The sequence below is a fragment of the Balaenoptera acutorostrata genome, chromosome 1, assembly GCF_949987535.1.
Source record: "Balaenoptera acutorostrata chromosome 1, mBalAcu1.1, whole genome shotgun sequence".
Classification (NCBI taxonomy): Eukaryota; Metazoa; Chordata; class Mammalia; order Artiodactyla; family Balaenopteridae; genus Balaenoptera; species Balaenoptera acutorostrata.
Window position 1 is genome coordinate 32,822,599 of NC_080064.1, and position 71,593 is coordinate 32,894,191.

At 42.4% G+C, this 71,593-nt stretch overlaps 2 protein-coding genes across 9 annotated transcripts; one reads left to right on the top strand and one right to left on the bottom strand.

Annotated features, from left to right (window-relative positions):
- The first annotated feature begins 13,315 nt into the window (after positions 1-13,315).
- CAP1 (cyclase associated actin cytoskeleton regulatory protein 1) lies at positions 13,316-38,605 on the top strand. Of its 8 annotated transcripts, none has more exons than XM_057545847.1 (13): positions 13,316-13,447; positions 26,037-26,158; positions 26,780-26,883; positions 28,563-28,640; positions 30,381-30,524; positions 30,626-30,711; positions 32,426-32,531; positions 33,712-33,889; positions 35,625-35,809; positions 35,991-36,114; positions 36,270-36,352; positions 36,670-36,813; positions 37,435-38,605. In XM_057545847.1, the coding sequence occupies exons 2-13, from the start codon at positions 26,047-26,049 to the stop codon at positions 37,516-37,518; spliced, it is 1,428 nt and encodes a 475-aa protein (XP_057401830.1). In that variant the 5' UTR covers positions 13,316-13,447; positions 26,037-26,046; the 3' UTR covers positions 37,519-38,605. The 8 variants fall into 8 exon arrangements, with proteins under 8 accessions (XP_057401830.1, XP_057401823.1, XP_057401841.1 ...); XM_057545840.1 differs by having other exon boundaries at positions 13,319-13,465; XM_057545858.1 differs by having other exon boundaries at positions 13,319-13,465; positions 26,783-26,883.
- Positions 38,606-38,672: 67 nt separating this feature from the next.
- PPT1 (palmitoyl-protein thioesterase 1) lies at positions 38,673-55,153 on the bottom strand. Its single transcript, XM_007164708.2, has 9 exons — positions 54,995-55,153; positions 51,343-51,452; positions 50,990-51,117; positions 50,595-50,665; positions 48,208-48,310; positions 44,371-44,461; positions 43,428-43,526; positions 41,440-41,511; positions 38,673-40,145 (listed from the first exon to the last, which is right to left on the bottom strand). The coding sequence occupies exons 1-9, from the start codon at positions 55,116-55,118 to the stop codon at positions 40,023-40,025; spliced, it is 921 nt and encodes a 306-aa protein (XP_007164770.2). The 5' UTR covers positions 55,119-55,153; the 3' UTR covers positions 38,673-40,022.
- Positions 55,154-71,593: the final 16,440 nt, after the last annotated feature.

Below are 71,593 nucleotides of genomic sequence, written 5' to 3' on the forward strand. Positions count from 1 at the left end.
CTCTAGAGCCCGCGAGCCACAATTACTGAGCCCGTGTGCCACAACTACTGAAGCCCACGTGCCTAGAGTCTGTGCTCCGCAACAAGAGAAGCCACCGCAGTGAGAAGCCTGTGCACCGTAATCAAGAGTAGCCCCCGCTCGCCACAACTAGAGAAAGCCCGCGCGCAGCAAAGAAGACCCAACGCAGACAAAAATAAATAAATAAATAAAATTAAAAAAAAAAAAAAAAAAAGAAAAGCCAGCTGACACCATAATCCTTATAATACCATTGCTCCGGGCCATTCAAATGCTACCTTTGTCTCTTAAATCAACGCTTCACCCTCCTTTCACACCTTATTACAAGATACCACTGGTAAGGATTTTAGTAATTATGAGGATACTACATGTCAAGGGTTATCACCACTGCACCAGGAATGGGGTACTCATTAGGGTCTGATCTTGTTCCAGAATCCCATCCTGAGAATCTGCTTTCTAGGGTCACTTCTACCACCAAAACTTTTAGACTTGATTTAAAGCAGAGCCTGAACAAGGGCTTGCAAACAGGTACGTAGTTTATTCTCAGAAGTGATCCCAAAGGACAAGAGTCAGAGATTGACTAGGAAGAATAAAATGGGCAAACCAGGAAAGCCAATCCAAGGAGGAGTGCTCCAGAAGGTCACTGCTTTGGGCACGTAGGGCTCGATTTCCCTGAAGAGGCAGTGTAGAATGTGACTCTCATTTGTCCAACCAAGGGAAGGAAGAGGCGAGTATTTATTCACCAGCTCCTGTTCTTTACTGGTCAAGGGTTTCCTGAATGCTGGTAAACTCCCTTGTACTCTCTCAAGTTGGCACTTTCAGGCTGACACATGAATCAAAATGACTGTGCAAGTTCTCCCAGGCAACCCCTGAGATGAGTTCCATGAGAGAAGCCCAAGGGCAGAAAGCGAGATACTTGGAGAAAGCAGATGAAGATTTGGACTGTCAGGTCACACCTGCACCCACCTGGTTGCCATAGCAATAGCTGGGGTAGAAGGTGCACCCAGAGGCAAAAAAGTGCCCAATACATGGCCATAAGTAAGAGACAACATCTTGCCAGATTGAAGTTCTAGCCTACATAGGATGCACTATTTGTTCTGAACCAGTAACCAATGTGCGGTAGCGCTTCACTCATAGCCAAAATAGATGGATCCCAGAAGAAAAGGGTATATGTGGAGTGACACTTCTATTATACCTAAATGATTACGTTTAAATGTTTATCTTCATGTCTCTGTGAGTCTGACTATGGCTATTGACAAGTTTTATTACCCAAGGGAAGAATGCCTCTACCAGAGGACATGAAAATAGTTCCACTGGATTGGAAGCTAAGGCTGCCATTTGCCAATTTTGGTCAAATTTGTCATGCCAGTAGGTGAACAGACCAAAAAAAAAAAAGAAAAGATTAATTCAGTGGTCTGCTAGAGCCAGCTCATACAGATTTACATGAGTTGACTGTGTATATGTATTAGTTTCCTATTGTTGCTATAACAAATAACCACAGATTTACTGGACTAAAACAAAACAAATTTGAGAGGACAGACAGCAGAAGCAAGAAGAACTACAATTCTGCAGCCTGTGGAATGAAAACCGTATTCACAGAAAGATAGACAAAATGAAAAGGCAGAGGACTATGCACCAGATGAAGGAACAAGTTAAACCCCAGAAAAACAACTAAATGAAGTGGAGATAGGCAACCTTCCAGAAAAAGAATTCAGAATAATGATAGTGAAGATGATCCAGGACCTCGGAAAAAGAATGGAGGCAAAGATCAAGAAGATGCAAGAAATGTTTAACAAAGACCTAGAAGAATTAAAGAACAAACACCTAGAAGAATTAAAGAACAAACAAACAGAGATTAACAATACAATAACTGAAATGAAAAATACACTAGAAGGAATCAACAGCAGAATAACTGAGGCAGAAGAACGGATAAGTGACCTGGAAGACAGAATGGTGGAATTCACTGCCATGGAACAGAATAAAGAAAAAAGAATGAAAAGAAATGAAGACAGACTAAGAGACCTCTGGGACAACATTAAACGCAGCAACATTCGCATTATAGGGGTCCCAGAAGGAGAAGTGATAGAGAAAGCACCTGAGAAAATATTTGAAGAGATTATAGTCGAAAACTTCCTGAACACAGGAAAGGAACTAGCCACCCAAGTCCAGAAAGCACAGAGAGTCCCAGGCAGGATAAACCCAAGGAGAAACATACTGAGACACATGGTAATCAAGTTGACAGAAATTAAAGACCAAGAAAAATTATTGAAAGCAACCAGGGAAAAAAGACAAATAACATACAAGGGAACTCCCATAAGGTTAACAGCTGATTTCTCAGCAGCAACCTACAAGCCAGAACGGAGTGGCACAATATATTTAAAGTGATGAAAGGGAAGACCCTACAACCGAGATTACTCTGCCCAGCAAGGATCTCATTCAGATTTGATGGAGAAATCAAAAGCTTTATAGACAAGCAAAAGCTAAGAGAATTCAGCACCACCAAACCACCTCTACAACAAATGCTAAAGGAACTTCTCTAAGTGGGAAACACAAGAGAAGAAAAGGACCTACACAAGCAAACCCATAACAATTAAGAAAATGGTAATAGGAACATACATATCGATAATTACCTTAAACATGAATGGATTAAATGCTCCAACCGAAAGACACAGGCTTGCTGAATGGATACAAAAACAAGACCCATACATATGCTGTCTACAAGAGACCCACTTCAGACCTAGGGACACATACAGACTGAAAGTGAGGGGATGGAAAAAGATATTCCATGCAAATGGAAATCAAAAGAAAGCTGGAGTTGCAATATTCATATCAGATAAAATAGACTTTAAAATAAAGAATGTTACAAGGGACAAGGAAGGACACTAGACAATGATTAAGGGATCAATCCAAGAAGAAGATATAACAATTATAAATATATATGCACCCAGCATAGGAGCACCTCAATACATAAGGCAACTGCTAACAGCTATAAAAGAGGAAATCAACAGTAACACAATAATAGTGGGGGACTTCAACACCTCACTTAAACTGATGGACAGATCATCCAGACAGAAAATTAATAATGAAACACAAGCTTTAAATGACACAATAGACCAGATAGATTTAATTGATATTTATAGGACATTCTATCCAAAAACAGCAGATTACACTTTCTTCTCAAGTGCACACAGAACATTCTCCAGGATAGATCACAACTTGGGTCACAAATCAAGCCTCGGTAAATTTAAGAAAATTGAAATCATGTCAAGCATCTTTTCCAACCACAGCCCTATGAGATTAGAAATCAATTACAGGGGGAAAAAATGTAAAAAACACAAACACATGGAGGCTAAATAATACGTTACTAAATAATGAAGAGATCACTGAAGAAATCAAAGAGGAAATCAAAAAATACCTAGAGACAAATTACAACAAAAACACGACTATCCAAAGCCTATGGGATGCAGCAAAAGCAGTTCTAAGAGGGAAGTTTATAGCTATACAAGCCTACCTCAAGAAACAAGAAAAATCTCAAATAAACCATCTAACCATACACCTAAAGGAACTAGAGAAAGAAGAACAAACAAAACCCAAAGTTAGCAGAAGGAAAGGAATCATAAAGATCAGAGCAGAAATAAATGAAATAGAAACAAAGAAAACAATAGCAAAGATCAATAAAACTAAAAGCTGGTTCTTTAAGAAGATAAACAAAATTGATAAACCTTTAGCCAGACTCATCAAGAAAAAGAGGGAGAGGACTCAAATCAGTAAAATTAGAAATAAAAAAGGAGAAGTTACAATGGACACCGCAGAAATACAAAGCATCCTAAGAGACTACTACAAGCAACTCTATGCCAATAAAATGGACAACCTGGAAGAAATGGATGAATTCTTAGAAAGGTATCATCTTCAAAGACTGAACCAGAAGAGACAGAAAATATGAACAGACCAATCACAAGCACAGAAATTGAAACTGTGATTAAAAATCTTCCAACAAACAAAAGTCCAGGACCAGATGGCTTCACAGGTGAATTCTATCAAACATTTAGAGAAGAGCTAACGCCTATCCTTCTCAAACTCTTCCAAAAAATTGCAGAGCAAGGAACACTCCCAAACTCATTCTAGGAGGCCACCGTCACCCTGATACCAAAACCAGACAAAGATACTACAAAAAAAGAAAATTACAGACCAATATCACGGATGAATATAGATGCAAAAATCCTCAACAAAATACTAGCAAACAGAATCCAGCAACACATTAAAAGGATCATACACCATGTCAAGTGGGATTTATCCCAGAGATGCAAGGACTCTTCAATATATGCAAATCAATCAATGTGAAACACCATATTAACAAATTGAAGAATAAAAACCATATGATCATCTCAATAAATGCAGAAAAAGCTTTTGACAAAATTCAACACCAATTTATGACAAAACTCTCCAGAAAGTGGGCAGAGAGGGAACCTACCTCAACATAATAAAGGTCATATACAACAAACCCACAGCAAACATCATTCTCAATGGTGAAAACTGAAAGCATTTTCTCTAAGATCAGGAAGAAGACAAGGATGTCCACTCTCGCCACTATTATTCAACATAGTTTTGGAAGTCTTAGCCACAGCAATCAGAGAAGTAAAAGAAATAAAAGGAATCCAAATTGGTAAAGAAGAAGTAAAACTGTCACTGTTTGCAGATGACATGATACTATGTAGAGAGAATCCTAAAGATGCCACCAGGAAACTATTAGAGATAATCAATGAATTTGGTAAAGTTGCAGGATACAAAATTAATGCACAGAAATCTCTTGTGTTCCTATACACTAACAACAAAAGATCAGAAAGAGAAATTAAGGAAACAATCCCATTCACCATTGCAACAAAAAGAATAAAATACCTAGGAAGAAACCTACCTAAGGAGGTAAAAGACTTGTACTCAGAAAACTATAAGACACTGATGAAAGAAATCAAAGATGACACAAACAGATGGAGAGATATACCATGTTCTTGGATTGGAAGAATCAATATTGTGAAAATGACTATAGTACCCAAAGCAATCTACAGCTTCAATGCAATCCCTATCAAATTACCAGTGGCATTTTTTTTTTACAGAACTAGAACAAAAAATCTTAAAATTTGTATGGGGACACAAAAGACTCCAAATAGCCAAAGCATTCTTGAGGGAAAAAAACGGAGCTGGAGGAATCAGGCTCCCTGACTTCAGACTATACTAGAAAGCTACAGTAATCAAGACAATATGGTACTGGCACAAAAACAGAAATATAGATCAATGGAACAGGATAGAAAGCCCAGAGATAAACCCACGCACCTGTGGTCAACTAATCTATGACAAAGGAGGCAAGGATATACAATGGAGAAAAGACAGTCTCTTCAGTAGTGGTGCTGGGAAAACTGGACAGCTGCATGTAAAAGAATGAAATTAGAACACTTCCTAACACCATACACAAAAATAAACTCAAAATGGATTAGAGACCTAAATGTAAGACCGGACACTATAAAACTCTTAGAGGAAAACATAGGAAGAACACTCTTTGACATAAATCACGGCAAGATCTTTTTTGATCCACCTCCTAGAGTAATGGAAATAAAAACAAAAATAAACAAATGGGACCTAATGAAACTTAAAAGCTTTTGTAAAGCAAAGGAAACTACAAACAAGATGAAAAGACAACCCTCAGAATGGGAAAAAATATTTGCAAAGGAATCAATGCACAAAGGATTAATCTCCAAAATATATAAACAGCTCATGCAGCTCAATATTAAAAAAACAAACAACCCAATAAAAAAATGGGCAGAAGACCTAAACAGACATTTCTCCAAAGAAGAGGTACAGATGGCCAAGAAGCACATGAAAAGCTGTTCAACATCACTAATTATTAGGGAAATGCAAATCAAAACTACAATGAGCGGCTTCCCAGGTGGTGCAGTGGTTAAGAATCTGCCTGCCATTGCAGGGGACACGGGTTCAAGCCCTGGCCCGGGAAGATCCCACATGCCGCGGAGCAACTAAGCCCATGCACCATAACTACTGAGTCTGTGCTCTAGAGCTCACGTGCCACAACTACTGAGCCCGTATGCCACAACTACTGAACCCCACGTGCCTAGAGCCCATGTTCCACAACAAGAGAAGCCACTGCAATGAGAAGCCTGCACACCTCAACGAAGAGTAGCCCCCGCTTGCCACAACCAGAGAAAGCCCGCACACAGCAACGAAGACCCAACGCAGCCAAAAATAAAAATTAATTAATTAATTAATTAATTTAAAAAAATTAACTACAATGAGGTATCGCCTCACACCAGTTAGAATGGGCATCATCAGAAAATCTACAAACAACAAATGCTGGAGAGCATGTGGAGAAAAGGCAACCCTCTTGCACTGTTGGTGGGAATGTAAATTGATACAGCCACTATGGAGAACACTATGGAGGTTCCTTAAAAAACTAAAAATAGAGTTACCATATTACCCAGCAATCCCACTACTGGGCATATACCCAGAGAAAACCATTATTCAAAAAGACACATGCACCCCTATGTTCATTGCAGCACTATTTACAATAGCCAGGTCATGGAAGCAACGTAAATGCCCATTGACAGACGAATGGATAAAGAAGATGTGGTACATATATACAATGGAATATTACTCAGCCATAAAGAGGAATGAAACTGGGTAATTTGTAGAGATGTGGATAGCTCTAGAGACTGTCATACAGAGTGAAGTAAGTCAGAAAGAGAAGAACAAATATCGTATATTAACGCATATATGTGGAACCTAGAAAAATGGTACAGATGAACTGGTTTGCAGGGCAGAAATAGAGACCTAGATGTAGAGAACAAATGTACGGACACCAAGGGGGGAAAGTGGCGGGTGGTGGTGGTGGTGGGATGAATTGGGAGATTGGGATTGACATATATACACTAATACGTATAAAATAGATAACTAATAAGAACTTGCTGTATAAAAAATAAATAAAATAAAATTCAAAAATTCAAAAAAAAAACCCAAAAGAAACAAATTTATTATCTTACATATCTGGAGATCAGAAATCCAAAATGCAGCTTACAGGGCTGAAATCAAGGTGTCAGCCCAGCTGTGTTCCTTCAAGAGGCTCTAAGAGAAAATCTGTTTGTTGCTTTTTCCAGCCCCTAGAGGCCACCTACATTCCTTGGTCATATCACTAGGACTTCTGCTTTCATTGTCACATCTCTTTTTCTGATTGACTCTCCTGTTTCCTTCCTTCTCCTATAAGGGTCCATGTGATTGTATTTGGCCTACGTGGATAATCCAGGATAATCCCTCCATCTGAAGATCCTTAATTTAATCACATCTTCAAAATCCCTTTTGCCATGTAAGGTACCACATTCACAGGTTCCAAAGATTAGGACGTGGACATCTTTGGAGGGCCACTATTCCACATACCACAGTGCATTTTTCTTCAGTAATATAACATTGGTAGCTTAAAGTTGGCCATGGTGGGAGTATTTACAATACAGAAATCGGCAAATGCTACAAATCCGGTATTTTACCCATGGAGGGCATATTGTTAAAGTTTACCTGCATACCTCTGATTATGATGGTTGGTTAGGTGAATGAGCCATTATTAAGGCAAAAGAGAATTGTCACTATGCAATAGAGGGAGGGAGGATTATGATATAATCCAGAGGATACCTAGGGCACCTCCTAGTTCTGCCATGCTTAGTGCAAAAAATTATGGAAATATTATACAGGCAGGACCACCAAGGTCTTCAATCCCTCAAGAAAAAAGGTTTGGGTGACCTACAGAAAATCAGTTGTAGCCCCAACTAAGTTGTGTGATTAAGTTCTAGTTAATGAAGTATAAGTGGAAGTGACACATGCCACTTCTGGGTCAGGAACTTTAAGATAGTAGCGTGCTTCCTTCATGTCCTCTTTCTTTTCCCATCGCTATGACCCTAATGAACCTAGGTGTTGGTTGAAGACAAAGAGAATATGGAATGGGTAGTGGATATGTGAAGTCACAACTATCAACTAAAGCCTTGTGGTCAGTTACAGAAAGGTTTCGTGTCACGTTAACTCAGCACCGCAATGAGAAGCCTGTGCACTGCAACAAAGAGTAGCCCCCGCTTGCCGCAACTAGAGAAAGCCTGAGCACAGCAATGAAGACCTGACGCAGTCAAAGGAAAAAAAAAAGTTAGTGATATAAAGGGAATTCCCTGGTCCAGTGGTTAGGACTTGGTGCTTTCACTGCCGAGGGCCCGGGTTCAATCCCTGGTTGGGGAACTAAGATCCCACAAGCCGAGTGGCCAAAAAAAAAGAGTTAGAGATATAAAGAAGCAGATATTTTTGGAGATGGGGCAGTAGTGGCGGTGCCTCTGGTGGCACCATCCAGTGTGTTGTCCCTTCAGACCTTATTTTGCTTCCTGGTGGCCTTTACCAGGGACACAGACAATAGACTCTCTGTATCGAATAATAATTGTTACTACTCATTGCATATTTACTGTGAGCCAAATGTTTTATAAATTTTCTCTCCTAATTGTCATCTCAACCATTCAAGATGGATTTTTTAAAAATTTATTTATTATTTATTTTTTGGCTGCATTCGGTCTTCGTTGCTGCACGTGGGCTTTCTCTAGTTGCGGCGAGCGGGCGCTACTCTTCATTGCAGTGCGTAGGCTTCTCATTGTGGTGGCTTCTCTTGCTGCGGAGCACAGGCTCTAGGTGCATGGGCTTCAGTAGTTGTGGCGCACGAGCTTAGTTGCTCTGCAGCATGCGGGATCTTCCCGGACCAGGGCTTGAACCCATGTCCCCTGCATTGGCAGGCGGATTCTTAACCACTGTGCCACCAGGGAAGTCCCTCAAGATGGATTTTAATATCTTTTTCTAAGGCTAACTGACTTGACCAAGATCACACATTAAGTGGAAGAGCTGGGGTTCAGATTCAGGTCAGAGTGATGCCAAAGCCAGATCTTAACCACTACATTATTATATTGCCAATATCTCTTTTGCCTACTTGTAATTTTTGGACCTGAGACCTTAACTCAGGCTGGAGCCAGGGACTCTATCCTGGGAGGAAAAGAAAGATGGGCTCACATAGATCGTTGTCTGTCATCAGCCCCTTCTGGCAGGGGGATACAGGATCTGCCCAAATGCAGAGAGGCTCTGGGCCAGGCAGCACAGATGCAGGCGCTCCTCTGAGCCAGGCTGGGAAACACTCCAGATGAACCACCAGACTTCTGTGTCTGAAACTCTGAGAGATAAGGAAGAATCTTGGGTGGCACCCTCAGAGACAATGTGATTCTGCAGGTTTAGAATGTTGCTGAAATCCAGGCAAAATACATGAAGAGGGGGCATGTGTGAGAATCAATCAACTCTCTGCTGACAATTCTCGTTTGAAAAATGATTAACTGCAGTCTTTTCCCCCTTTCTCTCCCCAGGCTGGATTTTGAAGGTCTGAGGCTGAACACCGCAAAATCCAGTCTTCCACCCATCTCTCATTCACCCATCTCCAAGTCTCAGAGCCACCCAGGCCCTTCCCACCCTTTTCACTTAGTCACAACTTTCCATAACTATCCATTGAGACAGATTTTTGTGCTAGAGAGGCAAGGACTCTAACTTCAAGGTACTTAGAGAGAAAGAAGATATTAAAAAATAATTGCACAAATAATTATTTAATTAAGATTGTGATATCTGCCAAGAAGGAAAAGTAATATTCAATGGGAGTGTATCCCTGGGGAACTAGATCTAGTCTGAAGGTTCATATTCAAATCATCCCCTTTCCATCTGTCTTCCTCCTCCTCCCTAGCCCCTTTATAAGAATGCTATCTCCTGCATTGTCCCCTTTGCTGCATCCTCGATACCATAGCTTTGATTCAGACATCACTACATCTTTGCATCTGTTTTCTGACGGGTCTCCCTGCTTCTTTTCTTTTTTTTTTTTTTTTTTTTTTTAGACAGATTTTATACTTGTGTAGCTCTCTCTGATGGTGCTTTTTTTATTTATTTATTTATTTTTTAAATTTTATTTATTTATTTATTTATTTATTTTTGGCTGTGCTGGGTCTTCGGTTCGTGCGAGGGCTTTCTCTAGTTGCGGCAAGTGGGGGCCACTCTTCATCGCGGTGCGGGGACCGCTCTTCATCGCGGTGCGCGGGCCTCTCACTATCGCGGCCCCTCCCGTCGCGGGGCACAGGCTCCAGACGCGCAGGCTCAGCAATTGTGGCTCACGGGCCCAGCCGCTCCGTGGCATGTGGGATCTTCCCAGACCAGGGCTCGAACCCGTGTCTCCTGCATTAGCAGGCAGATTCTCAACCACTGCGCCACCAGGGAAGCCCCCTGCTTCTTTTCTTACTCACTCAAGCCCATGCTCTACACCACAGCTAGAATTGTACTTCTAAAATGTGATCTGACCAGCTCCCTCTCGCTTTCACACTAGGGTTTCACCTCTCCTGCCTGGCACAGCTTGCTCAACCTCTTTTTGTTTTTTCAGCCTTATCTCCTATTCCTCTCCTACAGGAACCTCTCACCTCATCTAGACACAGATTTCCATCTCCACTACTGTTTACTCACGTTTGCCCTGCAATGTTCCACCCATCCATCTCAGTCCAGGAAATGACTGTTCTGAATTCAAGAGGCTCACTGAACATGAGCCTGATGAGAGCCCACCATGGATGAGGCACTGAGTATTGGGCACTGGGCAAGATCAGTGCGGAGGAAAAAAACTGGAAGCCAGTAGTCAGCACATCTACTGATGACCTCCACAGATGGTGATACTGGTTTCTACAATAGACTGTGGAAGGTCTACGAGGGCAGTGACACGGTCTGACTTGTCTACTGCTATACTCCTAGTTGTGCCTGGTACAAAGTAGCATCGTGCTTAGCACAGAAGAGCTCAGTAATTTTTTTTCTGTGTATAAATAAATGAATAAATAAAAGTCATGGACTTCCCTGGTGGCGCAGTGGTTAAGAATCTGCCTGCCACTGCAGGGGACACGGGTTCGAGCCCTGGTCTGGGAAGATCCCACATGCCGTGGAGCAACTAAGCCCGTGCGCCACAACTACTGAGCCTGTGCTCTAGAGCCCGTGAGCCACAACTACTGAGCCCACGTGCCGCAACTACTGAAGCCCGCGTGCCAAGAACCCGTGCTCCGCAACAAGAGAAGCCACCGCAATGAGAAGCCCGCGCATCGCAACGAAGAGTAGCACCCACTCGCTGCAACTACCGAAAGCCCGTGTGCAGCAATGAAGACCCAATGCAGCCAAAAATAAAATAAATAAAATAAATTTATTAAAAAAAAGTCACAGATACTGTTCTTAAACTGCCTCCCATTGGAGTTACAAGTACCTGTGTTCAGACTTCTTAAAAGATTAGAAGTTCCTGAAGGGCAGGCATTGTGAACATTGCTTCTGTTTCTTATTACAACCCCATGAATTATTATCCCCAATTTATGCATGGGGAAACTTTCTTCCTTATTTTCTTCCTTCTCCTTCCTATTTCCCACTTTCTCTCCCCTTCCTCTAGGATGCATGTGTGGTTTTGGTATTTCCTGTCTCTAATCCGGAAAGAGATTTAGAAGGGCTAAATGTAGAGCTGATTACGATAAGGGCCAGGGAGGCTATTTGCTCTAGGTTACACACACATGAATCACTCAAATATAACCTTTTAATTTTATGTCTGAATAGAGTTGGTGTGCATGTGTGACAGTGTTTTTGTTAAATGTAAATAGTTAAAAGGTACTGCAGTTTTTGTTCCATATTTTGTCATGTGGTCATTTACTTGTAAATATTCTGCGAGTCATAAAATTGAGAAGAGGCCCAGGTTCAGAGAACTCAGGTAACCTGACCCAAGTCTGACCCCTGGTAAGCGCCTAAGCCATGACTGGAACCCAGGATGTCTCCCCACCAGGGGCATCACTGCCTCCAAATTGCAGCAAATGATTCCAGTACGGTCTATCATAGGGGTTAAGTTCTGGGATTTAGTTAGATAGATGTGTCCCCTTCAAAATTCCGACACTTTATGAACTTGGCAAGTAATTCAGCCTCCTCATTTGAAAACTGTAGGCCGTAATGGTACCTACCGCAGAGAGTTCGTTAGAATTAAATGAAAATGCGCTTGAAGCACTCAGCACAGGCCTGGCATGTACTCAGCGCGCAGTAAATGGTAGCTGTTATTATAAGGATTGTATTTGTTGAATGAGTGACTCTGGCATATAACGCTTGCATTCAGCTTGAAGCTTGCAGCCGTCACAGCCGTTCAACTGAAGGGGTGGGAACTTGCCACTTTTTTCTGTAAATAAAATCTTTGTAGGAGGATAATCACTGGTTGGAAAGTGTGAGGCTTGAGGGAACAAAGCTCTGATCCCCAGGCCCAAGAAGCACCGAAGAGAAGTCTTCCCCGCGCGCCGCGGCCACCGTTTAGAGCCTCCCCCGGTCTGAGTGGCAGCCGGCTGGCCACGCCCAGCCCGGGCAAGGTGCCTCAGAAGCCGGGTTTTAGCCGAGTGGAGCCGGATCCCTTCTAATTCCGCTCATCTTTTTTCTCTTTTTTTCCCCCGCTCATCTTATTCTCGGGGACAACACCCTGCGCGCGGAGAGGAAGGACTCCCAAACCGCCAGACGGAGGCTTCCGCGCGGCCCCAGACCTGACCATCTATGGTCACAGAGCGTACCGAACAAACAGGAAGTGGGGCGAGCTTCCACCTTCTCAGCCCGGGGCAGAGCGAGCGGGGCGGCGGCGGGCATGCCCAGAAACGCGGCATTGGGCCCGAGCGCCCCCGCCGACGCCTCCCCATACCCAGCCTCCGCAGGTCCTCCCGAAACACTGTCCAGAGCAATGGCCTCCCCACGTCACAAACGGGGAAACCGAGGTTTGAACGCCCAGAGGGAGGCGGAGCTTAGCCTTGATCCCCCTCGGAGAGTAGACGGCCGCCCGTGATACCCGCCCTCAGAGAATCCTCCGGCTAGACTCTAATAGGGACTGAAAGGTTGAACCCCTTCCTGACTACTGTGAAAAGGCACCGGCCTTTGCCAATGAGGCCAAACTGACAGGAGAATTAACCACTCATCTGTCCTCCTTCTCCGGGGGTGGTGCTTAGCCAGTAACTTCGGCCCTTCATTGGTCCGCGTGATTCCGGCAGCAGCTGTTGATAGAAGGGCGTGGCCTAGCCTTAGGCACGCCCCCCCTCGATCCCGCCTTGGGGGCGGGACTCTTTTCCCAGGCTAGTGGGGATTCTCTCTCCCGGGCGTGGCGAATAGGGGGCGGAGTCAAGAGCGGAGCTGCCAGACTTCCTCCCCGGTCCCTCCTCTGGGCCGGCGTTTCGGCCGGCTGTTCATTTCCGGTGGGGGTGCCGCGCCCAGTGAGGGCCCGGAAGTGGGTCGCGCGAAGATTGCTGGGCGGTTCTTGCCGGAAGTGGAGAGCGGCTGGGCTGATCGCAGTCCCGAGGTGAGGCAGATCTCTGAGGTGAGTGTGCGCGGCGGGGTAGGGACTATGGTCCCCTCCGCGGCCCACTGGCCCCTGGCGTTGTTAATGACCCTTCTGGCCTAGGCGCGTGCGGTGAGCCCCCCTGAGGCGGCCGGCTCTGGGGCCCTCAGGCCGACCCGGGATCCTGGGCGCGGTCTCTTAAGGTGGGGCCGCGGTGACCAACTGAGCCAGGCTCTCCTGGGGAGGCCCCTTCCGCTGGACTTCGCGGTTCTGGCCATCAGCCTCAGCGGAGGCCTGATTCCTAAGGTGCTCTAACTGAAAGGAACCTCCGAGACCTTAGAATCTTCTCTATCCCTGGTCTCGCCCCCATTGCTTGGATGGGTAAATTGATCCCCGGAGAGAGGAGGCTCGTCCAAGATCTTACAGCGAGCGAGGGAAACAATCGGAATCTAGACCTCAGTTCCTTAGATTACCAGCCCCAGATCCTTCCCCCGTTTATTTCCCAGGAACCTCTCTCTACCTTGGGGTGGTCTTACAGTAGGTATCGTCTCGCGGGCAGTTGCAGGTTAAAGGCTACACGCTGCTTGGAACTTTTTAAAAATGCAGCCTGTTTGGAACGCCTGGGCAGTTTTTTTAAAAAGAGAGGATCGGGTTTTTGTGTTTGCAATCAGAGAGCCTCCCCTTTCTCCTAGTCTATAGCTCTGATCCTGAAAAGCCAAGTTAACTTTGTTGAAGGTGTTGCATACTTCTGGACGTGAAACCAGTTGGCTCAGTTTTGGTCTGGTCCCACTGTCAAGCATCGGTAGCCATAGGCGCTTTGTTTAACTTGTTTGAGCCTGATTTTTCTCATCTTTTAAGTGGAGATCTCTGCTCACCTCACAGGATTAAATTCAGTATAACAAATTGTGTTTATTCTTTGTTAGGCACTCTGCCACATCCGGGGAAGGCAGAAACAAAACAAGGTAGACCCTGCCCTCACGGAGCTGACAGTGTTTGCAGGGAATTTAACAAATAATTATAAATGTGATTAGTGTTAGGAAAGAAGAGCAGGGTGCTTTGGCAGTATGTAACGAGGGGCTCAGGAAAATCCCTTCTGCAGAAGCAGGATTTAAGATGAGTTTCGAAGCATGAAGAGCTCAATGAAGAGAGCATGAGGGCTTCCCTGGTGGCGCAGTGGTTGAGAATCTGCCTGCTAATGCAGGGGACACGGGTTCGAGCCCTGGTCTGGGAAGATCCCACATGCCACGGAGCAGCTGGGCCCGTGAGCCACAACTACTGAGTCTGTGCATCTGGAGCCTGTGCCCCGCAACGGGAGGGGCCACGATAGTGAAAGGCCCGCGCACCGCGATGAAGAGCGGTCCCCACACCGCGATGAAGAGTGGCCCCCACTTGCCGCAACTAGAGAAAGCCCTCGCACGAACCAAAGACTCAACACAGCCAAAAATAAATAAATAAATAAATAAATAAATAAAGTAGCTATAAAAAAAAAAATTTAAAAAAAAAAAAAAAAAAAGAGAGCATGAGAAACTTAAGGCAGAAGTTAGTATCAGAACTGTCAATTGAAGCTCTTTATAGGGATCCCTGTTCAAGTGAAAACCGGGGCAGCCCAGCACATTAATCATTCACCAGCCATTTATTGAGCCCTTGATACGTGTGAGGCACATGTTCAATGAGGCACCTAGCCCTGGTGACTAAGGATACAGTAGCTCTCATGGAGTGGAGGAGGAGGCAGACAAGTAAATCGGGGGTGGCTTACAGTGTCATAGTGTGTGAGCACAGGGCTCTGAGAGGAGGAATACCTGAGCCAGCTTTCCAGGCTTTGGGGAGGAAGTGGGAGGCTAAGTCCTGCAGGATTTGTTTAGCCGTATGGTGAATCTGGAAAAGGGATTTCCAGCCAAAGGGTCCAGTGCAAGGACATGGAATCTGGACATGTGAAAGACCATAACTGGAATTCCAGTAATGCTCAGAGAAGTGGAGGAAGTGGGTGGGGTGGGGGTGGATCACATATGAAGGCCCTTGTAAACCATGCTAAGGAATTTGGAGCTTACCCTGAAAGCTGTGGGGAGGCTTTGCAGGCTCTTATTTAGGAAAATGATGTGGTCAGATTGATGTTTTAGTTCGGTCTGGCACGGGGGAAGGAACATAATGGGGAAGTAGACCAGTGTTTGGAAGCTTGAACATGGCTTGAACCATGAAGACAATGAGAATGAGAAGGAGAGGAGGGATCAAATTTGAGCAATATTAAAAAGATGGAATCCATAGAGTTGAAGGCTGATTGTTTATGGAAGTGAAAATGTAGCAGTAGCCTAGGGTGATTGTCTGGTTTTCTGGTTTAAGGAACTGGGTAGCATCATTCACCGTTATAGGTACTGTGAGAGGAGGGTTAAGTTGGAGAGGTGACATGGAAAGAAAATGAATTTTGGACATATTTAGTTTGAGGTATTTGCAGCACATCTAAGCAAAGATGTCTAATAAGGTATCTCAACTAGAAGAAAGAGCAAGAGAAAGATGTGGAGGCAGGAGAGGGTTTATATTGTTCAGGGAAGTACTGGAGCCTAGGGTTTGTAGGAGAAGATAAGACCAGAAAAAAAAGGTAGGTGCTGCCAGGTTGTGAAGGGCTTTTGATGCCTTGTATGAATGCGTTTGCATTTACTCTATGGTTGGTATTTTGCTAATTGTTTGACTTGCTGCTGTCCAGTATAAAGAAATTTCTGTTGGAATTTCCCCCCTTTTTCTTCCCCAGAAATACTTCATCAATCAGATGGACATAATTTATGTTTCAGAGGAGTTTAAGTAAAATGGTAACTGTGAAAGTACTTTCTCAAGTATAACCTGTCATGCAAACCAAAAGTGGTGGTATTGTTAAGATTCAGTGAGTGTATTTTTGCTTTGAGGAGGTTAGCTGTTTAGTTTGTAAAATGTTTTGTTTCCAACCTGAAGGATGAACTTTTTTTTCACCCCTTTTCTTGCTTATATATACCTTTGTTTAGTTGCAGTTATTTTTTTAACTAGGGACTGAGCCTTTAAAAAGTGACTTCCTCCTTTCAGTTTTCTGTGAAGTATGGTGAGTCAAAGATTCATTTTACTTAAACAAGCAAATGCAGTGTCATTGAAAGTTGAACCCTCTGGTTTGAAATTTAATCCTGAGATTTGAAATCTGAGTATCCTCAAGCTATATCTTAGCCAGTCCTAGTGATTATTCCTTTGACTTGTCCTCATCAGTTTCTTTCTTTACTTTCTACTAAACTGGCTTTCGTATCTATACTTCAGCTTCTCTACCATAACCAGACTACTCTTTTAAAAAGAACCATTTTCATCTTGTTAACCCTTCACTGGCTTCATTTCCCCAAAGCATCAAGTCTGAACTCTATTGTCCAATTTACAGAGTTCTCCACAGTCAGACCCTCATCTTAGTTTTCACTGGGTGGTACAGAGTGACATTCTAATTTAGAAAGTCCTGAACTATTACATCAGCATTTTATTTGTACCTCTTGCACTTACCTTTTGCTCATTATTACATTAGAACAGCGTTTCTCAACCTCAGCATAATTGACATTTTGGGCCAGGTGATTCTTCATTTCGTGGGGTTGTCCTGTGCATTGTAGGATTTCAGCAGTATCCCTGGCCTCTACCCGTTAGATGCCAGGGGCACTCCCTCAGCTGTGACAACCAAAAATGTCTTCAGACATTGCCAGATGTCTCCTGGAGGACAAAATTGCCCCTGATTGAGAACAGTGCGTGAGAAAATATCATAGCTCTGATTGTGCGGTGTCTTATCTCTCCAGCTCAGCTCTCTGAGGGCAGCTCCATGGCCGTGGTTCGCACAGTGTATGGCACATGATAAACGCTGGGGACCTTGCAAGGAATAAATCATGGGTTTCACTGAGGCATCAAGAATTATTGTTCTTTCCAGGAATTTCTGGGTGGGCCTTGAAGAACTTGCCTTTTTATGTTCTTTTTCCCTCAGAGGATATGATCTTAATAGAGAAAGGCCATTGTTTAGGCCCTCACTAGAAATGAGGTTGGTGTTAATTGACAGCGCAAGTCAGCAGATTTATATTTCCCCTATACTGGGGCTGTATAAATTCCTGTTTTCTTTGCCTGCATTTAGACAGCTTGGTTTAGTGGACAGGGATTATCATTTATTTTACATTGGATGTAGTTTATGATGTTGCTACTCAAGATTTATTTTGACTGATGAAATTATTGTACAGTTGACCCTTGAACAACATGGATTTGAACTGTGCAGGTCCACTTGTACGGGCAGATATGGAAGGCTGGCTGTAAAGTTATTGGAGGATTTCCCACTGCACTGAGGGCCAGTGCCCGTACCCGCATGTTGTTCAAGGGTCGACTGTAGTTTCATCATCCTTAAATTAATGCAGCTCTAGCATTCACCATGAAACTATTTGTTCTTGATATACCATCATGTAAACCTAATAAAAACCATCAACTCTAAAAATACTCCTCAGCTACAGTGCAGCTTTGTTTGCCTTGTATTACCAGACCTGTTGTATCAAATTTTTCTATTCTACTGGAAAGTAGTTATAGTTGAAATGTTTAATGGAAGAAGTGAGCTTGCTTTTTTGTTTATTTTTTATTTTTTTTCCCTCCAGAGGTCATTAAAATTCCTACACTTAAGTTAATTATAGACTTACAGTCACAGATCTTTTCGTATCTCTAGCTGTAGCTGAATCATGGCTAGGGACAAATGGCATCCTTGAATATATCTTTATGCATGAGAATGGGAAATGCTGTTCTGTTTACAGCAACTACCAGTTGAAATCAACCAATGCAGTTTTTCCTTATACAATATAAAAGATTCCTGCTGAATGCTTTTATGGTGTTAGTCTTCGTAATATTCCTTGAATGTGAGAGAGAGGGGAACCCTTGACCACACAAGGTTATCTATTTGCCCCAGAGCATTGAAACAGCTAGTTCTCAAGTCTGACTTCAGCTTGTACACTATTACTAGCTTTACTCACTCCTGGAATTTTAGATAGAGGACCATGTTTAATGGTCAGGAGACAAGTGCTGATATTGGGTAGAATTCTTTCCCTCCGCAGGAGACAGGCCTTTCTTTCTGTTTTAATCTAAACCTCAGGTGGCAGTGACTCAGGCACTAAATGTCATTGGTTTCATCAGAGAAACCAAATGCTTGGGGAAGAACAGTGGCTCCTGATTTGGGTTAGATTTAGATGGCATCTTACTGGGGCAAAGTGGTGTCTGTTCTTTGGTTTCTGGGTTAAATCAGCCAACTTGTAAGTATCCTATTAGCATGTGTAGATTTTGCTCTGTAACACGTTAGAGCCTAGTGATGAGAATTTCTATATTGTTAGGAGTAGAACTAACTAATGCCTTATAGTTTAGTGGTAGCTTAGGAGAGATATCCAAGTGGAGCTGTTTTGTTTTGTTGTCTTCTATTATAAAGAAATTATATTACTATGTTAAAAAAATTTTGGAAAACGGGGAAATTGTCTAAAACTCCATCACTCGAATGTGACAAATACTGTAAATTTTGTGTTCTTTTTCAGGTCTTTTTCCACAGTGCATTTAGCTCTTCCCCTGTAATTAGAAGTCTAAGCTAACACGGCATTGAACATCTTCATGCCTATCAGTTTTCCCATGTTAGTATTATTTTCTTAGGATAACATCTAGGGAACAGAATTACAAAGCAAAGGCCAACAGAAGCATTTTGAAGCAGATCAGTTGGGCTACCATAGCATACAGGATGACTTGTATAGTTGCTTTCTTTTCAATTTTACTTAAGGGTATGACTTAGAGGAACAACTACCTGACAAAGTAGAAAACATTTTAAGCATAGCAACTTCTTATGAGTAGAAGTTCATTCCACTGCCTTAATTGCCTGGTGAGAAGAGGCAAGAACTGCAGGAGTAACCTGGTTCCATTTGCTTCTGAGTGACAGGCAGAAGGAACTGGGTTGCTTGAATTGTTAGAATGATGAGAATATGAAGCAGCTTTGGCAGGAATCACTGACCATTTCTGATTTTGCTTGGTTTCAGACTACAGAAGAAATTGCTGGAGAATCAAGCTCCTGGTTTCTTTTCACGCTGCATGATATCCCTCCAAAAGCCTATGCAGTCTCATGACTTTATGACGTTTCCTTGCTGATGACTTTGTAAACATTGATCTCTAGCCTTGATCCTTCCCCAAGCTCATTTCTAACTATTTACTGGACATTCCCACTTGGAAGCTTCATCTTCTGTTCAAACTGTGTATCCAAAACTGACCTCATCTTCTTGCCTTAGCTAGAACGTGCCAGAAACCTGTTTTTTCCCATAGTGTCATCATTCTCTTACTCCCCTGGATTTGCAACTCTGGAGTCATCTTTGACTCCCTTCTTTGAATGCTACTGTAATTCAGTAGTCAGTACCACACAGTTAATACTTGTTCTGTGTTTAATGCTCAGTTGTTTTGTGTGACCTCCAAGGGCAGAACCAAGATCAGTGGGTGGAAGTTGCAGGGAGACTGGTTTTGCCTCCATATAAGGAAGAACTTTTAAATACTTTGAGCTGTGTGAATGGAATGGGCTGCCTCCAGAAGTCTTGGGTTCTCCACACTGAAGGTGTTTGAATAGAGGCTACCTGACTAATTGCTGAGAATGCTGAAAGGTCTGTTCTGTCATCAGATGGTGCTTTCTAGACTCCCTCCTGATCCTGAGAGCCAGTGATTCAGTGGAAGGTAGCTTTGTCACTCCTGCTAGACTCCCTCAGGGTAGAAAAACTATTTAACTGTTAATTCAGGTGCTGGTCACTTAGCGGCCTAAAAGTGATTATTTTTTTCCTTTGCAATACCAAAAATATTTTTTACAGTACCACTTTTTTATTTTGCAGCTAGTTGAACAGCTTTCAACCTAACCTAGACCCTAATATCTTCCGTTTTTTTCCCGAAAACCCATTCTATCAGACAGTACTTGTAAAAATTTTGCTTTCATCACATTATTCCTTCTCTCAAAACCCTTGAATGGCTTCGCATTTATCACAACATCAAATTCAAATATTGCCCAGGTTTCAGTGCCCTCCATAACCTAGCCCAGCTTATTTCCCATGAGACTATGTGGGCTAACCTTCTCACACTTTCTGTACATAGCCTTCTTGGTCTCTCTTTGCTTTTGATTGCTCTGGAATATCTTCCCTTTTTTCTTTTACTTTTTCTGTCAAAATGCCCCACTTCCCTCCTGAAACCTCCTGAGACTACCTTTAGTCCTCATTGATTTCTTCTCCAAGCATGTAGTCATCTATACTATATAATTCAGGACCATACAACATTCTGCAAAGAAAAAGCTCCACTGTATTAGCTGATAACTTTAACTTTTCCCAATCCAAATGAAATTAGTTAATCTCTAACAGAACTTTAAAAAATATAGTCTTCAGTATTTAGTCGATTGGCATTTCATTTGCGTTGCCCTTCCCAATAAGAGTGAAAGCTTTTAGAGGGCAGAGACCGCGAGTCTTCTGTTTCTTCAGTAGCTGTCACAATGCTAAGCACTTTCATGTTATGAGTGTCTTCTGTGTGCCAGGTTGTTCTAGGTGCTGCAGATTTGGGGGGTGGGGGCAGCTGGGGGAGCAGGGGTGGGGAGAATGGATAAATTGCCATGTTTCTGGAGCCTGTATTCTAGTACATGGTATGCAGCGATAACATTTTACATTTGAACTGCATTTTAAGGCTCCCAAAGTAACTACTCATCTGTAAAACCAACTCCTTTGATCCTTACATCTCTGTGTGCTAGGTGAGGGTCCATTAAATGACTGTCCTAAACTTACACAGTTAATACGTGGCAGAATTGGGACTCAAACCTTGGTCTCCTGAATCCAAGTTTTATTTAGACTTGGGTAATTAGGACTGCCTCTCCTTCTGAAGCTTTTATGATGAATGCTTAAATAGTTGGGAATCTGTACCTTCATTTACGGAGGCTTACATATAGTTCTTGGCTACTGTCAGTCAGAAATGGCAGGGAGCAAGATTAGGCAAAGCTATAGTTTTCTGCTCTGGCAATTCTGTATTCTTCGGAAAAACCTTATTTTAAATATTTGCTTTCCAAACATGTGTCATCTGTACTGAATGTGAAAAAATATTGGCCTCCATAGAGGAAATTGAGAGCAGAGGAATTGAAAGCTGCTAATAATGTGCCTAAAGACACCATAAAGAGACCTTAAACCCACAGTGCTGTGCTCAGCAAACAGCTGGGGCTGGATGCTGTGAAGAACCTGTTAGTCACTTAATTGCTTAAAAGAGCCTCAGAAAATTTGTGCTCAAGGCTAGGTTCTCTCCCCACCGGTTGTTTGATATCTAGCAAGCTTTTTAACTTCTGTCAGTTTCTTCATTCTAAAGATGGGGATCAGTATCTTTATAACATATGTCACAGAATTATTTTAAGTCTCAAAAGAAGCAGCAGTTTGATGATATAAAGCACCTACAACTCTAAAGGAGTTCTGTTTTTAATTAATATTATATCGTCTAATAAACAAGGTTATCTGCCTTATGGCACTTGGTTTGAAGATCTCTATATCAATTTAATTTGTGCCCAAGAAGGCAGCGTTTATTTGAAAGATGGGAATGTTTGTTAGAGCCTACAAACAGGCAAAAAAAAATGTTTTTTTAAAGAAAGGGAAATGCCCCCCGCACGTCTCCCCAGATTTGACACGGAGAGGAGATAGCCAGACTTGCGTTGAGGGGATAGGGGGTAAAGGCACTTATGTATTTATTTTTCCCAAGGACCTTTATTAACCTATTGTATTTATAGTGCCTACCATGTTTATAGTACTGGAATTACAACGGCAAGACATGGTCTCTTCTGTAGGGTGACTAATTGCCTGTTGACTATTAAATGATTTTAAACCAGTGTGTTAAATGTGTGGTAGAGATAAGTACACAATGATATGTGGGAGCACATATTGGAACTGCTTCTTGGGGAGGTGATACCTTGGCTGAGACTGAATGGACAGTAGGAATTCTGGAGAGGGGGCAGATTGAGAAGGGAAAACACCAAACTGGAAAAGCTTCCTAGAGGAGGTGACACCTTAGCTGAATCTGAAAAAGGCAGTAGGAGATATGAGAAAAGGAACAGGTTGGGAAGGGAAAGCAACCAAGCAGAGTGGATAGCACTGTAAAGGCTCAAAAGTGAGAGAAAGCATAACTCTTTCTGGAAAATGCAAGTAGTTCTGGGTTGCTGTAGAATGTTGAGGAAAGGTGTGGCAGGAGATAAAACTGGCAGAGTGGTAGGAAATAAAGCAGGGCCAGATTATGGAAACCCTTGCTTGGACTTTACTCTGAATCACTGTGGTAATAAGGAGAATGGATAAAGAGGGTTTGTAACTGGAATTAGAGGAGACTAGTGAAGAGGTTATTGCAGTAATCTAGGCAAAGTCATGATGACCGAATTTTTATCAATCAGGATGAAGACAAGGGGCATCTATTTATGATATGCAAGATAGAGCCTATGGATTTTTTTTTTTTTTAAGGATTTTCTTTTTAATTTATTTCTTTATTTATTTTTGTCTGTATTGGGTCTTCGGTTCGTGCGAGGGCTTTCTCCAGTTGCGGCAAGCGGGGGCCACTCTTCATCGCGGTGCGGGGACCGCTCTTCATCGCGGTGCGCGGGCCTTTCTCCATCGCGGCCCCTCCCGTTGCGGGGCACAGGCTCCAGACGCGCAGGCTCAGCAATTGTGGCTCACGGGCCCAGCTGCTCCGCGGCATGTGGGATCTTCCCAGACCAGGGCTCGAACCCGTGTCCCCTGCATTAGCAGGCAGATTCTCAACCACTGCGCCACCAGGGAAGCCCAGCCTATGGATTTTGATGACTGATGAGATTAGTAAGAAGATCATTTAGTTAATGTTTATGGAATCCTAACTATTTTTCAGGACTGAGCGAGCCAGTCACTTCCACATGTATTTCCTCATTTATTCTCACTACAGCCCTTTGGATTTTATATTGTTGTTGTTCCTGTTTTACAAATAAGGAAGCTGAGGTTGAGAAAGTTTGGTAACACTCAGACACAGAGCCAGTGAGTACCACTGTTCAAACTCCCAGTCTCTCTGACTTCTCTAAAGAACAACGCTCTTAACCACTATACTGTACTGCTTAACAGTTTCCAGGTTAGTATCTTGATTGCTGGTAGTGCTGGATTACTGAGACAGTGAGTCTGTGGGAGCAGTGCTAGGGAAAATGATGAGTTCTGTTTTGGACATTTCAGATGTCCTTTGGGACATCCAGGTAGAGATGTCTAGGTGGAAGCTGGATCTAAAATTCTGAATCCCAGAAGGATGGCCTGAGCTGAATATACTGCTCTGGGGGTTGTTAGTCTATAGGTGGTTGTGGTGGTATCACTCAGCAAGTGGACTGGATAGTAACGCGATAATGGTAGTTGACGGCTTTGGAGTGGACATGACCACCTAAAGAACGAATATGCGTACATAAAGAATAAGACAAGGTGTGTCTTTCGGTCCTTCAATTCTAGACATTCTTTCCCATAACATCTCAAATTTTACTCTACCCCCATCAAAAACAAAAAACTAGGAACTGTTCTCCTATATTTGATTAGTGGTGGAATGAGATTAGCTATGATAGCTGTTTTGTCTTTTCTCATTCTGCTTAAGTTAAACAGCAGAACCATAGCTTGTTTAGCATTGAAAGCTTACAAGTACAAGTAAAAGATGGAAAAGAAGGAAGCAAAATCCATGAAGCTGTATTATTAAACTTTTCAGATTGGTAAGTATTCACAAACTCTGGCAGCCTTTAGAGATGCTTGTACTGTGTTACCATGTTCACATTGGCCGCAGCTTATAGCATCCATTATGTCCGAAGGAACATGTTTTATAACAGAATGGGTGGTATTTATTAATGCAAGGTAGCTTGGGAGTTTATTGCAGTCACTGCCTTTTCCCCTGGGATTTACAGAGTGTGGTGGATTATATGTGTCTGTCCCTGGATAGTACCCAGAATGAACAGGGCAGCAGTTTGGATATCTGGGTGATTGTGCCGTAACATAAGGGAGAGTATATTGGATGCTTCTAGTCTGCTCCATAGCCTGTTCCATTTTGAGTAGAGTACAGATTTGGAGGCTTCTGCTACCTCTTCAGGCCGGCGAATGGAAAGGTTTATTTGGTTCGCATTCTTATTTTTTTCCTTGATTCTTTTTTAAACAACATTCTCTGGCAAATCACTGGGCTCTGAGAGATCAGAGCCTGTACACGGAAAAGAACGGACAGGGATGATATTGTCTTCCTTAGTTTATCTTTTGAGTTGCTTCTCTCTTCCACAGGGAAGACAATGTGTGTTAAATGAGATATTCTGTCATGTAGCTGTCTTTGAGGGAATTATAATTGCTATGGTCATTTTAGGTGGCTTCAAGGGAGTTGAGTTCATTTGGCTTCAGTTGCCTGAATAAATTAACGCTTTGAAATGGAATCTCTCCAAGTCAAGTCTTTAATTGTGATTACACTGACTGATTTTTATGAGATCACCTATAGTCTAAAGCACTTTATGTCGATGCATATTGATAACATTAACACTCATTTATGTATATTTGTGGGTAACTTTCAGAACCCTTGTCTCTCTGGAGTTCTGGGATACTATACTTCAGGTTCATTAACTTCTAAAATATTTATTGAACACCTTCTACCTGCCAGGTAGTGGTCTAGATGACAGAGGGTAAACTTGTTTAGGAAACAAACCAGAGAAGGTCCCTTCTCTTTTGGAGCTTACTTTCTTTAGGATATTAGACATTGAATGAGGCTAGTTCAGATAAGTTGGTACTTGTGAAAGATCTGTAACAAGCTCTCTGGGTGTGTCTGTTCTCCTTCCCTGCTGCATATCCAGATCCTACCCACCCTCATGTGAAGCCCAGCTTAATTGGAAGCTTTGCCATAATAGCCTTATCTGATCCTTCCAGCTGATATATTCTTCCCCTCTCTGAAATCCTGTGTTATTCTCTCTACAACTTATGTCACCTTAATTTTTTTTTTCTATTTGTTTTACAGTTGTTAGTGCACATGTAAAGTCTCCTCTATTAGACTGTAAGTTATTGGGGGCAGGATAAATACCCTATTCATCTTGGTTTTGGGCATTCCATATGTAGGCAGCGGGATGTTGTAGGAAAAAACACAGAACTTAGAGCCAGAAGGCTTGAATTTGAGGACTGGCTTCCCTACCAGCAAACTGTGAGGCTATAGGCAAGTCATTTAACTTCACTGAAATTGTTTCCTATCTCTGAGAGGATAGTAGTTATCTTTCCATTCCTAAATAGTTGTTGAGAGGCTTAAACTGAGATAATATATGAGACTGCACTTTGTAAATTCTAAATTCTTACACAAATATTTATTTGGTGATATCATAGTAAATATTCAGTAAGTATTTGAATGAGTAAGCATTTGCTTTCAGTTAACACTGTTTCCTGGGTAGTTCTTTTGCTTAATGAAGTCTCTATGATTTTGCAAATATGCTAGACTATCTTCCATCTTATTTTACTGTAAAATGATTCTGTTCCTCAGAATTGGCATCCTCTTCACTCCCAGGGCATTCTTTTTTTCTTTTCTCCCTAGGTTCTATGTAATATTAAAACAACAAATGATATTTGATCTGTTTCAGCAGGTGCTACATTATGGCTGACATGCAAAATCTGGTAGAAAGGTTGGAGAGAGCGGTGGGCCGCCTGGAGGCAGTCTCCCAGGCCTCTGGCACGCGCTGTGGGTATGCAGACGGTGCTGCAAAAGGTAAGCAGCATACAAGCCAGCAGAATACCTTGAGTGGTGAATACTTGGTGTCCTGGCCGGAAATTCTTCTGTCACAGTATATTCCTTCCTTTGGAGCTAACTCCCTAAAACGTTTAATCTAGAAAGTTCATTGTCTATAATTCGTATTGCTGTGAACAGATAAGGGAGGAAGTGACTTGTGCAGGGAGGCCTGTGGTTAAGTTATTTTAACACGAGAACTTCCTGCTTGTGTGATATTTCCTGTTCTTTCTTTAGCAAAATGACTCTAGTATAAGTCAAATGACAAGTGATATTAAATTTCCTCTCTCCAGACGATTGGCAAATTGGCCATTTTGCACATGCCCAATTGAATCAGATTGTTAGAGCTAAAAGGAACCTTGAGAGGGATCATTTTATTTTCATTCTATTGATAAAGAAAATTAAGCTCAGCAAGAAAAGGGGACTTAGCCAGGGTCGCACAAGAAGTTAATGGTGGTTCTGGAGCTAGAACACAGGCTCCTGACTCATGCTCCAGCCTTCTGTTTACTGTGTTACCTTGCCTCTCTGCTTTCATATGGAAGTGCCTTTAACAAATCCTCTTTCTGATGTGTGACCAATTCTTCGTGGTGTGTCTGTCTTCAGCAGGAACGACTCCGTATGTGCAAGCATTTGACTCACTCTTGGCCGGTCCTGTGGCAGAGTACCTCAAGATCAGTAAAGAGATTGGGGGAGATGTGCAGAAGCATGTAAGGAGGTTTGGCCCTTTTTTCCCTCTTTTAAGGACTGGTGGCTTTCTTCAGATCCTACTCATCCTTGGTTGAAGAGCCCCTTGAGAGGCTCCTGGCTCCTTCTCTTCTACCTGCACTGAGGAACTCAGTCCACGCACTGGAACATTTCCTCAGGTTTTTCCAGGCTCCCTGCTTTTGTCACATATTCCGCATGGGCTTCTTTTATACAGATAGTTTGCTTGGTGCATAAAACGTGGCTTGGTTCATCTTTGTAGTGAGAACATGCTACCAGTCTGATCCCAGTGTGTTATATAACCAAGCCTGGGGTGGCTTATTCAAAGGAGTCATCATCATGACTTAGCATTTATAAAACTAAGCATGGTACTTATGCTAAAGCTATGCTAATGTGAGTTATTTTCACACTTAGCCCACAGTAAGAATGTGAAGTAGGCAATGACAGGTGCCTCTCCACCAACCTCCCTTCCTGTGCTGCTACCCACGTTGTCACCCCCGCCCCTACTCTGTCTCTCTCTCTGAGACCCAGAATCCTCCTGCTAGTCTTCTAAGTGATCCTGTGTCAGCAAGAACCATGTTTAGGATCTTCCTGACCCGTCAGCAAAACTGGTTGCTTGATCTTTGGAAGAGCTATTTGGAGCCTCTTATATACCATCTGTTGGCAATGGTGTTAACTCTAGAGAGTGGGACTGGGACTTAGGTAGGAGTGTGAGGCTTGCATTTTTACTTTATACAGTAGGTCACATTTGAAAAGGTTTTAAAACGTATCACTTTTATATATATATTTTTTACTTTTATATTTTAAAAATACGAATCCAGAAAAAATATATGACTTCAATTTGAATTTTTGTATTTGTAGTGCTTATAGCCTCATGTTTCTTAAACTCTTGGTCATGACCTTCAGTAAGAAATACATATTTGTGGGACTTCCCTGGTGGTCCAGTGGTTAAGACTCTGCACTTCCACTGCAGGGGGCATGAGTTCGATCCCTGGTTGGGGAACTAAGATCCCACATGCCGCACGGCGCAGCCAAAAAAAGAAAGAAAGAAAGAAAGAAATGCATGTTTGTAACTAAGATATAAGTTTCACATTATGCTACTTGTGTTGCACTTTTTTTTTTTTTTGAAATAATTTCCAGTTGATGTATTGCACTCATTGTTCTATTCTCCTTCACTTAATAAAGTGCTGGTTATGGGGGTCACAAAGTTGATTTAATTATCTGTGATAGGTCATGGTCCAGCATTTGAAAAATAGCTTTAACACAGAGGAGTAAATACCTTGAGAATTTGAGGCATAAATTTAGGCTTTTGCTTTAACTCTTACCTCTAGTTCTTGAGAACAGATTTGGGAGGGCGGGGGAGGTGATGAGAGGTAAGAGGGATTTTCAGTGCACTTCATATCGCACTGCATGTTCAGTTGCTGACTTGACTTCATCGAAAGCTAGCCCCAATTATCTTCATTTCCAACTCTGGATTATATCCCTGATTAGTTCCAGCAGGAACAATGATATATTAGTCTGCCATCAGTCCCAAGAATCAGGAGTACTTGCAGAAATCAACGTGAAGTGCCTGGGTTGCTACCAGAGTACATGGAAGTGGAGGTTTCAGGTTATTCTTACCAGGACCTCTCCAGCTGTAAAGTGTCATTGATAGCTGATTCTTCTCCTTTCCTCTCCGTTTCAGGCGGAGATGGTCCACACGGGTCTGAAGTTGGAACGAGCACTCTTGGTTACAGCCTCTCAATGCCAGAAGCCAGCAGGCGTAAGTTCATTACTAGTTGGTTTGATGCACAGGACAGGTTGAGAGCTTTCTGCTAAGCTATCACAACATGCTAAGATAGACCTACGAGGCTCATGTATGTTCACACCAAGTCCCAGAGGGAAAGTCAGATTTTAAGCGCCACTATGGGAATGTGCCATGGAGTATATATTTATTGGGCTCTAATGGCTTTTTTTCTGTCATTTTACTTAAGACTGTAGTTATCCCTGGGACTTTGCTGCTTCTCTCAATAGACATTCTTAGCCCAAATTCATCATATTGTCCCTTATGCCCTTTGGGACCTAAAGAGTGGTTCTCTTGCTCCACTATGGGTGGGCTTAGTAAGGCTGCTGGGGAGATCCTAAAACTCCTAAAGTACTGCTTCTCCCCTCACCCTTCAGTGGTTAGGCATCTCTCTTTAACTTTATGCCTACCTCAAGATTTTATGCTGCCACAAGTATGAAAATAAATTAGAGAAAATTTAGATTTTTCTCAGAGCCAAACATTTTAGTTTTGTTTCATTTCTTCTTTTTGCATTTGGCTTTCCTAGGCAGAGGGCTAATAAAATAAGTCTTCCTACTAATGCTGTATTAAAACCTGTGAACCCTTGGCATGCCTAAATAATGTAAAAATAGCGTAAGATAGTGTTAAATATGTTAGACTCTAATTTTTACTCTGTCTCGAATAGTTAAAGCATTTTGTCTAAACCTTTTTCCAAGCCCACACTTTCCACAACAAATCAGGCAGCTGAGACATTATTATCTTTCCCTTGCTTTAGATCGAGGATTGGCAGACTGTAGTCTGCAGGCCAAATCTGGCCTGCCACCTATTTTAAATGAAGTTTTTTTTGGAACACAGCCATGTCCATTCTTTTAAGTATTGTCTGTTGCTGCTTTGTGCACTACAACGGCAGAGTTGAAAAATAGCAACAGAGACCGTATGGCCTGCAAAGCCTGAAATATTTACAGTCTGGCTCTTTACAGAAAGTTTGCCGACTCCTGCTTTAGACTGTTCTCATGCTAAGATCTGAGAAATGAGATGTTCAGGAAACCAAGCTTTGGATGAAGGATGAAAACAGAGAAACACAAGATTCATCCATTTTGCTAAGCTGTCTGCTCAAGTGCCAAGCCCTCTAATTGCATTTGATTCAACAGATCTCTTCTCAGCAGCTGCTATATGGCTAGCAACGTGTTGAGGGCTATATGGATTATAAAAGAGGGCTAAGACAAAGCCCTTGTCTTTGAAGAATCAATGACAAAGAAAAGCATGTTTACATGGGTCCATTAATAAATTGTGCTGGTGTGTGATAAGGTGCCAGAATTGGTCATGCTGACGATAGATGCTGTAGGAGGCCGGTGTGGTTGGTGGAGTGCTGTCCCTCATGACGCAGAGGAGCACATGGATAGATGGAAAAAGAGGAGCCCAGAAATGAACTAGTGTCTCCTGTTAGTGGGACAGAAAAGAGGCAAGTGGCAGAAATGGTAGAATTTTGTGGTACAGCTGGAGTATGGGTCCTGATCATGAAGAACCACAAAATCCAGCCTGGGGAGTTAGAACTGTCTAAGGAGAGTGAGATGATGAGCAGTATTGTAGCCATGTGAATCTTTGCAAGATAAATACAGAGTTTATTTGCATGCTTGTTGTAGTTCGTGAAGAATTCTTGCCTTGAGGATCAGAGTTGAGCAACATAAAGGCTTTTATAAAAATACACTAAGCTCAGTCTTTTCTTGCATCTTTTTCTAGAATAAGCTTTCCGATTTGTTGGCACCCATCTCCGAGCAGATCCAAGAAGTGATAACCTTTCGGGAGAAGAACCGAGGCAGCAAGTTGTTCAATCACCTGTCAGGTGTCAGCGAAAGTATCCAGGCCCTGGGCTGGGTGGCTATGGTGAGCGGCACAGCTTCCATGGAAGGGAAGGGACAGATTGAAAGAGGCAAGGAGATATGGCTGGAGAGGCCCCAAGTCACTGACAGCTTCTCTTTTTCTAGTCTCCCAAGCCTGGTCCCTATGTGAAGGAAATGAATGATGCTGCCATGTTTTATACAAACCGAGTCCTCAAGGAGTACAAAGATGTGTAAGTCCAGCCTGTGCTCAAGGGGTAAAGGACAAACCCAGCTGGTTACTTGCTGGAGTAGTGCTTTGGGTTAAGTTAAGACTGCCTTTGGCTGCTGTGTTGGTTCTCTTATCTCAGGGCTGCTTTTTGGAAAGTTTGATAGATATTGGCTCATAGAAGCTGTATTTGCAAGTAAGCAGGAAGTGTTTCTGTTTCCTCTTCTGCTTTTTCTCCAGGGTTTGTAGAGGACTTTTGAGTCTTCTCATCCTTACCCTTCCAGGTTTAGGAGGTAAAATGGACTAATGCCCTTTTATTTGCCTATGTGGTCAAGATTTTGTTCCTTTGTTGAAAACTTCTAACTGGCCCAGTTACAAAAGATTCAGTAAGATTTACTAGAAAATGACCCTGACTATTCACGTGGTCAGGTAAAGTGAGATGAAGGCTGCCTGACCACTGCAGGTATTGCATAAGGGGAGTCATTGTACGTCCAACCACACATGTACACCAGTGCCTGCTTCTCCATTGCTGGTTTTGAGCTGGAGTGACTGCAGGCAGCTATTACTTAGCTGCATAACTCTCCAAACCCTTCCTTTCTTCCGTCCATCATCAGTTAACCAACATCTGTGAAGGATTAAGCCTTCATGTGGGTGAAAAATGTCTCAGAACACCAGGCCACTCCTTGATCCTTCCAGTAACCTGGGGTTAAGCATCACAGTGTTTTCATATACTCCACCATATGCTCTGCAATTTACAGTTGAGGAAATTAGGCTTTATGCTAAACAATCATAAACTCTTCCAGCTAATAATGTATAAGAAGAGAGGATGACTTCCCTCGTGGCGCAGTGGTTAAGAATCCACCTGCCAATGCAGGGGACACGGGTTTGATCCCTGGTCGGGGAAGATCCCACATGTCGCAGAGCAGCTAAGCCCGTGCGCCACAACTACTGAGCCTGCGCTCTAGAGCCCACGAGCCACAACTACTGAGCCCGTGTGCCACAACTACTGAAGCCCACGCGCCTAGAGCTGGTGCTCTGCAACAAGAGAAGCTACCGCAATGAGAAGCCCACGCACTGCAACGAAGAGTAGCCTCCCACTCGCCGCTACTAGAGAAAGCCCACGCACAGCAGCGAAGACCCAAACGCAGCCAAAAACTTTTTTTTTAATTTTTTTTTTAATTAAAAAAAGAGAGAGAGGAGACTTGAACTACAGTGCAGTGCTGTTTCTATAATTTAATACTGATTATTTCCTCCTAATGGGAAGTTTTTATTTTTAATTTCTTAGGAGGAGGGCATATTTTTGACCTAAGGCATTATGCTATAAGGCAGTTGAGTTTCTTGGAGTCTTAGAGATCCACAGTGATGCTTGAGAGACCTCTCTACCATGGCTTCATGCACGGAATGTTTGCTTTTATCAGTTTTGTATATTAGGCTCTGCCTAAGGTCTACATTGAAATAGTGGTTTTGCTACTTTTAAAAAAAGTTTGAGGAATACTGCTCTAAGAGATAGAAAGATATAATCTGGAGTCCCTATCCGTATGGACTTTGGTCTAATTAGGGTAAGAGAATAGGTTCAAAAAAAGAAGGAAAGCTCAGTTACGATAGAAAAGCTGCTGTTGAGCAGAGCCTAAGAAACGCCACAGGCAAGAGGATGTGAGTTCACAGATAGGAGGGGATCTGGAATCACTATTGTAGTGTACCCTGCCTGTCTGTGATGAGTTCTTCTTTAATTCTCCCAGGGACAAGAAGCATGTGGACTGGGTCAGAGCTTACTTGAGTATATGGACAGAGCTGCAGGCTTACATTAAGGAGTTCCATAGCACTGGACTGGCCTGGAGCAAAACGGTGAGTGCTTCTTCCCTCCCTTCATCCCTCCAGGACTGGATCTACAGGTTTCTTAGACTTCAGCACTACCAAGGTCTAAGAAGGAATGTTAGTCTTCTCAGTGGAGGGTAGAAAGAAAAAGGAGAGAAGGAAAGGGGAAAAAAGAGTAAAGAAAGCAAGGGTTAGAGAAGGAATAGTCAGTTCTATTCAGCGTCAGTAAACATGGGTCAGAGACAGTGATTGGGCTGGAGGAGAGATAGATGAATGAGTTACACTGTGCCAACCCTCAAGAAGCATAAAAATACAGGTACAAAACCCCACTACAAATCACCAAGCTGAGTGCTGTAATAAAGGTGCACACTACAGAGTATGAAGACGAGAAGAATGATTCTCACTGGGAGAGACTGTACTTTGAAGAGGTATACTCTGAGACTTTTCAGGTATAGGACAGAAGTGGGAGAAATGGGAATACTAGTAAACAGCAAAGCTTAAACAAAGTAAATGCAGAGTAAATGTAGAGATTGGTCATCTGGCTTCAATAAGGAGAGAGAGTCACCTATTTAGGAGGAAAGGCTGGAAAGGAAGGTAGTTGAGACTTTTAGACTTTGTAATAGGTGATAAGTAACTATCAGAGGTATTTGAGCAAGAGAGTGATAATGATACTATTTGTCCTTAAAAGAGTCTTAGTATATAGGTTAGGGGTAAGGGCTTATGCTCAGACTATGGAAGTGCTCATGGTGCTAGGGGCTGGTACGAAAAAGAATGAGATATAACCAAGGTAATAAACTGATTTAATGAGATTGAGGGGGTTGGAAGACTCAAAGAAGACTGAACGGTCAAGCTTGGATGATAATATCTCTCACTGAAATAGAGGCATGGGTGTGATGGTGAAATCAGTCTTGGACTTTGTGAGTCTGAGGTACCAGTGACACACTAAGTAAGTATTTAGAACTATAGGTTCAGAGCTGGAATTAGGTAGAGGCCAATGGAAAAATGTGAAGGTTGAAAAATGGAGTTGAGTTGGATCCTTGGGAAAGGGTGAGAAGGAATAAAGCCAAGTTGGGTGTGGGTAGGGAGCATTAATCATTGCATCAGGGGCCACAGTGGGTACCCCATGTATCTTGGACACATGCAGGGCCCTATTGGGGATGGTACAGAGGGGAAGAGAGGCTGATTGTGTTACCTGCACTTACTGTTCCAGGGGCCTGTGGCAAAAGAACTGAGTGGATTGCCATCGGGACCCTCTGCTGGATCGGGTCCTCCTCCCCCCCCACCAGGCCCACCTCCCCCCCCAGTCCCCACCAGTTCAGGCTCAGATGAGTCTGCTTCACGCTCTGCACTGTTTGCACAGATTAATCAGGGGGAGAGCATCACACATGGTAAGTGAATGCTTTGGCAACAAGAGTTGGTAAATAAGTTGTTTTGGCAAGAACTTACCAGCTAGAGACCTGACAGTCTGTAAAACAGAACCGTGATTTGTATATGGGAGATTCATTTGGGGTGTCACATTCCTTCAGGTTGCCTAAAGGGATAGCAGAGCTGGCTCAAATGGAAATTGAAAATGGATCATTATAGTTGGGGGAATCTCTCTCCCCAGAGGAAAGTGATTTAATATTAAGGGGCATATACAGAGTAGCTACCCTGTTGTGCCAAGACATGGTGCCGGCAGTTTTCCGCAGAGCTTTTTCCAGGTTACCATGCGGTCTCTTTAGGAGGTCATCGTGGAGGGGGTGGTTCACGTCCTCAGAGGGTGTATATTAGTCATATGGAAAATTTGCGTAAGAATGACCTGATGTTGGTGTAGAGAAAGTAGACACCCTTATACACAGTAGGTGGAGGTCTAAATTATACAGCACTCTCCTAGGAATCTACCTATAAAAACACTGAAAGAACAAGTTTTATACATTGTTATTCATAGTAGCTAAAAATGGTGTAACAACCTGTATATCCCACTGTAAGAGAAGTGGTTAACTGTGGTGTGTTCCTCTTGACGCAATACTATGCAGCCATTAAATCTTTTTCTGCAGTGAACCATGCAGTGTTTAGGAGTGGTGGAGTTAAAACGCCAGTATTGGTTATATAGATTGGGCCGTGTCCATAAGCAAGGCATGTGTCAGCCTGCTGAGGGTGATTATGGAATGTTTTTCCTTAAAAAGAAAGATATTTTTATTTATTTATTAAGTTTATTTATTTACTTATTTTTGGCTGTGTTGAGTCTTCGTTGCTGCACTCAGGCTTTCTCTAGTTGGGACGAGCGGGGACTACTCTTCATTGCGGTGCACAGGCTTCTCATTGCGGTGGCTTCTGTTGTTGTGGAGCACGGGCTCTAGACACGTGGGCTTCAGTAGTTGTGGCATGTGGGCTCAGTAGTTGTGGCTCACGGGCTGTAGAGCGCAGGCTCAGTAGCTGTGACGCACAGGCTTTGTTGCTCCGCGGCATGTGGGATCTTCCTGGACCAGGGCTTGAAACCATGTCCCCTGCATTGGCAGGCGGATTCTTAACCACTGAGCCACCAGAGAAGCCCCAAAAAAAGATATTGTTAGAAACTATAGGTTAACTTGAGAAAATTTTTATTTTGTTAATTGGTTAAACCAAATTTCTTAGCAGTGTGCATGCTTATATCTAAATAAAAAACAACTATGAATAGAAAAATTATTGGAAGGGGAGTTTCAAATGCTAACACTGATTGGGGATCGTAGGTTAGCTGTGGGTGAGGTTTTTTTTCCTTTTACCAAATTTTCTTTATTATCACATACTACTTTTTCTTCCTCTGTTGCTTTAAAAACTACATACGTATTTTGTGAGTATATACTGATACTTAATATGTGTCTTTCTAGATCTTTGTACATACCCATCCCCCTATACACACACATTCCACTTTTTTTTTTTTTTTTTTTTTTCAGTGGAACTTTATAATTTAGTCTTGGGGTAGAAGAAAAATTATAAAAGTGCTTCTCCAAAGCTGTGTGTGAGAGAACATCTCAAAGGCTCTGGTTTTGGGCTTTGAATTTTTTCGTAAGGGTCAGTTTAACTTCTGATAGCAGAAGTTGGTTATTGCCTCAGCCCAAAGCCCTGGTATTAAGGACAGGAACAAGGCAGCTGTTGTTCTTACAGCCCTGAAACATGTATCTGATGACTTGAAGACTCACAAGAACCCTGCCTTGAAGACTCAGAGTGCTCCAGTACGAAGTGGCCCCAAACCATTCTCTGCATCTAAACCAGGAGTCAGTCCTTGCCCCAAACCAGTCACAAAGAAGGAGCCAGCTCTACTTGAACTGGAGGGCAAGAAGTGGAGAGTGGTGAGTTAAAAATGCCAGGACTGGGGGAGCAAGGAGTGGGGACAAAGCGGTTAAATGGAGCACAGCCAAATGAGTACAGGGTTCTGGCTTAGATTGCAAGAATGAAAGTTTGGCATAGTCTGTGTTTTGGGGTGGCATGTGCTTAATGATGAGATTCCTGAAAGGGGTATCTCTTTAACAGGAAAATCAGGAGAATGTTTCCAACCTGGTGATAGATGACACAGAGCTGAAACAGGTGGCTTACATATTCAAGTGTGTCAACTCAACATTGCAAATCAAGGGCAAAATTAACTCCATTACAGTAGGTGAGTTCTTGTTGACCTAGGCAGGCTCTGTCCTAGAGCTTGAGAGGGCTGGAACCATACCTACCCTATTTCTAGAGATTCTTAAATTCTTAATTCTTAAATCGAGTACTTTCCTTTGAAGTTACACTGTTGACCCGCTCCCTTTCTTCTCCTAGATAACTGTAAGAAACTCGGTCTGGTGTTCGATGACGTGGTGGGCATTGTGGAGATAATCAATAGTAGGGATGTCAAAGTTCAGGTAACTTAATATCTTGGCTCCTTCCTTTAGTCCCTGAGGAATTAATTGAAAGAGACACAGCCGACCCACAGATGTTGCTTTGGTGGGAATCTGACTCTACAGAGTCTGTAAGCTGAGCTGCTTTGGATGTGGCAGGAAAAGAAGTTGGCCCTTATCACGAGCTCTTTCCAGTACCCATTCTCACCCGCCCCTAGTATCCAGTATCCGTTGTACACCTGTGAGTTTTTCATGTAATCCCGTGAAACAGTGAAAGCTTTTCCCACAGCTAACTTGTTCTCCTGGCTGCTGGGACTCAGTGCTCTTGGTTTCCCCTGCAGGTAATGGGTAAAGTGCCAACCATTTCCATCAACAAAACAGATGGCTGCCACGTTTACCTGAGCAAGAATTCACTGGATTGTGAGATAGTCAGTGCCAAGTCTTCTGAGATGAATGTCCTCATTCCTACAGAGGGCGATGACTTCGTAAGTTCCTTGATCTCTTTAGTAGTATGATCTGAAATCAGAAGGGACTGAAGACTTGCGTTGGAGGAGGTCTTCCAACGCAGCTGATGGACACTTCGCGCCAAGTGGGTGCAGCCCAGCAGTGCACACCTCAGGCACACAGACGCATGAGGTAGTCCCACGAAGCAGACCCCCGAAGGCGGGTGGTTTCTGCCTTTCTTAGGCAGAGCAGATGCTCAGGGTTGTCAAAAAGGAATGGGATTGAATCACAGCACCCTGTTGAGCTGGTGCCATGAAGCCATACACAGTCCCGTCTACGCCCCGGAGGTTTAACAGTCTGCAAGGTCGCTGATCAGTGAACAGTAAGAGCCAGACTCAAAGCTACATCTGACTAGCTTTGGAGCCTTTGTCCTCGTTCCTACACTGCGCTGCTCCTTCACTGTCAGCGGTGGGGGAGGTGGTCTGGAAGATGTGGCACTGCCAGTTCCACAGCCTTGCTCTCTCAGGTGGATTCAGTTTCTCTCTCATTACATCCTACTTGCTCTCAGTTTAGTGCAAGCGAGCGTTGAAAGTTAAGACTTAATTAACCCCAGTGTATTGCCTAGCTTGGGTTTAAACCTGTTGTTGTTTCTTTATTTGCAGAATGAGTTCCCAGTCCCTGAGCAGTTCAAGACCGTATGGAATGGGCGGAAGTTGGTCACCACAGTGACAGAAATTGCTGGATAAGCGAAGTGCCACTGGGTTCTTTGCCCTCTCCCTCACACCGTGGGATAAATCTGTATCAAGATGGTTCTTTTTTTAGATTTCCTCTACCTTTCTGCTCTTAAACTGCTTCTCTGCTTTGAGAAGCACAGCTACCTGCCTTCACTGAAATATACCTCAGGCTGAGATTTGGGGTGGGATAGCAGGTCTTTGATCTTCTGCAGGAAGGTGCAGCTTTTCCGTATCAGCTCAACCATACAGCCAGTCCATTCTTAAGGAACTGCACATCAGGACAGGTGTGTTTTAGCTTTCAGCCTTTGGGGTTATTTGACCAACAAATAGTCTTTGGGGAAGGATAAAGTAGTCCCCAGGAATTAACAGATCACAATGTTCACACAAGTTAATCTTTTTCTAACAATGAGCGTGAAGGTAGCAGAAGCTGGTGTGATCCTAGTTGGTTCTTCTAACTTAAACTAATTTTCACTATTGACAAGTGAGGCAAGGGTTTGCACAGGACCAAAGGCTGAAGCTTGGCCATCTAACATTCCAAGCAAAATGATTTCCTGTAAGCATTCCTTTTCTTCTGCATTCCATCCTGCATCTGAGATAGTAGGTTGTCCTGTGTTAGCTGCTGTGGTGGTGCCCTGCACCCAGGCCAGCTAAAGGAGTCTTGGACCCTTCCTCTCTCTGGGGCCCCTGCCCAGCACCTTCCTACAGAGATGACTTAAAAAGAAAAAAAAGGAAAACCACACCATTCCCAGGAATCTGGCTTCTCTTTCTCCTTCCATGCTAGGTGCCCATCATCCATCTTCATTGCTTCCTTTGCCCTGTCATGCGCAACAGCTTTTGGCTTCTGTCTGGGCACCTGAACAGAGGACTAAAATCTCCACTGCAGGCTGGTTTTAGGTCTTGTGTAAAAATCTTGCACAGCATTGCTAATGTAAATTTCAGTTTTTTCCTCTAGGACAAACACTTTACCAAAATATGCAACTTTTTTTGGTGGGAAGAGAGATTGTCCTGTGATTTCTACCCATTTCCTGAGGCCTGCAGAAATGAACCTTTATGTACTTAAAGTTATACAGAAAATAGAATAAAATTAATACCAAACTTGCTTAGTATTTATATATATTTGCTGTACAGAGATGTAAGAACTTTGAAAAGAAAAATGACACCAAGGATAAGAAACTACTCTTTATTTTAAACAACTTCATAAAATTATTTTCACACGTCCCCACTTCTTGCCTTTCATCCTCTTAGTTGAAAAGTCTTGAGAGAGGTGAAAGAAGAATCACAGAGGGTAAACTTTGCAGCACTAACAAAGTGCTTCCCTCAAGTATAGCTACCCATTTCCGCAAACTGGCATTCTGCAGAACAATCTTCCAAAAAGTGTTGCTTGGTTTTCATGGGATAAGGGATTGGGGGTTAAGACGTCCATGCTCAAATAGCGTGGGAAACGGTAGATTACGGTTAGTTTTCTTTACTGTAACAGGAATTCTCAGAGTCCTTAATATGCTAAGGTGGGTTGATCTTCAAGAGGAGAAAAGGGATATGGAATACTCCCTAAGCTTTTTGAGCACTCTTTTTTTCACAGAACACATCAGAAGCAGTTTGAAGTGTGCGGTAATCTCAAATTTTTGAGATGGAAGTTAGAAAGCCTGATCTCTTTGCATTTTTCCTCCCATTCTTTGCTAATGCCAGCAATAGAGTGACTCTAGAATCCACACCACTAGTCATATTTAGAAAGGGCAGGTTCTTCAAGGATGGAATGGAAAGAACCAACTACCTCCTCCTATTTTTCTTTAAACCTCCCCCACCCCATCTAAGTTAAGCAATATGTACACTTCCTCCCTTAAGCAAGCCAATTGGGTGCTATTTCCCTCCTTTTGTGACAGAGCAACAAATTCATCACTACCTGAGGAGACAAAAAAAATTGCTACCAAGGCAAGATGGTGGCCTGCCCGAATTTGTCTAATAATAGCTAAGACACCACAGAAAGCAACACACTCAAAGAGAGGAGGACAGCCTCAGACGTGGACACATCATCCAAGCAATACTTCTCCAAGCACTGGTCAAATCTCCACCAGCACAACTGAGAAAGCATTTATGTGACTACCTTAGGCCTGGGTACTGGCCTCTTGGTTTGAGATGTGGCTAGATTTTCCTGAGAAAGGCATCTGCCTTAGACTCTATCTCATTGGTTTAGTTTGTTTAGTCTCTTCCGGGCCTGGGCACAGTTCTGCCACTGACCTGCAGCAAACTCCTGATTCCTAAAACAGTCTGACCACATCAAAGGGTTGTAAAACAATCTCCATGGTTATTAGCTAATTAAACTTGCATTCAACACCATATGCTGATAGGATGAGGCAAAGGATAAGATTCCTATCTTGGATCTTTCCAAGCAGGGCATGTTAGACGGTGACAAGAGAAGGATTAGTTTCTAGCTGGATCTGAGCTCAGGCTTGGGCATGGAGGGAACTGGTTTGGAAGTGTGAGGGGTTCCCTGAGCTCTGGTGCAAACTACAAGGGTTTCACTCAAGGAAGGGTATGATGTGGGCATAAAACCATGCTTCAGACAGTTGAAGATGGTCCCCTTCGAGAGCCAGGAACACCAGCTGTCCTGCGTTGTCCATTGCCTTTAGCCCCAGGCGGTCCTGCAGAGAGAAAGGCCATAATTAATCAACAGGCTTAATGAAAAGCTTCACAGTGAAATCGTAAAGAAAGTTAACTTGAGATATATTCTCAAAATGCAGTCTTTTCTCTTTTGAGTATTAAAATTTAGGTGTATTGTTGAAAATGCCAAAAAGGATACTTGCCTCCAGTTTTTTTCCTAAGCATTAAAAATGTATGTGCAATTGAGGTTATTCTGTACACTTTTATATTCTGCTTTCTGAAAAGTTTCCCAAAGCTTCTGGAGGACCACCTATGAGTGGGCAAGCCATGGACAAAACTGCCTCAAAATGTCAAGTTAAGTGGGACTGAGCCAAAGACAGGAGAACATTAGCTAGATAACTTACAACAGAGCCAACCCTTAGATAACAACACTCAGACACTTTCATATCCTGCAGCTGAACATGTCATGACCCACAGCTGGGGTGCTGAAGAACAAGTATGGGTGGGAAGATGAGCAGTTATGACGGTGCCAGAATGTTGCTTCTGCTGTAGCTACCATCAGTTTGAGTTTCATGACAAGTTCTTAGTCGTAATATCCAAAACTCTTAACAGATCCTAGCTTCCCTGTCCTTTTACCTCACCCAAGATGGGGCACCAGATGCAGGAGAAAAGCCAAGAGATGACAACTGGCCTCTGAAATTACTTGGAGGAATCTGAATAGAAAGAAGGCAAGTGGTTCAGATGTAACACTTCTGCATTCTGGGGAGAGTATCTCCCAAGATAAAAGCCTTAGAGTACGGAAGGCCTCAGAACTGGAGGTGGTGAAATGCTGCCCCCTCTGCTTGAGAAACAGGACCTACTGCTGAACAAAATTCACAGCTCTGTTCCTCTCAGTCTCCTGCAGGAGTTCCCTGTGTCAGTGCCTGATTTAAAAACAGGACTTGCGCATCTATTGTTTTAAAGTAACAGCCCTCTATGTTTCTGTCACGTGTGGGGGCTTCTTGGATTTGTAGTGGACTACGCCTCAGCAAAGGAAGCCGGTTCTAAACCTTGTTATCAGAAGGAAGGAGTCAGAGATGATGTGTCCCTTGTACATGCCTGAAAACATATGACGTACAGGTCCTTCAACCTTCAGGATGTAAGCTTCGGTAAACCAATGCCTGATAAGCTAGTGCAACAATCAACAGCCTAACAAGCCTCGCCCACATCAGACACGAGTCAGACGCCTCGAGCACCTGCTGTGCTGGGGTGTACAAGACAAGGTCTGTCACCAAAGCACCTAGCAGCTTCCGGAAGCAGGAGCTGTAAAGGACTGCGCCTCTCTTCCCCAGTTACCTGTGTGTACAGGGTGCTCTCCTGTAAGGGAATGGTTTCCTTGGCTTGGCCGCTTCTGTAAAATCCAAACCACTGCAGGAGAGAAGGAAGAAATGAGGTCAGATCAGACACATGGCGCGTACTGCCAAACTGGTTTAAGACTGGCTAGCAGCTAAGACTACCAACAAACTGAACACCCTAACACTGCAGCAAGGAGGGAAAACAGCATGTCTCGAGTCATCTCTTCTTAAGGGTGGGTCCTGAGGTATGAGTTAATCATTCCAAAGAGCTTTCCAACTCCCCAGAATTGCTGCTTCCTACAATTATTGAGCACCTACTCTGAAAATCCTTGTGCTGAAGTGTAAACATTCAAAGATGAATATGTATACAGTCCCTGTTTTCAAGAAGCTCTAGTCCAATGCACAGAAACAACTAATTGTTCAGCATGGGGGTCAGCAAACTTCCATAAAGACCAGATACAAAATATTTTAGGCTTTAAGGGCCACGTGGTTGCAGCTACTAAATGCTGCCATTGTAATGCAAAAGCTGCCACAGGCAATGTTTCTGAAATGAATATGGTTGCATTCTAATGAAACTTTATTTATAGACATTGACATTTGAATTTCATGTAATTTTCACATCATCAAATATTCTTTTGACTTTTTTCTACCATTTACAAATATAAAAACCATTTTTAGTTTGTGGGCCATACAAATGCATGCGGCAGGCTGGATTTGGCCCACAGGTGTAGTTTGCTAGTCTCTGGTGCTCTGGTTCTCTGACACAATGTGATGAATACTGATAGAACAGAGGCTGATGATTCTTTAAAAGAGGGAGCAAAGGCAATTCCCTGGCGGTGCAGTGGTTAGGACTCTGCGCTTCCACTGCAGGGGGTGTGGGTTCGATCCCTAGTCTGAGAACTAAGATTACGCATGCTGTGCGGCGCGACCAAAAACAAAGCAGGTGGGTGGTAGCAAATTCTGCTTGGAAGAGGGGTGGCATCCTGGATGGAGGAAGTGACACTTGAGATTGGCCTTGACAGCTGAATAGGAACTTGTCAGGCGGAGAAGCCCACAGAAGGGCGTTTTAGAGACTGAAAAGCATGAACAAAGGAACAAAGACACACAAAAGAAAAAGCACATGCCAGGCCCGGGCGTTTCAAGTAGTACTGTATGGCTTGATCAGAGAGGATATGAAGTGGTCATGAAGTTAAGATTAGGTTGGAAAGACAGGTCGAAGCCAGGTCAAGGCAGACCTTGAATGTGAACCTCAGGAATTTATAGACTTTGGACTTGTAGTTCCGAACTTTTTTTGGATCACGGATCTCTGAAAATCTGATAAAAATTATAGACCCTTCCTCAGAGGATGCAACTACAGTTGACCCTTGAACAACATGGGTTTGAACTGCTCTGGTCCACTTATAAGTGGATTTTTTTCCAATACTGTGGATGCTGAGGGCCAACTATAAGTTATATGTAGATTTTTGACTGTGCGAAGGGTCAGCGTCCCTAATCCCCACGTTTTTCAAGGGTCAACTAAGTTTGCACACAATTTTGGGTGGCTGGGGGGCTACAACCCTCAGTGTCCCGTTTATAGACCTCAGAACCCCTGCTCTACACAAAGGTGGGTGAAAGGGACTGACAGTTTTTCCCAGCAGGCAGCTCATTTCATTTGTTTGTTTCTTGTCTTTTTTTAGTTCAGCTGCACTCGGTCTTTGTTGTGGCGCGCGGGCTCTTCATTGCGGGCTTCTCTCTAGTTGCGGTGTGCAGGTTTCTCTAGTTGTGGCATGTGGGCTCCAGGGCGCATGGGCTCAGTAGTTGGCGGTATGCGGGTTTAGTTGCCCTTCGGCATGTGGGATCTTAGTTCCCCGACCAGGGATCAAACCCACGTCCCTTGCATTGCAAGGCGGATTCTTAACCACTGGACCACCAGGGAAGTCATGCAGCTGTGTTTTAATGCCATTTACTCTGATGGTCTCCTGGCATGTTGTGGCCTAAGCAGCATCTCACCTCAGAATCCACGGGGTCCACGATGGAATCATTGAGGAATTTCACCATCACAAACTTCTTCAAGGCCATCAGGTTTTTCTTGTAGGACTCATTGACACCCTGGAGAAAAGGCGAACAGTAAGCACCTCAGGGACACCACCATCAGGTTATAGCTGGGGAATTAAAACCTTTCAGTGCTCTGGTCTCCCTGACCCTGGACCACCATGTTTCTTCTCCGTGGTATGGGCTGCTTTTCTAGCTTCCTTCCCAGAATATACCAGGTACAGCCTTTTCTTACCATCGTATCTGACTGACAATGCTCCCACCAACCATGGCATACTGGTGCCACCATGAATCCCTCACTGCACTCCAAAGGCCTCCATCACATAGGTTAAAGGCTTCTAGCCAGAGAAAACCAAGGCAAAATAAGAAACTACAAACTCTGAGTGGTTCTGCTATACTATTCTATTCCCACCGCCCCCCTTCAAATTCTGTTTTTGTTTGCTTTAAACCTCCAGATAAGCCCAATATAAATTGAGCCATCTGGTTTACCAGAACCTCCCAAAGCATGCTCAACTTTGGGACACACTCAGTTCCCCTCTGCAGTCTCTCTTCTAAGTAAATTACTCTTCTGAGAAAATATGACCCAAAAAGGATCCACTAGAAAGGCTTCCCTCAGTAAGGCAGCAGCTGAAGTTCCATGTAAGCCAGCCAGCACCTACTGAGCTCACCCTGCTGCTTCAACACTAGGAAAGAGGAAGAACCTACAGGAAGAAAGCCACATGAATTTCAGCCTCCCTAAAAGGAACGGAATCTCATAAGCACCGCCTCCCAAAAAACAGAACTTCTTGTTTCCTGGATTCTGCCTAGGATACTATGAATAAACGGTCACTGCTAATCTGTTTATAATGCCCCAAACAGGAAAAGGAATGCACATCTATGGTAGCCTGGGTTGGGTGCTTACTCTCTCCTGATTAATATCTGCCAAGAAGATGCTGTGGTTGCGGTATATGTCCTCCTTTATGGGGTCGTGCCAGTATTCTGCTTGCACCAGGCTGTGGGAGAAAAAGAAAGAAAGGTGACCAAGCTGCACTTCGGTCAGCACTCCCGGGGCATGCCCCTGTGCACAGGCCACCAAGAGACTTCAAAGGGACAAAGGACCAGAGTCTTCTGTTCCCTCTGCCTGATCCCTTTTTCCTTAGCATCTCCTATGCTCCCTCTCGTCGTTGAGATCCCAGCTTAAATATCTTTTCTTCAAAGACCGTTCTGTCCAAAGTAGGCACCTCCTCCATTACTGTCCATGGCTGCACCCTGTTTCTTTCTGCCACGGGCTGAGCACTGTTATCTAGTGCATCTGTTTACTTGGAGACCCCCTTTCCCCAAGTAAACAGAGTATGTTACCCTAAATGTCTTATTTACAAGAGCATGTTACCCTAATTGTCTTATTCTCCACTGTATCTGCAAGACTTACAATGGGGCCTGGCAAACAGTAATAGTTCAGTACTTGATTAAATTATGAACAAAATATTTTAAGTGCAACTAAAACTTAGAGACAACACAACCACCGCAATACTTATAAATAAAGGAAAGAGAAAGTTAAAGTTGAATAAATATTTTCAACACAGCACCACTAGTGGTACCAGCCCAACGCTGCCTACTCACTATGAGCTGAGCACTGCACTGATGGCTTCACACTCCATTGGTCTAATCCTCACAGCAACCCTGCGGGAAGGCACCATTAGCCTCATGCTGGAGGTGAGGAGAAACAGGCTCAAGGACATCCAAGGCCACACAGCTGGACAGTGTAGCACTGAGCCTCTCCAACAACCCCCTAGAGAGAGAATATGGAAGGCCATGTCTCTTCTTTTTACATGTCTGAAGATGTCTTTATTTTCCCTTCACATTTGATTGCTACTTCCAGGTTCAATAGAGAATTCTACGTTGGAAATCATTTTTTCTCAGAAGACAAAGGTACTGCACCACTGCCTTCTAGCTAGTAGTTTTGCTGTCAGAGAGTCAGTCGGCGGCCTCACTGGGGTCTGCTCTTTACCCACAGTGTTCTGACACTTCATGGGAATATACCTGGATGTGGGTCTTTTTTCACCCCTGACTACTTGGTGAGTCCTTTCGATCTGGAAACTCATGTCCCATAGTTCTGAGAAGTGTTCTCATATTACTTCTTTGATAATTCCAATCCACTCTTTCCTCTGTTCTCTTTTTGAAACTCCAATCAGGCAGGTATTGAACTTCTTCAATGGCTTCTCTAATTTTACCTGTTCCCCCTTTTTTCTACCTCACTGAGATTTTGTTCTAATTTCCAAGAAATTTCCTCAACTTTATATTCCCATACTGCTAACACATTTTTGTTTTGGTTATCTTATTTTTAACTTCCAGGATCTCTTTCTCTCTGATGATTGGTTTTATTTGCATTCTCTTCTAGCGTCATGGATGATCTCTTATCTCTGAAGATAATAATACAGGCTTTTTTTTTTTTTTTTTAAGGTTTTCTTCAGCTCCTTGAATTGCCATCTGTTTCTTCCAAGTTCCTTTTTACTTTTTGCTTGTTTTGGTCTTTCATTTTGGAAGCTTTCCCCAGATGTCTGACTGGGGGTCCTTGGCTCACTGTTCATATTCAAAGAAGCTGACTGAAAGTTCTTCATGCAAGAACAGAGCTTATCTACTGGTGGCTTGACTACGTGGTAGTAAGGAGGAGTCCTAACTTGTTGAAGGATTCCAAAACATGAACCTGTAGGTCTTTTCTCTGGGACCAATCAGTTTTTTCAGAGAGTGATCCGTCAAACTTCTGCCTAGCAGGTAATAAGCCTGGCTGCTATCATTCTAGGAGCAGAATGGGACGGGGTGGGTTTTCAATATGGTGTCCTGCCACTGTCAGGTGCTTGTTATCTTGAAGTCTGGTACTACTTTTTTTTTTTTTTTTTAATTTTTTTTTTTTTTGCCATGTGACACGGCATGTGGGGTCTTAGTTCTCTGACCAGGGATCAAACCCATGCCCCCTGCAGTGGAAGCATGGAATCCTAACCACTGGACCGCCAGGGAATTCCCCTGGTACTTCTTTAGTCAAACTGCTCCTGAAAATAAATTTGGCTTCTCTTGTCAGGGTGGGGGAGGAGCAGTCACTTGGACGTGCATTTCAGGGAACTAAGGAGTTTGATCATTGTTTATATAGATTTTCAACAAAAAGTCCCATGCACTTACTCTACCTTCCAAGGTATCTTAGGCATCTAATTCCTGAGTCTTTCTGGGACTGCAAAAAGTGAAGCTGGTTCCTTCTTGTCAGTGTATCCCTCCACAGACATAAAGGTTTCAGAATTTTCTGCTCTGCTAAAAGTTATCACTCATTAATTTGCTTTCTGTCTTTCAAAAAAAATGTTGACGTCTTTTATTATCTCTTCTCTCCTCTCCTGTTCTCTTTGCCCTTGTGGGTTTATCACTTTTTATTCTTTTGCTACCAGTTTATTAAAGGTTAAGAAGGAAGTGAAGATAAACACATCCATGTACCACTTTTAATCAGTACTTAGGTGTCACTGTCCTCCCACCCCCCAGCTGACTGCTCCTCTACAGTCAATAATAATTCCAATTGTGTTTGGTTCACCAAAGAAGGAAACACAAAGAAAGAAAAGGGTGGATTCTTTCTGAGGCATCTGGGCAATAGTTAGAAAAATAAAGAGTAAAGAATAAAGAACAATGTAGTTTAAACAGATCATACATACCCATGAGAACAGAGAATATTTGGACATAAATAACCAAGCTGTGACTAGTCAAACCAGGGAAGGGGTAAAGCTTAGCAGTGCTTTGAGTTGCCTGAGTGGGTAGGAGGTGGAGATATAAAGTCTCTTAGTTTCCTTCACTGACCATCAGGTGGCACTGTTGACTCAAGACAGCTTTGTGGCTACCCGTGTAGCCAGCCAATGGGTAGGAAAGGAAAAGAGAGGTAGCTGCAGGTCTCTTCTACAGGCCAGTCATTCACAAGGCTGTACCTTGGACAGGCCTTCAAGGAAGTGTTGTATTGAAGAGCTGCTATCAAACAAGAATCATACACTTGGAAGACCCACAGGATAGATATCAAAACCATACTAGTTGATCCCAAATCTCAGTTATCACCCAGAATACTCCAGACCTACTGAATTCAAATTTCTAGGGATGGAGCCCTGGAATTCGTTGTTAATGAATTTCCCAGGGGGTCTGATGTATAATTTAAGTTTGGAAACAACTGAAGGAGAACACACTCTGAAAGTGATTTTGTATATAGTTAAATACCCAAACACAGGTAGCTAAGGACACTGATGTAGGAGGCTAACCCCTCACTGCTGACAACAGAAAGAATCTGTCATCCAAATATTAACATCAATTCCTTGGGCTTACTACTTTCTAAAGGCTTTTTTGTTTTTTGTTTTACAGATGAAAATGTATTGTTGTGGGGACTTCCCTAGTGGTCCAGCAGTTAAGACTCTGCACTTCCACTGCTGGGGACCAGGGTTCAATCCCTGGTTGGGGAACTAAGATCCCACATGCCTCGTGGCATGGCCAAAAAGTAAAAAAAAAAAAATACTGTTGTAATTACATTCTTCTTTCATAGAAAAATGTCTTCCCTTCCTTTAAATTAATATTAGAGCAGTTTTAGGTTTACAATAAAATGAAGCAGGTAGTATAGACATATTTACAATAAATATCTCATTTGAAAATCACTAGCAACTACTCCTAGAATCACGGTTAGCATGAAAGTCAGCATGATATTTTCATTAGTGACAGTTCTGTATCCTTTTCAGCTAACCATACATACCGTTCTTGTATAGCTTTGTTGTAAGCTCCAGCATTCAGTGTTTTTCTGATCAAGTCACAGATGTGAGAGCTCTCTCCTGGGCACCGAGGGAGTCCAAAAACACCTATAGTAGTAGAAGACAAACATCCATGCCTTCAGTAGTCATGTACTGAATACCTACTATGTGAAGGGCATTGCAAGAAACAAAAACCAGAACTAGACCCTGATCTTGTTCATTTATTCCTCAAGAAAATAATGTTTTGAGAATTAATACTATAACCAGCTTCCTCCTGGTGTTCCCACACTCTTTTCTGCCTCAGGACCTTTGCATCTGCTACTCTCTGGAGTATGTACTTCTCTTACTGCTTCAATGGCTGGCCTCATTCTCATCTCTTGGGTCTTGGTTTAGAGAAGTCATATCTGAGTGCCCTAACTCAAGCAGTGCCCAACCCCAGTTCCTTCCCCTCCCCCAATTATACTTGCATCCTCATCATCCTCATTAATAACATTTTGGGGGATACCAGACATACCAGTTCTAAGCATATATTGGCAATAATTAATTTAATCCTCGCAACCACCCTGTAGAGTAGAAATCATTTGCACCATATTACAGATAGGAAACTTTTTCTTTCTTTTTTTTTTTTCAATTCTTATGCCTACCTTGACTTTTTCTTTTTTTAAAAAAATTAATTAATTAATTAATTTATTTATTTTTGGCTGTGTTGGATCTTCGTTTCTGGGCGAGGGCTTTCTCTAGTTGTGGCGAGCGGGGGCCACTCTTCATCGCGGTGTGTGGGCCTTTCACTGTCGCGGCCACTTTTGTTGCGGAGCACAGGCTCCAGACGCGCAGGCTCAGTAGTTGTGGCTCACGGGCCTAGTTGCTCCGCGGCATGTGGGATCTTCCCAGACCAGGGCTCGAACCCGTGTCCCCTGCATTGGCAGGCAGATTCTCAACCACTGCGCCACCAGGGAAGCTCCCTTTTTTTTTCTTTCTTTAAGGAAACTTTCAAACAGAGAGGTTAGATACCTTGTCCAAGGTTAGACAGTAAGTGATGGAGCCAGGATATGAACACAGGCAGTTTGGCTCCAGAGCCCACACCTTTCACCAATACAACCACCATTCTTCCTATTATCCTATTTTTTTTTCTTTATCATAGTTACCACTATCTGTATTTATTTGTTTACCTATTTCATGCCTATTCTCCCCCCCACTAGAATGGAAGTTTCATGAAGGCAGAAACCTTGTCTGTCTTGTTTCTAGGTTTTTAATAAATATTTGTAGAATCAATGAATGAATGATAAAGCTGTTCCTACCAACTTGCATTTAAATAATATGTGTACTTTAAAAAAGTATTTTCCTACCTATTATTTCATTTCATCCTCTGAAAAATTCCCACAAGATGGGCAGGGTCTTATTTTAGTTTTCCTCATCTGTGAAAGGGACCTATGATACCAAATTACTTGCCCATCAGTAACTGTTAATTGGGTGAAGCCAGTTTCCTGATTATAAGGAGAATCCGTCTGTCCCTACACCCTACCAGCTAACAGCTATATCCATCAGAACAGAGATAACGTTCTATCCCAAAGACACATCTTCCCCCAAAAGTAAATAATTCTGTCCAAATAGCAAACCTGTTGTTTTTTGAAAGATTTAATCTCTACTGTTAATTATAAAATTAACAAAAAGCCTAGACACTACTCTTTGCCTAAGTCTAAATTCAGTAGGACATCACCCATGTCAGAAAACAGGAAAGGTTGTTGGGGGACTTCCCTGGTGGCACGGTAGTTAAGAATCCGCCTGCCAGTGCAGGGGACACGGGTTAGAGCCCTGGTCCGGGAGGATCCCACATGCCGTGGAGCAAATAAGCCCGTGTGCCACAACTACTGAGCCTGCGAGCCACAACTACTGAGCCCACACGCCACAAGTACTGAGACTGCATGCTGCAACTACTGAAGCCCACACGCCTAGAGCCCGTGCTCCGCAACAAGAGAAGCCACTGCAATGAGGAGCCTGTGCACCACAACGAAGAGTAGCCCCTGTTCGCTGCAACTAGAGAAAGCCTGCGCGCAGCAACGAAGACCCAACGCAGCCAAAAACAAACAAATAAATAAATTAATAAATTTTTTAAAGGAAAAAAAGGAAAGGTTGTTGGACTTTCCTAACTCCTAAACCACCACCTGCTACGTGGCTGCAACCATCTCACCTCCATGAAATCATGTCAATTAAATTAGAGAGAAGTAGGTGGTAACCTAATGATTCACCTGTGTTCCAGGCCTCTGGAATCCTATTTCGTCATCTCTCCTGGCTAATTTGTTATAAATTAGAAAAACAGGATTTTTGCAAGGATGGCTGACTTCTTGTACAAATAGAGCTGCTAGAATTTTTTAGGCAAAGGGGACAAAGTTACCTTGATGTTGTCCCCCAACTGATATGAGATTGATCATAGGAGGTGATGGGCATCTCTGAACCACTGCCCTCCTGGAGAAAAAAAAGGATTATCAGTTCCAGCTGTCAGATGGAAATGTATCATCAACAATTAACTTCCCAGATTAAGCTACTTAATCCTCTGTGGCTCCCCAAAGCCACAAAGTTTCAGGACTTTCCTCTGATACCGCCAAACAAATCTTCACTCCTTCACAGAAAATAAATTAAGCTCCATAGAACTTCTTCCATGGGGATATTTTAGAAGCGTTTCCCTTCCAAAATAGGTGAAGATTCCAAAAGAACTGAATGGGTAGATCTATCTGAATCAAAGGAAAAAAAATCAGTTCCATGTAAGTGATATAACAAAAAGGGACTTACAGAAATTGGCCTCCCTGGGAGAATCCCATAGCATTGTAGCCTTGCTGCAATTTAGGATCCTTAGCAAGAATCTGACACACCGTTGTTACTTGGGAGTTGACATTCAAAAAGAAGCTGTTCTCCACATCCTAAAAGAAGAGCCACGAGAAGTGAAAGGATGGGGCTGAAAACTATCACTGGCACCTTCTCTAAGAGCAAACTTCTTTAGGTTGGTACCCTCACAGAAGCCACTCAAGAACTAAAGTATCACTGTATGATCTGCTGCTAAAAATACAAGGTTAAGCATCTTAATAGTATATTCTATGAAATCAGTCAGCAAACCTTCAAAGGAACAGAGCCGTGAGGGGCCTCACCTCTACCAGGGTCTTCCCAATCTCTAAAGACAAGACGTAAATTCCAGGAATTTTCTTCTCGACCATTTTTTTAATAGCGCCCATGCTTAAGGGATTACAACAGCTGTCTCCTAGACAACAAAGGCAATCGTGGAAACTCATGAGTAAAAAAAACATTATTTTTTTAAAAAAACTTCTGTGCTTTAAAGGCATTAATGAAAATGTGAAAAGACAACATACAGAATGGGAGAAAGTATTTGCAAAACATATACTTGATAAGGGTTTAATGTCTGGAATATACAAAGAACTCTACAACTCCACAACAAGAAGACAATCTAATTGAAATGGGAAAAGGACATGAACAGACATCTCTCCAAAGAAGATATACAAATGGCCAACAAGCACATGAAAATATGTTCAACATCAGTGGTCATTAAGGAAATGCAAATCAAAATCACAATGAGATACCACTGCACAACTACTAGGATGGCTTTAATTTTTAAAAAAATTAATTCATTTAAAAATGGAAAATAACAAGTGTTGGCAAAGATAGGGAGAAATAGGAACGCTTTACATTGCTGGTGGAAATATAATATGGTGTAGCCACCATGAAAACAATTTGATGGTTCCTCAAAAATTTAAACATACAATGACCATATGACATATCAATTTCACTTCTGGATACATACCCAAGAGAAGTGAAAACGTATGTCCCTACAGAGATTTGTAGAACAATATTTAAAGCAGCATTATTTGTAATAGCTAAAAGGTGGAAAACACCCAAATGTCCATCAATGGATGACTGGATAAACAATTGTGGTACATATATACAATAAAATATTATTCCACCATAAAAAGGAACAAAGTATTGACACATGCTACAATGTGGATGAACCTCGAAAACATTATTATAAGTGAAATAAGCCAGAGACAAAAGGTAACATATTGTATAATTCCTTTTATATGATACATCCAGAATAGGCAAATCCATTGAAACAGAAAGCAGACTGAACATTTCCTGGGGATGATGGGAAGTGGGGGCTGAAGATTGATTCCTTAATGGGTACAGGTATTTTCTGGGGTGATGAAAAAGTTTTGAAACTAGAGAGAAGTGGTGATTGCACAACATGAATACACTAAATGTCACTGAATTGTATACTTTAACATGGTTAATTGTATGTTACATGAATTTCACCTCAGCAACAACAAAAAGAGAGAACAACATTTTTTGCTCAGCTCATGTTTATCAGGTAATAACAAACTTCAAAAGCCCACACAATATAATGGCGACACCAAATTCACAACTGAAAATAAGCAGGGGTGCAGATTCCCTCATCATCTAGAACATTTGGGGTTAATAGACTCAAAAGCACTTTGGAATCTGATTTCTCTTTAGGGCCAGGACTACAGTAAGACAAGTAAAGCGCCTAGGACACAAAATTTAAGGAGGTGCTAACTCTTGCGTTCATGTAAGTGCTGGCCTTGAGCTTACATTTTGCTTTTTTTTTTTTCCTGTTTCAAGGAACCAGAACTAAGAATAGGAAGCAAAGTGGCCGCTGAGTGGGAGAACTGGGCTGAGATCATTTTCCATTTTGAACTTAATCATCCCATTTTCAACCTGAGAATAAACTTAAGAATTTGTTTTTAAGGAAGGAAAAGGCCTCAAGCATCTTTGATTTCTTGCACTGAACTATAATCGTGGGTTACTTAACTGCCTCCCATACAGAGTGACTGTGCTCTGGGAGGGCACGGAGCTCCCCTGTTCTCCTTTAACTCCACTGTAGTAGCCCCAGGCCCTGGCACAGAGCCTTGAAAGAACTGTCTCTATTTATTGACTCTAATTCCTCTCTGAACGTTTTTCTTTAAGCCATTTCAAAAAGGCTCTCACTCTCACCACTCCCCTAAAAGTGCTTTTGTCAAGGTCATTAGTGATCTTCCTATTCCTAAATCCAATAACCAATTCTCAGCCCTCATCTGATTTGACCTGTCATCAACATCTCACAGTTTTTTACTCCCTTCCTCTTGAAACATTTTCATGTGGCTTCCAGGACTCTGCCCTCTCCTGACTCTACTGCCTCCCTAGTCATTCCATCACTGTCTCCTTTGCTAATTCCTCCTCATCTCCTCAACCTCCAAATGCTGGGACTGCCTCAGGTCTCGGTCTTTAGACCTCTTCCCTCCTCTGTGTACACTCACTCCCTAGGTGATCTCGCCCAGTTCCATGGCTTTAAATACCAGCCATATGCCAAAGGCTCCCAACTTTAATCTCCAACCTGTATCTGTCTTGGACTCCACACTCCAAATGCCTCTACATCTCCTGGATGTGTAACAAACATCTCAAGAGTCCCAAAAGCAGACTCTTGGTTTTCATCCCAAATTTGCTCACCCTATAGGCTTCCCCATTTTGGTAAAATGACAACATCATCCTTCTCACTGTCCAGGCCAAAACCCGTGGAATCATCCTTGACTCCTTTCTCATCCCACATCTAACCTGTTAGCAAATCCCATTGGTTCCATCTTCAAACTATATCCAAACTTTGACCACTTCTCAACATCTCCTCTATTACTAAACTGTTTCAAGCCACCATCACCTCTTGTTTAGATTACTGCAAAAGCTTCCTAACTTTTCTCCTTGCAAAGGTCCACGACCCCCTACAATCTATTCTCCATATAGCAACTAGAGTGCTTTTAAAGTGCAAATCAGATCATGTCACTCATCTGCTCAAAACCCACAAGAACTTCCCATCTCATTCTAGCCAAAGTTCCTACAGTAGCCTTAGTAGGCCCAACAACATCATCAGGCCACCCCCATCCCCCTCCCATCCCTGAACTAAACACCTATTTTGTTCTTGCTCACTAAACACCTATTTTCTTCCAGTTACAATGACCTGAATGCTGTTCCTTGAACATACCAGCATACCTGACATACTTCTGCCTCATGGCCTTTGCATTTGCTGTTCCTTCCACCAGATATTCACAAAGCATCTTCCCTCATCGACTTCAGGTCTTTGCTCAGGTGTCACTTTCTCAGTGAATCCTTTCCTGACCTTGCTCTATAAAACTGCAAGCCCCCACTTGCAGTCTCTATCCCCCTCTCTGCTTTATTTTTCTCCATTGCACGTATCACCATTTGACATATTATATTACATTATATTATTATATTATATTATAGTCTGTCTCTCCCACTGGAAAGTTCTAAAAGAGCAAAAAATTTAGTCTATTTCGTTCACTGCTGTATCCTCAGCATCCAGTAGGTATTCAATAACTATGTGTCAAATGTATAAATGAACTACTGGTGCCTAACAAATCTCTTCAATGTGTGAATGAACAAAAGGATGGATGCCCCGGTCATGCAGCCACAGCCCAGCCTTCCCCGAGCAAGTGTCTGATGCTGCACCCTGACGCCACTGCCATGGGGATTAAACCAGGACACCACGTAAAACCCTACCGCAGTGCACAGCCCTCTGTGAGCGCTCACCAAAAGACAGCTCCTTCCGCATCTCCCTTTCCAATGCAGAGTAACCCCCAAATCCTAAACCGTGGGGACAGCCGGGTGCTGTGTGACCACGGTCCTCGCCCTCCACACTTGCACTTTGCAGACGCGAACACAGGTTTGGAGAGGGAAAGAGTCGCCAAAACCTTTTGACTCTCTTCTCCTCCTTCCTTCACTTACCCATCCCATGCCAGATCACCAGAGGCAGCGGGGCCGGCGGGTCAAGATGCCCCAGTGCCAGGGAAGCGCAGGACGCCGGCAGGAAAGCAAGAGCCAAGAGCCACAAGGCGCTGGACGACGCCATCTTGACTCAATCACATGACCGCCCTCCCCTCTCCCGGGCCTGGCGCGGGAGGGGCTGGGCCGCATCCTCCACAGCTCCGCATGGGCAGCTGCGCGGAGGGGTGTCTGTCCTGGAGTGTTACCCTAGCGAACAGACGGCCAGCAGGAATCAAATGCAAGCCAACATTTATTCAGCGCTTCCTACGCATCAAACACTATTCTAAGCGCTTTACATCTGGTATCTGATTTAACCCTCTTAACAACGCCGAATACACTTCTCCCCATTTTATGGGTCAGGACACTGAGGCACTGAGCATTTGGGTTAGGAACCAAGTGCACAGAGAGTAAATTGGTGGATCCAAAGTCTTTGCTCTTAACCTCTGCATTGCACTGCCTTTGGAAGAAAAGTACTTTGTGGAAGGAAGAAAAGAAGGAAGGACTCAGCTCTCTATCAGAAATTGAAGGGGAGGGATAATTTCCAGGGCTAATCATGGCAGTGTCGTATTCTCTATCATGAAGGAAAGATAGGACTTCAACAGGCAAAGATGAAATGCGGGAGAAGGACTGTTATGAGCTAAGGTAGACAGGAAAGCTACCTGTTTTTTAGAAATGGCAGAGCTTCCAGACTGACAAGAGCATCTGATGGGTGCAAGAGTGATGGAAAAAGCCACTGCCACTTCCTAGTCTAATCTTAGAGCTGGGTTATTGCAGGAAACTCTCATCCACCATTTTACCCTTTTTCATTTGCCTCCAGATTCATGATCTCAATTCACTTTCACCATTTTAGTTCCCTGCTCAAAAATATTTTTTTTCGGAAAAACATTGAAATTGTTTAAATGGAGAATATGTTAAGTGAATTAAAGTGTATCCACTATACAATGGAATATTTTGAAGCAGATTTTATAAAGGATAAGGTAAATTTGTATATAGTGACACGAAAAATGTTTTTGATATATTGTAAAGGAAGAGCTAGTAACTGTATTTTTGTAAGAAGTACATGTGTTGTGGTGATGGTTGTACCACTCTATAGTTACCAAAAATCATTGGGTTGTACACATGAAATCGGTGAATTTTTATGGTATGTAAAACCTACATTAAAACAGCTGTTTTTTAATCTATATATTCACGTGTTTCTAGTGATTTTGACTGAAAGGCCGAAGAACTGACAAGCAAAAAGAAAGAAAATAAATATACAAAAAGATCAGGGAACTGTTAAGAGTGATATTCTTGGCGCTGTATTATGTTGACTGAAAAAAAATGCACAATATGAGAGTTGTGAGTTAAGTTTTATTTGGGGCAAAGTGAGCCCTATAGCCCCGGATGCAGCTTCTCAGATAGCTCTGAGGAACTGCTCTGAAGAGGTAAGGGAGAGGTCAGTATATATGTGATTTAGGTGAAGAGGGATGCATGCAGTTAAACACACATTTTGGTAGAGGGTTGCTGCTAGTGACAAGAAGGTAGCTGCTAGTCAGGAGGAACAGATGTTTCTGTTAATGATTTCAGTGCTTTCCTGGATATGAGAAGATGCAAGAAATTGGGCTCCTAAAATCTTCTCCTGAAAATATCTAACTATCTGGAGGCCTGTTCTGCCAGTTTATTCAAGCACAGAGTGCCTCATTCCTGATCTCCACCCTGAACTCCTTTCAGGGGGTGTTGAAGGTCAAAGACTGCAGTGGCTAGTGACTTCATTCTTGTAGTGTGACATGATGAGCAACAATTTTCAGCTGACAATTATAAGGAACTTTCATGTTTTACTTTATATGCTTCTGTATAGTTTGAATTTTTATAGGAAGGATACATAACTTTTATTTTCCCCAGGTTTTCCCCCCAGTTTTATTGAGATATAATTAAAACATTGTATTAGTTTAAGGTATACAACATGATGAATGATATATGTACAGATACATAAATTTTATAATCAGATAAAAGGATATATATATATACATTAAAAATTATTGTATTTCTCAGTTAAGATAATGGAATAAAGCTTTCTCATAGACTCTGTTTTCCACCAATACCCAAGAAAGTTTTAAAAGTTAAAATTTCATCCACAGCAAGCAAAGGGTTACAGCTCAGTATCTTAAATGTCAATAAGTGGCAGTCAAGGAAAGAAATAGAAGATTCTGGTCTGGAGCAAGCATGTCACGGCTTCCAATCCTGCCTCCATTGCATCAAAACTCATACTGTTAGGTCCACAAAATCCTGGAAAATAACACATACATATGAGCATATATTCCAAGAGAGAAGAAAATTAAGTGGTTTCCTTATCTTTTATCTCTTCTCTCTGGAAAAGTGAAAATAGCTACTGGGGAGATGAAGGTGGAGTGAGAAGTGAAGAATAGACTAAGTCTTTAGTGAAGACTCCAGGAAAGCATACTGAATCGGAGGAGGCTCTTTCCCATAGGAGAGTGAATTCTGGAATAGACACTTAAAACCTTAGAAGTGATTGCAGAAGTTTGTATTCTAACAAAGACTGCACTTCACCTTCCCTGAGTTCTTCCCCCTCCCCTCCTTCAGACAAGCTTATAAGTCATAGAAAAAGTGCATACAGCATAAAATAACAGCCTCAAGTTGCTGTTCATTAGGAAAACCAAACCAGTTTCAGATCAAGTGGGAAGGAATTCAGGAGGCAAGTAGAGAAACAGAAAAAATTCACCCCAAGTGCTTTGAGCACTAGAATAACCTAAAAAGAAAATGAGCTCCGTAGATGAAATTCAAAAATGAGATAATAAAACAACTGAAAGAGATGAATAGGGAAATTGCACATCTGACAAAACGAAGACCAAAACAATGTCATTAAAGAACTAATAAATACATCAAAACAGCAAGGAACAGAATAGACATGGCTGGAGGTTGAATTATTGATGTGGAAAAAGGCTTGAAATAATCACAATAAAGGGAAGTGAAAAACACTAAGAAACTAAAACAATCAGAGAGAAGCTACTAGATATGGAAGACAGAGGTTGTTGGTGTCCCTGGAGTTGAGAACTCTTAAATGGAACAGAAAAAGTATTCAAAAATGTAAGTACAGGGCTTCCCTGGTGACGCAGTGGTTAAGAATCCGCCTGCCAATGCAGGGGACACGGGTTCAAGCCCTGGTCCAGCAAGATCCCACATGCCATGGAGCAACTAAGCCCGCGAGCCACAACTATTGAAGCCCATGCGCCTAGAGCCCATGCTCCGCAACAAGAGAAGCTACCGCAATGAGAAGACTGTGCATCGCAACGAAGAGTGGCCCCCGCTGGCCGCAACTAAAGTCCATGCGCAGCAACAAAGACCCAACACAGCCAAAAATAAATAAATAAAATAAATACATTTATTTAAAAATATATATATAGGGCTTCCCTGGTGGCGCAGTGGTTGAGAATCTGCCTGCCAATGCAGGGGACACGGGTTCGAGCCCTGGTCTGGGAAGATCCCACATGCCACAGAGCAACTAGGCCCGTGAGCCACAACTACTGAGCCTGCGCATCTGGAGCCTGTGCTCCACAACAAGAGAGGCCGCGATAGTGAGAGGCCCGCGCACCGCGATGAAGAGTGGCCCCCGCTTGCCGCAACTAGAGAAAGCCCTCGCACAGAAACGAAGACCCGACACAGCCAAAAAATAAATAAATAATAAATAATTAATTAAAAAAAATAAAAAAAATCAAAATAAAGGCTATCAGAAACTTATATTAAAAAAATATATATATATATATATATATAAGTACAGAAGTTCCTCTAAAATGATGAGTTAATCTGTAGCTTGAAAGGTCAAATATTTGATACAAAATATTTAACCCTGAGACATATTTTAGTTAATTAATTGAAATTCAGACATCCAGGTAGAAAAAGAATCAAATCGCTTACAAGAAAAAAAGTCAGGCTGTCCTCAGATATCTCAACAGCAACATTCAGAGACAGAAGAAGTGGAGCATTGTCTACAGAGTTCTGAAAGGACAAAAGTGTGATCCAAGAATAGTATAGCCAGCCAAGATATCATTCAAAAATAAAGGTACTGGACAGTTCCCACAAATATAAAAGAACTCCTAGAAAAGAGAAATACTTGAAAGTGAAATTCAGCCAATTAAGAAATAGGGCAAAATTAAGATTTTAAGAATTGAGAAGTCTTGGTAAAAGGATGTGTGATGATCATTGAATCCATTTAAATACAGAATTAATAATGAACACTTGCATGAGTTATTGTTTTGGAGCATATACATGTTATATAGATTAACAATGTAAAATACTATGACTAAGAAATATTGGCCCCATGGGAAGGGGTTATGAAAGATAGGATGAGTGCGCCAATGTCCTGATCTTCCACATCAAGGTCAATTGATTTTAATTTAAAACATGTTTTTTGAAAACAACAATAAGAATAACATAATATCAAAACTATTTTTTCTAACCTTAACTTGATATTTTAAAAAATGATAACTCTTGTAGTGAATAAACCCTTATTTGATGTCCAGCTTTTCTTTTAGTTTTTTAAAATTCTGTTAAATTTAACTAAGCTTGAATGCAATACTTTTTAACTTTTAAATAACACATCTATTATGATACTATTTTTAAAAATTAGGTATATCCATTAACATACCTATTTATCTATCATTCTATCTGTGTAAAAGCATGGTAAGATTTAGAATGATGTTAACCAAATGTTAATAATTGTTATTTTAGATGGTGGGATTTAAGGGGTTTAAAATGTTTTCCCTGTGTGTGTGTGTGTGTGTGTGTGTTGCATTGCTTAAATTCTTTACAATGAAAATGTTATTTTTTATAAGAACAACACCGGATTTTTCTTAAAGCAAAGCAAATTGAAAAACAAAATTCCCACACTTCTCCCTAGTCTTCAGGATATGGTTGATGCTTTTGTTTTAAAAAAAAAACAAACTATCTTTCCAAACCTATCTCCCTTTAGTCTCAAATTAACGGGGCTGATCTATAAGAGATACTCCCTGAAAATCCCTGCTCTGCTCCTTTTCCCAAATAATTTGTACCATCTTGAATGGGGTCACCATCCTTATTCCTGGCAAATTCAGTCCATCGCACAAAGCTCAACCTCTGGTCTGTCTCTTCCATTGACCTCTTCAGAATTCACCCCCTGCGCAAGCATTTTTTAATCAAATAGTTAAAGGTATCCATGTAGAGAAGTAGCAGTAGAGTTCTTACTTCCTCTGGATTTGGTTTTAAGAGGAACCATTTAGAATGAGACAAACAAAGTTCTTTAAATTTAAGTCAATTCCAGGTTGTTATTTTAATAAGTAGCTTCTGACGATTATTAATATTATAATAGGAAATGAGAGCTTGCAAAGTCCAAATTTCAATGTAACTTCAAAGAGTACTGAAAGTTAATAAGATATGTATACATTCCCTGAGTAGGCAGGGAACAATGAGAACTTAGAGGAGTATCCAAACACTCATAGGTTTCAGTTTTCTTTTTTGCAGACAAGAAATGAAAATGCTTTTGTTGTTGTTGTTGTTAAAATACCCAATTTTTAAAATATAAATTTATTATCTATTTTATTTTTGGCTGCATCGGGTCTTCGTTGCTGTGCGTGGGCTTCTCATTGCAGTGGCTTCTCTTGTTGTGGAGCATGGGCTCTAGGCACACGGTCTTCAGTACTTGTGGTATGCGGGCTCAGTAGTTGTGGCTCACAGGCTCTAGCGCACAGGTTCAGTAGTTGTGGTTCATAGGCCTAGTTGCTCCGCAGCATGTGGGATCTTCCCGGACCAGGGCTCGAACACATATCCTCTGCATTGGCAGATGGATTCTTAACCACTGCGCCACCAGGGAAGCCCGAAAATGCTTTTTACAGATTAAAAAAATTTAATAAAGTTGCTTGCTATTAAAAAACCTGATTATTGATAACCAGGATCTAGACACCCACTGACTTTTCAATAAAGTAAACAGAGATTTCACCAAGTGACAACATATTATAATTCTATAAATATTAACTGTAGAACCAAGTAACGTGATTAGATCCTTAGTGATGGAAATATACTCCTATATCATTAAAACTTTGTAACTCAAAAGGGAGCCTTCCATGTATCAGGATCTTATGGATCTTTAATTTTTTCCAAGCTTTTTTCACTTTGTTTAGTCTTATACCTCTATTATTTATGTTCCATATGGTCCTCTTTGTTAGATTCCATTTTCATTTTGCTGAAGTATATCTATGAGTAATTTTTCCACATAGACTATATGGTGTTAAGCATTTTAAATTCTACATGTTTCTTATTTTGCCCTCACATTCAGTTGGCAGTTTGGCTATGTATAGAATTCTGACAAAGACTCTCTTCTTGACAAACTTTAGACAGGCTACTCTGAGCCCTCTTTTTGACTATTCCTCACCCTTGGGCTCTGTACTCAACTTGCCTAGCCCAGTTTTAGCAAGAATCCTGCTAAGTTAGCTTAGCAAGAATTCCCCCATTCTTAATATCTGATCACCATTGATATCTGATGAAGTTATTCATTCCCCACCCTTGATGTCTAAGTCCTTGTCCTGCCCTTAACAAGAATCCTGTTGGGCAAGTTTAACAAGAATCCCCCTACCCTTCAGGTCTCTCCTCTTAGTAGTTTCCATCCACTGACTCCCTCACTCTGCTCTTTGCCAGCTGTCTTTGCTATATTTGGAGTTGAGCTCAGTTTTACTGAAGCCTCTCTCCCTTGTTGCAATGGTACTAAATAAAATCTGTCTTTATAGCCTTTAACTAGTGTCTGGCTCTATTTCTTTTTAACAATTCTAGGTTCAAATAATTATTTCCTCACAACTTTGAAGACATTCATTGCTAATGATGACAAGTCTCATTCCTTTATAAGAGAACCTGTTTTGTTTGTTTGCTTTTCTTCCTCTTTGGATGCTTGGTTGCCCACTCATATTCCTACATAGGGAGTTAGCTTGAATTTCCTCTGCATCTGTGATTTTCCAATAGACCTATCCCTTAACTTTGGGCTCTATGTGAGCAGGAGGTGAATATCTTATCATCAGGCAGTCTTCATTGTAGCGTGCATGGGGAGTAAGCAGGTAGGCTGGTGACCTCTATAACTGACTCCATCATGATGGTGGAGTGCATTATGTGAATCATTCCTGAGTGAAGCTGCTGTCCCACCCACCTACCCCTTCCTTTTACACAAAATCTACCTTTTGTCAGACGAAATATTCTCTCTAGGAGCCTGCTCCAGTCAAGTCCCCACTGTCTTCAAAGAGCAGGTATGATGTGATTAGCAGACAACCCCTTAAAAGAAAATAGTTAGGTTCTTCCTTTAATGAATGACTGTGTCAGATTGTCTGTTGGAAATTCACCAGTGGAGTTCAGGTTACTGCCAGTCAATGAAAGGCATTCAGATGAGATTTGGAAAGCAAACAAGAAGCGGAAGCTATATATTATTGCTTCTTGGCCAGCAGCAGGAAGACAAGAGGTTTTACAGTAGCCTCCAAGTAGTTCCCCACAGATTGCCCACCTTGGTGCTGCATGCAGGACTAATCATTGCAGTTCCTAAAACCTCTGACTCTTTGAAAGCTAGTGACAAGTCTGAGAGCAAAGGATGGCTTACTCTGACCTTCAATCCTCCAGCTCTTCTAATGGTTTGACTAAAAGACTATTTCCCTGAAATAAATTCCTTCCTGCTTGAAATATCTAAAATAGTTTCTGTTTCCCTGACTGATCTCCAACTGACACAGTGACAAAGACAAGGAGAGCTTGGAAGATAAACATGCTTTAAGACAAAATTAGGGGAATTCCCTGGCGGTCCAGTGGTTAGGACTCAGTGCTCTCACTGCCGAGGGCCCAGGTTCAATCCCTGGTTGGGGAACTAAGATCCCACAAGTGACATGGTGCAGCCAAAAAACAAACAAATTTAAAAAAAAGACAAAATTGGCTAGAGAAGATCCCATGTGGTAAAGGCAGGAGGTGACAGCTCTGAGAAGAGAGAAGATTGAATCCCTGGGGCTCACACAAAGAGTAAATAACTCAAAAGCCCTTCAAGAAGAAAGTGCCTGGGGGGTCGCTTTTAGACTGTGAGGACACATCCTTGTTTACTACTATATCCCTGGAGCATAGCACATGCTTGACACAGAATTGGTGTATGATAAACATGTTTAACAAATGCATACCCCAGTAGAGAACTGTGCCTTTCTTTGTGCTTCAGTTAGGATGCTTTTGGTTGCAATTAAAAGAAAGTTCAACTCAAACTGGCTTAAGCAATAAAGGGGATTTATTATTCCACATAACTGAAAAATTTTCAGAACTATGCTGAAACTTACTATCAGAACTTCAGGCAATACTTAGTCCAACAGCTCAACAAGGACGTAATTTATTTTCATCCTTTAACTCTGCCTTCTAAAATGTTGGCGTCATCATAAGACTGACTTCTTTTGTTGATTGATTGATGCCCAGAGCTCCAGAATTACGCACTTCCTCTTTTTTTTTAAAGTAAAATCACTCATTTTATTCATTCATTCCATCAGCTGAGAATTGCTCTATTGTACAAATACAGTATTGTACAAAAAAATCACAAAACATTACAAAATTAAAAAGTACAAACTGCCTTACTTAATAAATACGACTAAAAGTAGTTAAAGTGGAAATGAGATAGACTTTAGGTTGGAACCATTGTTTGACCCAGCAAACCTTACAAGCTCTGTATAGACATTTTTATTTGTACATAATACAGGGCAATCCTATTTTGCCTTGTGAAAGAATTTAAAAGGAATAGACTATGAAGACAGTATTCTCCTGCTAGAAAATAACTGCAAAGGTTGGTTGGGGGCATTTATGCCATTAGTTTTTAAATCTCTCAGTTGAATCCAAGAAGCTATATATAAAGCAGGAGGCTTATCTTGTCACAAAGTCTTCTATCTTGTTAAAATTTTTTTTCCAGAAAACAACAGGTATAAATAAAAACAATTGAGAGCCCCAGGCAATCTACTCTAAACATCAACCAGAGTACAGAATAATCACTCTGCCATCAGCAAATATCAGACTTTCATGTAAGTAAGAGCTGGTACTATTCTTGCACTTTCTCTTTTATATTTTATAGAAAACAGGGAATCTTTAGCCTAGCATTCCTAAAAAAGATATGATTGGATTGGATTAGATCACATGTCCACCCCTGGATCTATGACTGTGGTCAAGTGTGCACTGATCTGCTCCACCCCTGAATTAGAGTCAGCTTCCTTGGACAAAATGAATACTATGAGGAGAGACACACACAAAAAAGTTTTCTATTCTTAATATCTGACCTACTCAATTTTATTGCTAATTCTTGGGGGGACCCCCATCTCTGTATGGCTGGGACTGGGCTTGCTGTGGGAGTCACTAGATAGATGCAGATTCGACAATGGGTAAGACACATCCAAATGACTCCACTTAGTGAGAGAGGATCCCATCTATCTCAGTGACCAGCCCCAACCATGCTTTGGGCAAAGATACTCACTCCCTGGAACCAGTGCTGATAAAGAAGGGGGTCTGCCTCTACCCTAGGACCTGACCCACAAGAGGCAAGGCCTGCGTCTTCAGAATTTCCTGTAGCTACTGAAATGAGTGATCTACAACCCTAGATCCCACTTCCTCTTAACTACTCCAGGAATTAGCTCACTAATTTATTTCCTCTCACTTCTACAGCATCAGAATTTCCCTCTCTATTTGATTGTTTCCATGAGCATACAAACATGCTGTAATTTCTCCTGTCTTGAAAAGGGTACCTCCCTTGAACCTCACACCTTCCTCTGGCAATTACCACATTTCCCAGCTTCTCTTAACAGAAAAAAAGGTCCCTTTTAAAGTTGTATGTATTAGAAGTCTCTATTGCCTGTCCTCTCATTTTCTCTCTTTTTAAAAAATACTCCAATTTTTATCTTGGTTTTTATTTATTTATTTATTTATTTATTTATTTATTTTTATTTTTTATTTTTTTTTATTTTTTATTTTTGGCTGTGTTGGGTCTTTGTTGCTGCGCGTGGGCTTTCTCTAGTTGCGGCGAGCGGGGGCTACTCTTCGTTGCGGTGCGCGGGCTTCTCATTGCGGTGGCTTCTTTTGTTGCGGAGCACGGGCTCTAGGCACGCGGGCTTCAGTAGTTGTGCCGCGTGGGCTCAGTAGTTGTGGCTCGCGGGCTCTAGGGCTCAGGCTCAGTAGTTGCGGTGCACGGGCTTAGTTGCTCCGCAGCACGTGGGATCTTCTCGGACCAGCACTTGAACCCATGTCCCCTGCACTGGCAGGCAGATTCTTAACCACTGTGCCACCAGGGAAGCCCTCATTTTCTCTTAAACCCATTTTAATTAAGCTTTTATACTTATAACTCCACTAAACTGCTCTCAGCAAGGTCACCAGTGATTACCACTTTGCTAAATCCAAGGGTTATTTTTCAGCCCTCACCTTTCTCCAGCTTCTCAACAGCATTTGGCACAAGTGATCATTCCCTCCTTCTTGAAACCCATTTTTCATTTGGCTTCCGAGACCCCACACCCGACACTTTCCCTCCTATCTCACTTGCTGCTCCTCTCAGCCCCCTTAGCTGGTTCCTCCTCCTAGTCCTAACCTCTAAAGGCAGAGTCACAAATCAGTTCTCTGACCTCTTCTCTATTTATATACACTCCCTAGGTAATGTCATTTGTTTAAAAACAATCTATTACATACTGAAGTATCTATGCGGAAAACAATAAATATCCAGAGTTTGCTTTAAAATACTCCAACCCAGGGAGGAGCAGGGGAGGATGGGACAAGACTAACAAAATATTAATAATTGATGAAGCTAGGTGATGGGTACATAGGTGATGGGTATATTATTCTCTCTACTTTTGTATGTGCTTAAAATTTTTTTCCATAATCCGAGCAAATAAATACTATCTATGTACTGAACTCTTCTATATTTATGCTTCAAGCCCTGACTTTTTTTCCCCTAAACTTCAAACAAGAATTTTCAACTGCCTATTCAACATTTCTGCTTGATTGTTTAACAGTCATCTCAAACTCAACATGTCTAAAATGAACGCTGGACCATCCCCCCTCTCTACCGCAACCCTCCCCACCCCCGCAAAACCCTCTTCCTCTCTCAGGGTTTCCTGTCTCTGTAAATGACATTACATGCATCCAGCTGCTCATACCAAAGCCTTTTTTTTTTATTTGTGTTTTGAATTTTATTTTATTTATTTTTTTATACAGCAGGTTCTTATTAGTTATCTATTTTATATGTATTAGTGTATATATGTCAATCCCAATCTCCCAATTCATCCCACCACCACCCCCCCGCCACTTTCCCCCCTTGGTGTCCATACGTTTGTTCTCTACATCTGTGTCTCTATTTCTGCCCTGCAAACTGGTTCATCTGTACCTTTTTTCTAGGTTCCACATATATGCGTTAATATACGATATTTGTTCTTCTCTTTCTGACTTACTTCTCTCTGTATGACAGTCTCTAGGTCCATCCACGTCTCTACAAATGACCCAATTTCGTTCCTTTTTAATGGCTGAGTGATATTCCATTGTATATAGGTACCACATCTTCTTTATCCATTCGTCTGTTGATGGACATTTAGATTGCTTCCATGACCTGGCTATTGTAAATAGTGCTGCAATGAACATTGGGGTGCATGTGTCTTTTTGAATTATGGTTTTCTCTGGGTATATGCCCAGTAGTGGGATTGCTGGGTCATATGGTAATTCTATTTTTAGCTTTTTAAGGAACCTCCATACTGTTCTCCATAGTGGCTGTATCAATTTACATATCCCTTTACATTCCCAAGAGGGTTCCCTTTTCTCCACACCCTCTCCAGCATTTGTTGTCTGTAGATTTTCTGATGATGCCCGTTCTAACTGGTGTAAGGTGATACCTCACTGTAGTTTTGATTTGCAGTTCTCTAATAATTAGTGATGTTGAGCAGCTTTTCATGTGCTTCTTAGCCCTCTGTATGTCTTCTTTGGAGAAATGTCTATTTAGGTCTTCTGCCCATTTTTGGATTCGGTTGTTTGTTTTTATAATATTGAGCTGCTCATACCAAAACCTTCGGAGTCATCCTTCAGTCTTCCCTTTCTCTTATAATCCACATCCAATCCCATCAGCAAAATATATTCAAAACCTGACAACTTCTTACCACCTCCACTGCTACCATCCTTGCCTGTCATTTCTCCCCTGAGCTACTGCAGAGGTCTTGTAACGAGTCCCCTTGCTTCCACTTTGGTCCCTACAGTTTGTTCTCCACAAGCAGCCAGAGTGATTCTTTGAAAATGTGAATCAGATCATGTTAATCCTTCCTCTCAACTTTCCAGTAAGGTCCCATCACACTTAGAATAAAGCCCAACATCCTTACGATGGCCTGCAAGGCCCTACATTATCTGTACCCAGCCTCCAGTCTCATGTCCTTGGCTGCATCTCTCACGGCTCTCACTTTATCCCCTGAGCTCCAGCACACTGGCCTTCTGCTACTCCATGAGCCCACCAAACCTACTCCCACCTCAAGATACCTGCTATTGAGAGTTCCTTGGTGGCTTAGTGGTTCAGATTCCGGGCTTTCACTGCTATGGCCCAGGTTCAGTCCCTGGTCAGAGGACTAATACCCTACAAGCTGCCCAGCGCAGCCAAAAAAAAAAAAGAGAGCGATACTTGCTATTCCTTCTGCCTGAAATGCTCTTTCCCCCAAGTATTTGCATGGCTGACAACCTCACTTCATTCTCATCTCTGTCCAATGGTCACCTATGTAAAGCTTTCAGCAAATAATACGTGTTAGGGCTTCCGTGGTGGTGCAGTGGTTAAGAATCCACCTGCCAACGCAGGGGACGAGGGTTCGAGCCCTGGTCTGGGAAGATCCCACACGCCACGGAGCAACTAATCCCATGCGCCACAACTACTGAGCCCGTGCTCTAGAGCACTCAAGCCACAACTACTGAGCCCATGTGCCACAACTACTGAGCCCACGTGCCACAACTACTGAAGTCCGCACGCCTAGAGCCCCTGCTCCACAACAAGAGAAGCCACCGCAATGAGAAGTCCACACACCACAAGGAAGAGTAGCCCCCGCTCGCCGCAAATAGAGAAAGCTCGTGGGCAGCAACAAAGACCCAACTCAGCCAAAAATAAATAAATAAATAATAAATAAAAATAATATTACGTGTTTATATATATACAATTATCTATCCCCTTTCCTGTTTAATGTCCACCTATTATACATACATTAGTTTATTACTTGCTTTGTAAGATACATAAGAGCAAGAATTTTCTCTTGTTTACTACTATATCCCTAACACCTAAAACAATTCATAGCATAAGTAGATAACCAATATTTGTTGAGGGAAAGGATGATTGAATGAATGGGTCTTAGGTAAGGGTGGAAGATAGCTCTGCTTTTGAACACTCTGGGGTGAGAGGATATAACTCTTCCCTTCCCCACTGCCAGCTTCTCCTGAACCATGGTGTGTCCCTTTAACATCTACAAGGTTTGTTCTTAGGGTAGAGCCAACTAAGTGGGTATAAGTTGGAGTCTTCATAAAGGAGTTGTGAAAGTTCTGCTTGTGATGGTCATACCCCGAGAGATGAGAAAAGGAGTACAGGGGTTAGTCTGTTCATGTGGGAAAGTGGGAGATAGTTCAGTGGCAGAGAAGACTGGAAACCCTCTAAGAGGACTGAGTGCTCTGGGCGTAGGCCTTCTGCTGGGTGCATCCTGCTCAGTCAGATGATATCCTGAGACCACAGATGACTCAGTGGCTTTCTCCTTCTGAATACACAACTTATTGATAGCCCAGGAATAGCCTTGGTTCAGGGGGGACCATGAGCAGCACTTCTAGTTACCTCCACCCCGAGGGAGAGCATTGTTGGGAGAAAGATGGGCACTTAGGGAGAATGAGGCCATTGGTGCCATGATTTTTCCTCTGTCTGCTGGTACCCAATAAACAAGCACCTTTCTCCCGTCTATTAATAGCCTCACGTTAGGAGGGACCCTTTCAATTGCCTCTTGTGGATGGATTAGGAAGAACTGGAATTTCTTCTATTCTTAATTCTCCTGGCTCACTTGAGAACCATTCAGAACAAAAGAGATCTCAATTTATTAAAAAAATATTCTCTTTGAGGAGTTGCTGTCTGCTGAGAAGCAAAATAAAAGGCAGCAGGTTAGCCCTGAAAAGCACTGGGATGCTTGAAGCTCAGCTTTATTGGATATTAGCCAGAAACACTAAGCCAGCAGGGCAGACGGAGTCTATTCAAGTGGACATGGTCATTTATTTGCTTAAAACAAGTAAAAACTCTTATCTAAATGAAATAATGCACACAAGATAATATCATCATGGGGCTTCCCTGGTGGCGCAGTGGTTAAGAATCCGCCTGCCAATGCAGGGGACGTGATTTCGAGCCCTGGTCCGGGAAGACCCCACATGCCGTGGAGCAACTAAGCCTGTGCGCCACAACCACTGAGGCTGCGCTCTAGAGCCCGTGAGCCCCAACTACTGACTTCGTGCACCACAACTACTGAGCCCACGTGCTCAGTAGCATGTTAAGGGGGGATCTTAACACCATCTATGGGTCAGATAAAAACCACCTGAAGGCTATGTATTTGTTTGTTAGTATTTGTTAGTAGCCATAGCCTCCCTGGAGGCCCAGAGAAAAGACAAAGACCAGTCATTATCATTGTGAAAATTAATAAAGGGAAACCTCACTAACGTGAAGTCAGAAGGCCAGAAGGGGGAGCTCTCGCTGCAGTAGCACTACAGGACGATTACAAGAGGAGCTGTCAATTACAGACCCCAGGGGAAGAATCCACAGGAAAGAACCATCAATTAAAGGCCCTAACAGGAAAAGATGTGCACTGCATCTCCTGCAAGAAACTGACTACACCAGCAACTCAGTCAATGAGAAACCATCATCACCCTGAACTCTCACTTTTCTCCAATGGACTTTCATTCAGAACAACCCCTTCCAACTTCCTCCTTTTTCTCTGTAAAGTAACATTCCTCTCCTTTATTTATTGGGTTTGCCTACGGTTTTTGCTATGGCTTGTTTGTCCCAATTGCAATTCCCCTGCTATTCCTGAATAAACCCATTTTTGCTGGTAAAAGAACCGACTGTTTTACTTTTAAGGTCAACAACACTAACATTTACGGAGCACTTGTTATGAGCCATGAACTTTGTAGGAGGTCATAAAGGAAAATCTACACTCCTGTGTCTTTCTCCTTTACTCTCACACTACTATGACACTTTGCTTCTGACATCAGATGTGTGGGCTTTCCACACATCAAGCGATTCTCCAACAGCAGCTGGATGTCCTACAGTTTAATTCCGTTCTGACACTAACTTGTCAGATCCCACAAGTCAAGGGCTCAGCCTCACAAGACTGTCTGCCCCCTTCAGATGTTAATCACAAGTCCGGGTTGTCACTCGTACTTCTGACCAACCGGCTGTAAATCCAGGTTCCCATGACCCTTTCCTTAGGTACAATAATTTGCCAGAATGGTTCACAGAACTCAGGGGTACGCTTTCGTTTACTGGTTTATTATAAAGGTTTATTGTAAAGGTTATAATAAAGGATGTGAATGAACAGCGAGATGGAAAGATATGTAGGGTCAGGTCCATGGAGCTGGGCTGTGCCACATTCCTGGCATGTAAATGTGTTCACTAATCCAGAAGCTCTCCAAACCCTGTACATTTGGGATTCTTATGGAGGCTTCATTGTGTAGGCATGATTGATCTTAACTCAGTTTCCAGCTCCATTCCCCTTCCCACAGGATGGAGGTGGGTGGGGCTGACAGTTCTAAGCATTGAATCATGGCTTGTTCTTTCTGGTGACCAGCCCCATCCAGGATCCCACCAAGAGTTGCTTCATTAGAACAAAAAACTACTCCTATTGCCCGTCAAATTCCAAGGGATTTAGGAGCTCTGTGTCAGGAACCAGAGACAAAGACCAAATATTAGAACAAAAGATGCTCCTAAGTGTTCTTATCACTTGAGAAATTACAAAGGTTTTAGGAGCTGTGTGCCAAGAACTGGGGGGCAGAGAACAATACATATTTTTTCTATTATTTCACAGAAGTTTATGGAGATTATCTAATTAAGCCAACAACAACCTTATGAAGTGAGCCCAATCATCCTCAATTTTCAGATGAAGAACCCAAGATGTGAAGTTGTCAAGGTAAGAGAGCAGGTAAGAAACAGAATTTGAAGCCAACAGTTTTTACTCCAGAGAACCACTGCTACCTATGACTTGCAAGTTCTTATGAGACTTACGAACCCACAAGGCACAATGGCATCCTGGAGTCACAATTCTGAGGAATCAACTTTTATAAAGGATTTTATGTGGTCTAAGCCTGCACACGCTAAACCATTCCCCCCGGTCCAGTCCCGCCTCGTCCATCCCAATCAAATCCTGTATACTAGTAGCATTTAAACCCTGGTGGGTGGAACAGATTTTTAACCAGGACAGCTGGAAAGAGGAAACCATTAGGCCCAGATTAAGAGCTGTTTTTCTGGGGAGGTGTGGGGTTCTTGCTGCCTTATCTTCTTGTGGCATCATGGAGTGTTGTGATATATAACAC

What these genes read in the sequence shown, in the direction of transcription:
- PPT1 (XM_007164708.2), bottom strand. Translation starts at nt 55,118, where the DNA reads ATGGCGTCGTCCAGCGCCTTGTGGCTCTTGGCTCTTGCTTTCCTGCCG. An exon ending in CAGATATTAATCAGGAGAGA is followed by an intron (nt 43,527 to 44,370) that starts GTAAGCACCCAA and finishes CCTTTTCTCCAG; the next exon opens with GGTGTCAATGAGTCCTACAA. An exon ending in TGGACCCCGTGGATTCTGAG is followed by an intron (nt 41,512 to 43,427) that starts GTGAGATGCTGC and finishes TCTCTCCTGCAG; the next exon opens with TGGTTTGGATTTTACAGAAG.
- CAP1 (XM_057545847.1), top strand. Translation starts at nt 26,047, where the DNA reads ATGGCTGACATGCAAAATCTGGTAGAAAGGTTGGAGAGAGCGGTGGGC. An exon ending in CCCTGGGCTGGGTGGCTATG is followed by an intron (nt 30,525 to 30,625) that starts GTGAGCGGCACA and finishes CTCTTTTTCTAG; the next exon opens with TCTCCCAAGCCTGGTCCCTA. An exon ending in AATTAACTCCATTACAGTAG is followed by an intron (nt 36,115 to 36,269) that starts GTGAGTTCTTGT and finishes TTCTTCTCCTAG; the next exon opens with ATAACTGTAAGAAACTCGGT.